General features: G+C 41.0%; 1 protein-coding gene across 3 annotated transcripts; it reads left to right on the top strand.

Moving 5' to 3' along the window:
* The first annotated feature begins 26,596 nt into the window (after nt 1-26,596).
* Nucleotides 26,597-57,605, top strand: MOCS1 (molybdenum cofactor synthesis 1). Of its 3 annotated transcripts, none has more exons than XM_051613202.1 (11): nt 26,597-26,768; nt 34,491-34,623; nt 35,271-35,438; nt 40,256-40,420; nt 45,060-45,121; nt 46,405-46,516; nt 46,835-46,947; nt 47,612-47,722; nt 48,526-48,646; nt 50,046-50,093; nt 54,276-57,605. In XM_051613202.1, exons 1-11 carry the CDS (start codon nt 26,625-26,627, stop codon nt 55,139-55,141), a joined length of 2,043 nt encoding a protein of 680 aa, XP_051469162.1. In that variant the 5' UTR covers nt 26,597-26,624; the 3' UTR covers nt 55,142-57,605. The 3 variants fall into 3 exon arrangements, with proteins under 3 accessions (XP_051469162.1, XP_051469164.1, XP_051469163.1); XM_051613204.1 differs by having other exon boundaries at nt 50,046-50,108; nt 54,276-54,375; XM_051613203.1 differs by lacking the exon at nt 50,046-50,093.
* Nucleotides 57,606-60,948: the final 3,343 nt, after the last annotated feature.

Genomic DNA, 60,948 nt, shown 5'->3' on the forward strand with positions numbered 1-60,948 from the left:
AATCAAGCTTGTTTCCTCCCTTTTTGTACATTTGGACACATTCATAAATGTTTATTTTAGGGAGGGAATGGTAATGAATTTCAGTCACTTCTAAACTGTGGGATTCAATAACTAGCACAAGCTAGATCCTGGTCACACAGAGCATTAAGCAGCACAAGTTTAACAGCACAGTGTTAAAAATGAGTCATTTAATTAACAAAGGCAGGGAGCTATTAGCATAGTACAGAATAAATAGTACCCAGCTAAAAATATTTTCTCTGCTTCATGCTCTCAATTTATTTTTTACTTTAAATTATATGGATTAAGGACTCCAGGCTGATTTTTCATCATACAGTACCAGCCTGAATATTGCGGTGACAGGTAACAACATAAGTTAAAAATACAACTAGTGACTCTACACATACACATTTAGAGTTGTGTTAGGTGAGAGTCTGCTTTGGCAGGGGAATATTAAGTTAGCTGATGGTAACTCCTAGAATACTCAAAAGTGCAATATATTCTCTGTGGTGTATCTTTTTAAGGGCCTTACATAAAGCTTTAAGTTTGGAATATATCAGATACCCCATTTCTGACCATCAAAGCTGAGTGTTTTCCTTCTAATTATTAACTTAGATTGCACTTAGATATTTGAACTAGTGTACTTTGCCTTGCACTTCTGGTTTTCTGTTTAAATCTTGCTTATTCCCATCCCATTCCATCTTGCCAGCTAGTAATTTCTTGTGTCATTCTTTTATTAAACAAAAAAGCCTGGCTACTAGCAAGCTTTACCTCTCCTGCATTTGCATTTGGTTTCTGCTGTGTCGTTTGCTGATAGTCTCATTACTGACAACAGCTCATAGAACAACATTTTCTTTTAAATGTCAGCAGATTCTGTGTACTGCCTTCTTGATGGCCCATGTTCCCATTATGAAAAAAACAGGACCATGACCGAGGTGCTTGGTCTCATGATTCTCCTTCCCCTCCACCACCCCCTCCTGGATTTAGAGCGACATTCCTCTGCCCTCCATTCAGCCTCAGTTCTCCACTCTAAAATAGAGATAATAATTTTGATCCGCCGGAGAGGAAGGTTAAAACAGCATATAGAGTGTTTTAGTCAGATGACAGGAGTTATCAAAGTGCTACATATGGAACAGAAAAATACAAATCACAACAATACAAAGACAACCATAACAGAAATTCCTGGACTCAAATAATGAAGTGCTGCAATACAAACATGGAAGATGCAGTATAGGAAAACTTGTAAACTTCCTGATGTTGTATAAAGCTGAAGTCACAATGACCTTTTTTAAAAAGTAAAATGCCATCAGTGGATGACTTATAATAGGAACACGAACTGCCTCTGATAAGCTTGTTAGTGACTCCTATGTACCCACAGGAGAACTACAGCAAAAGAGAATGTGATTAGAGGCAGCTGCCAAAACTGGAGGGTAGATGGAAACAAACCTTCAGAGTTACATGGGAAAGGAGGTGAAATGAAATTATTTAGCCCATCTGAGATAATATAATGGTATATGCATTTGCCACACTTATAAATAAAACATTAACTTATGGCACTTTCAGGGTGTATAAATCCCAGGGAATTTAACATAGCATGATGCACATGTGGGGGCAGAAGGGAAGGTCATATACAAATATGAGATGCTGGAAATGGCTTGCACATAGTCCATAGAAGAGGGAGGAATGAAGGAAAAAAAAAAAAAAAGGAAAAAAAAAAAAGCATCCAAAGCCTGACTGTTGTTTTTCTCTTTAAAACAAAACTCTGATCAGGATTTGGGCACAGGATATATGTTAAACTTCTAGCAGAGTCATTCAAATGATAGGAGAAAAAGTTGTCACTTCATTTATTACTATCTTTGAAAGGTTTATGTATCTCTTAATTGTTATCACCATCTCACTCCATTGGTACTTGATGTTTTAATTTCCAGCTGAAGCAAACCTTTCTGATAAACAGGATAAACAATTCAAATACTGTGAAGTGCCTGCTGAAAACATTAGGGCTTTAAAAAGCAGGTTTTCTTTCTTTAACTCCTGGTGTTTTGAAAGGAAGGAGAAACTCAATAGTGTATGTTCCAAATGGAGTGGGGGAGTATGTGATGAATGAACAGAACACTAACACAATACAGAAGTATCCTGTGGAGTGTCTTTGATGTAAATATGACCGCAAATTGCTTTATGATTTTAAATTGGGTAGAAAGATGGAGAAATTGAAAGTCAGGCAAACAAGGAAATTAGGATTTTATTTTTTTTCAGCTGATAAGATGGAAAGATACAGACAGGTTTTCAGGTCTCACACAACAGTGGAGAAAAGTCTTGCACTGAGGTAGCAGAGAGAAAGTTGAAATAAAGATTTTCTGACTGCATTTACAAAATGTGTGCATAAAACTCCCTGAAGGTTCTGCACAGTTCATTGGCAACCCAACATTCTAGTAGGAGGGAAAAAGCAAAAGATTAATTCAAGAGAAATAACTTCATAGCCTCTCAAAAGGTGTGCCAGAATGGCACAAGAACATTAGTTAGTGCTTCAGAAAGATTTTAGAGGAGGCTGAAAAACTGTCTGTCCAACTTAAAGTTAATACTTTTTATTAATCTTACCATACGAGTAACTTTTAGTTTTTCCTGTATCTGTCTCTTCAGGGTATTTTTTGTTTGTTATTGTGTTTTTGCACACCCTCCTTCAAGCAGGAACCACCTTTTTCTGAGTTTTGTTGGTCTTCTGAAGGACTATTGACACACAATTTTTCATCTGTCTAGCTGCTTAGCAGTCATTCTGTGAAGTCTTTCAATTACTCCATTATTGCTGACTTCAAATATTTGTCCTTGTAAGCACAGAAGGACATAGACAGGACATGACATCATGTGCACCTGATTGATCTGCTTGTTTTTACTGCATTCCTGCAGCCTAGAAGTAAAATCTGGGAGGTTTTGCCTTCAGTTTACCTTTTTATAACAGTTTTGGTCATCTTGACAGCTACCTCTGTGTTTCAGCAGATAAGACATGATACAAAACTCTTGAGTGGATTACCCTTATGCTACATAGTGTGCAGCACTCTCAAATGGTGAATGGAGAAAGGCAAGATAGATCTGTCATGCCTTGAAGCTCTTGTGCTGGGTAAAACAAGACTCTGGCATTCAGTTATATGGCCAACTCTTCTTTAAGGGATCTACTTTCCAATTACTGTTTGGATTATTATCTATAGCAACAGCATGTCCCATGTTAGGTATTCACACATTAGCTCTGAAAGTGCCCTGATATTTATGGATATCCCAACCATTTGCACTGCAGCAGGGAAATGGGTGTTGTTTACTCTTTATGCTGAAATGGCTCATGCATTTGGCCAGGTCCACTAAAAATGAGTTAAAATTAATCTAATATCATAGCAAGAGCAATAAGGAAGTTAATTAACAGGGCACATTGCCAGCAGACTTCCCTGATTTTTTTATTATTTTTTTTAAAGAAAAGAAAAGAACATAATAACCATACTAGTCTTTGGTTTCAAGCACCTTAAACTGACTTACTCTTATGAACAGCTGTACATGTACGTATAATTAACTCTTTCAAACAAACAGCTGGCTGTACCATGATAGTGTAAAAACAGTTCTGCTGAAAAGGAGAGCATCATTCTCTGATGAAAAACTGGCTACATAGTGGCTCCAAGAAGGGCTGAATACATGCTCTGTTTAACACTATTTCAACCTGCTACATCAAAGATTGATGCTTCCATAAGTGGGCCAAGCAGGACACTAGCACACCACTGGAGCATGCGCTCTGGCGGTGGTTGAAACAATCCTTGCATAGCTACAACAGAAGAGAGGCAAGGCAGCCTGTCACAGACCACAAATGTGTACTCCATCTTACTGTGACGTGTTAAGGGCTGCATCCTCAAGCTTGTATGCACATCTCTAAAGGCTGAGTAAAAAGTACTGGATTTGGCCTCCACTGAGTAACGCATGAAGGTAGATGATTGCCACACATTCACTTGCAAGTGTGAGTATCAGAAGCACTAATGGAAACCTTCTTCATTGCTATCACTAGCCTGTCTGCCTCAGGTTCACTGTGATAATAACAATAAAGGAGTTTCTAGTAGCATTACTAATTCCTTTCCATTCAGAGAGTTTCGACTGGTAAAGGCATAAAAATAAACAAGAAACAAAACAGATAAGCAGAAGGTAAATTTTCCATACAATTCCTCTGTACATTTATCCACTGCAAATGTCACTGTAAGGAAGAACTATGTAATCAAAGCACAAATAAGTAAAGAGCACAGAATAAATACAACAGTCCTCTTACTGCAAGATATGCAACTTATATTTATGGAGGTATAGAGTGTACTGAAAAATAAGGAACAAATCACCCACAGTAAGACAAATTGTTTTACTTCTGATTATATGATTCCACAAAGAGACAGTAACTCAAGAAGAGGGAGAGAGGAAGGGAGAAGTGGAAGAAAGAGGAAGAAAGAACAGTTCTCCATCACAATAGGAGAATTAAATGCATAAGCTAGTGGAAAGGCACTCTAGATCAATTCAGTTGTAAGACACTTATAATGCAGAGGGAAGTGCCAGATATTAATCTACTCAGTGATTTCAAGGTTAGAGACTAAGGATCCTTCTTGTGGCCCAGAACAGAAACTTAAGTTTTAAGTAGCACTTGAAGACAGGTGGTCTCAGTAGCTCATTGAACTTTTTGGCATCTAAATTTCAGATAGGTCTCAATTCAGCCTGATTCCCATTCCTAGTCTGTCAATGCATGACTTCACCATGGATCGTGATCACTCTTCTGGTTCCTTGACTCTCTCCTGGCTGGCTCACCAATTATGTCATGGTTCAGGCCCAACACAACAGGAACAGCCACATGGCCACTCACCCAACTCCCCCCGCCACACACACTGGGATAAGAAGGACAAAGCTCACGGGCCGACACAAAGGACAAGGAGGGTTCTTCACCGATTAAGGTCCCAGGCAAAAGAGATTCAACTTGGAGAAAAAATAATAATTTAATTTCACACTAATCAAACACACCCAGGACACAGAACACAAAGAGTAGTACTTGCATATGTTACCCCACCCCTCCCTTATTCTACAGGCCCAAATTACTTTGTTCCCAGTTTCTCTCCCTCCTTCCCCCCGGCGGCACAGGGGGACAGGGGAGGGGGTTTTAGAGTCAGTTCACAGCCTGGTAGGTCTTGCCGCTCCATCCTCCTCAGGAAGAAGGATTACTTACAGTCCTTCCCTGCTTCCCCACAGGGTCCCTCCCATGGGAGTCCTCCACGAACCTCTCCTTCATGAGTCCTTCCTATGAGGTCCAGAGCAAGCTGCTCCAGCCTGGGCTTCCCACAGAGTCACAGGCTGCTTTGGAAACTGCCAACTCCCCTGGCGCAGGGCTCTTCCAAAGCTGCGTAATCAGAATCCACTGGCAGCAAACCCTTTGGCCACAAAATCCACATCCACTGGCCAAGTTCACCCCTCCTGGCACTTTCAGGGAATGTTCCACTACGTCCCTCCACAAGTGCGGAGAGACAGCCTGCTATCTCACCATGGGTTGCAGGGAATCTTCTGCTAGGGCACTTTCTTCCCCTTTCTCCTCACCAACTACCAGCACCGCTCTTCCTCTCCAGTGCAGATCTTTGTGTTGTCTCTGTCCTGTGTGTGTTTGATTAGTGTGAAATTAAATTATTAATTTTTCCCCAGGTTGAGTCTGTTTTGCCCAGGACCTTAATCAGTGAAGAACCCTCCTTGTCCTTTGTCTCGACCCATGAGCCTTGTCCTCCTCATCCCAGAGTGTGTGTAGTGTGGGGTGGGGTTAGGAGAGCCACCACGTAGCTGTTCTTTTGTTGTCATGTTGAGCCCAAACCATGATAATCACACAAACTACAGTGAGCTCCAGAGCAACAGAGAAAATTATCCTTCTAGAAAGATGCATGTGCTATATGGAAAGATATTCAAGAAAACCACATTGCCTAGTTCAGCTCAGCTCTGCCTCCTAATAAATGTGTTGTTTCTCTTCAGACTTTGTCATTGGGTTCAAGCTGGTAAGACACGGAGTTCAAATGCTCTGTCAAATGCATTAATGTAGTGATGATGCATCTGTACTCAGTGTCATTTATACTGTGATACATAGTAATGTAAAAATTAGAAGATGACCTCAAAATCTAAATTGTTAGGAAGCAGAGAAAATATTCAACTAAAATAGTTCTGTGAACCTCAGGAGCAGTATGGAAGTACACCATCTGGAAAATAAACCTGATAAATATACTTAATTTGCTGTTTCCCCCAGCTACATAACATATCTGTGGCAGTTTGTGGTTTGTTTTTTTTTAAATACTTGCTGTTTTTCAGAACTTTAGAGGAGTCAGGGAAAAGTAACTGAAAGAACTGGATAACTATTAAAGGTAAAGAATAAAATCTGAATACAATATTCATCAGGACGGGATCACCAGAGCATGTGCACTTCCATGTGCACAACTAAAGACCTCAAGCATTAAAGCAAACTATCAGTGTCTGAAGCCTCTGCTAAGATTATTAGAGCTTAGAGAGAGTTTCAGTATCTATCAGGAAGCACACCTCTTCCTCCATCACTGAAATTCCTCATTACCACCTCAATTCTGCTGCTTCATGGAGGGGTCTTACTGTAACTTCTATTTGACTTGGGCAGTGCCATGGGACAGGAAATAATTCTGAAATGACTACTACTCCTGCAGTACCGCACACAGCAAAACAGACTCTCTGAAGCAGTTTGACTCCTAGATTACAACCTTCTTTTGTACAATACTTTATGCAGAAGTCCTCTTATAAAGCATTTCTAATTTGGTTGGGATTGCATGAGTCTATGGCACCATCTAGCTGTAAACACTTTTTTTTTTTATTACAAAAAAACCCCATAAATTCAGCTCTCAACTTTAATTCAGCTAACACAGAATTAAGAGGTGATCTAAGTATTTACTACAAAACTACTTATTGACTGATGTATGGCTTCCTACACCTGTTCCAAGTCATCTGCATGTGCTGACCTATTTTACTGACCTGTTGTAGGATGGTGCATTAGTGCTTAGTTATGTGAACTCATTTGGTGGAAAGACATCAGCTGTGTAGGGCTCACTTTTAAGTACAAGACTGTTTATCTGAGCTTATTTCTTCTCCTGCCAAATGGAAAATAGGATTAGGAATCCAAAACCAACCAAACAAAAAAGTATTTTACAATATGAATTACAACTGCACATTAAAAAAAAGTTAACAGGTAAGTGTACTGAACTGTGTTGTTTTGTGGAAACCAGAAGTTTTGGGTTCTTTGGATCAAATTTGGCAGTTTCAGCTTCCCAGAAAGGGGTAAAAAATACCAAGATTCCCAAATGGTCTCTTATTTTCTGCAGCTTCTCAAAAACATGACAAATATATTTAATTTAAAAACAAAAAACATCAGTATTTTTCAAGGTTAAATGAAAAAGTAAACCCAGACATTTAAGAGTCCTCTTAACATAAGGGTCAAAATAAACATTCTTATTCTATACAAAATGAAAGGTTGCTTATTTTCTTTAAATATTATTAATTTTATATATATTCATTTCTATGTTAAATCAATATGCCTTTTCTTTTCAGGGACATTTCTTGCATCAAGCAAAATCCAATACTTGATTATTATGCCAGTTCTACAGAGCAGGTTGTAGACACATCAAGATATAGTAATATCTTTACTGCTCTTGATGTGTTTCCCAGAAACCTCAGCATAAAAGAATAACTTGGCATTTACAAAATGGGTCTTTTATGAACTTGGTGGCCTTGGCTACACTAAAGTGAGAAAAGATGTTTGCGTTTTAATAGGAAGGTCTTCATGATTGGGTGGTCATTATAGTATTAATAGCTATTATATTTAGTGAAAGAACAGAAAGCTGATGCTTTTGTCAACGTTTATCTCAGATGGAGTTCAGAAAAAATGTCTTTGAGGAGGTTGCAGTACATCCTTTAGAGAAAAGAGAATAGTTGAGAGGTTTTCTTTTATTTAGAGATGATATTTTAGACAAGTCAGTTTCCCTGTCTCTTTGCAATGTGGATGCAAGATTCACTTATGCCATTACACAAGATTACTTGGAGAGACTTATAAACTCTACAGACTTTTCTTTATCATTATAAAAGGTCCTGCAGAAAAGTTATTAAGTTAAAAGTTAAAGCTTTAGCACAGTTGGACCTGTGCTTTCTCAGCATACAGCTAAACTCTCCATACATTTCCTCTGGCTGGTGCTTCACAAGATTTAGTTTGGAAGCTGAAGGAAGAAAAAGCAGGCAAAAGAAAGATCATAGTACCAGCACCTTAAATCTCATGTTTCAGGTGTCAAAGAGTGCTGCCACAGACAAGAGGAAAGATGCAGACTTTATCCCCAAGCAAATTTTCTATTAGCAATTAACCAGAGAGAAGACTTTTATCTGGCACACTGAAAGGCTGTTTTTTGCAGTATGGCAAAGTGAGCTGTTTGTGCCAGAGAGATAATGGTACTTTGCATTTCATTATTCCCTTCACTTGGAAACTGAAGTGCTGATTTCTGAGTGCCCTTAACTGTACTATACACAAAGGCTTTTTCAAAGCTTAGTGAAGATATTGCATCCTTCTCAAGTGCAAGATGGCACCTGACAGGGCTGGTTGCCCAAGCCCTGCTGCTGAAGTTTTCCTGAAATAGAGAGAAAACATTCAAATAAGTCAGAAATTCTTCCTGATCTTCAGGAAGGTTTTGGATGAATTTCAGGGGAAAGTCTTGGGACCAAATTCCATGTTCTTAATGGCTCACACTTCTAGACTAAATAAGTGAGATTAACTGCTAATAAGCAAAAAAGCTAAGGCAAAACCTTCATGATTATAGAGAAAAAGGAAATTATTCACTGGGTTGCTGCCTCAGTTTAGTGGTCAGGGTGAACCAAAAACCAGAGGAGAAAATTGCTGTTCATTTCTACCCCTCACCATCCCAAGGAAAGATAAAAGGGGAACAAGGTAGACAGACTTAAAGGTTTCACATTAAAACTTGAACACAGTTCAAGTTCAGCTTACCAGAACAGAGAAAGGGCAATAGAATACAGGATGAGGAAAAAATACATACAAGTATATACAAACTCGATCTGGATGATCACAGAGATAGGTGTCTGAGGGTCCCTTGTGGCAGGGCCAACTCAGGAGACGGGTCTACTGCTCTTCCCAGCACCTGATGGATTCAGATCCTGCAGAGCATGTGTTGAGTTCATGGAAAAGCAGGAACCTCTCTCCAAACCTCCACGTGCAGTGAAGCAGCAAAGAAGGGAGCAGGATTGGAGTGGACTTCTGTTACTCCTGGCTTTTATAGGCTATGGCAGGAAATGGGAGGGAATACTGACCCCTCTCTTTTCCACTCTTACTAGATCCCTCAAGGTCCTAAAGACCCTCTCTCTAGACCCTCACATCAGTACCATAAAATCAGCTTGGCCCACTGAAACCATAACAGTTGCTATTCATCATTCACAGCTTTTCTACCTTACTCTCCCCTTCCTGATACCTATCAAGGCATCTGCATATAGTGCTTTTACTGCCCTTACTCAGTACAACCGAGAATGGCAAGGACATTTAGAAAGCACCAGGGAATGTTCTTAACATTGCATTTATTCATGCTGAAGTGAGTCTTCTCGTTGTACCAGCAGGGTTAATTATGGACAACATGGCAAGTTGAATTACAGGACACGTCCTTGGAACTCGGGTTTTAAGGTAGCTCAATGGTAATTCTTACTTAAGTCTGAGTAAAATTTTGGATGCGTGAGCAAAGAAGTACAGCCAAGCAAAACTGAAAGGTCAAAGCATCTCAAGGAGAATTTAAAGACTTAAAAATTTAGTGAAGGTTCCTGGAAAGGTATTTAGGTGTTTCTGGCATTGAGACCTCCCTTTTTGCTTATACTCCTTCCTGTTATCCTGAATACACACCTCTGTTTCTTCTGTATGGCTGGCGGTTACTGCATGATTCTGATATGTTTTGTCATCTCACATCAGAGAAAAAGAATTCACAAAATAGTAATTTTACTTCCAGGGTCTGACTCCATGAGCCTAATCTAACAATGCTTATCTTTTCTCAAAGAAGAACTGGAGGACAGGGACATTCTATTACAGGTACACAGCTCACTTTCAAACCCATCCAGTGGACAGGCCTTAATATAATTCTACATAAAATAAAGCTTTGTTATGTGTGGTTTGTGCATTGGGCATCTGTTTAGGATTCAGGTGCCATTGCTTACTGAACATAATAATTAAAATCATTAAATTGTTCATTAAAGTGTTGTCACAGTTTTAGCCAATAACCATGTGACAGATGCTCTCATTTATCACCCCACTACTCTTCCAGGAGAAGACAAAAGGGCATATGTGAGAGAGACACTAAGGTTGGAAAAAAACCCGCTAGGACAGTTTAAAAAATAAAAATGAAAATAATAACAATGACAGTGACCCACCCGCTCCTCCCCTCAGGCCCAGCTGCGCCCCAGCGGGTGGGCTGCAGCCCCAGGCCGGAGCGCCCGGGGGGGACGGGCGGTCTCCGCTCGCTGTGCTTGGGGGCGAGTTTTATCCTGGCATTCTCAAAGCAGGATAAGCAGTGAACAGCAGTCATGTTCCTCTTCTGACAGAAGAGGATGACTTAGCTGTAAGACTGAAGAGGGTTTTTCTTTCACTCTGGCTCAAAAGCTAATTTCTCAGTGCAGTGCACGGCATCAAGACGGACTGATGGTGCTGCTCCACTCAGGAGTGTTCTGACTAGAGTGTGGCCAGGGAGGTGAGAAAGGTGGGCTCCTACCTCCTCGCTGAGAAGCAGCAATGTGCCTGAGCACCCTAAAAACTAGTACACTGTTGAGGAAAAGGTTAAGGGGAAACGTGTCATACCCCTCCCTCCTTTTCCTCATGACCTATGTTGTCAGAAAGAACTTGGCATTTCATTCCTTCCACACTACTTTACCAGCATTTCCATTTCAAACAAATAAATTAACAAAACCCCAACCAACACGTCCACAAGCACAAAACCCACAAAAAGAGGGTTAAGAGCCCAGATGTTCTCTTAATTTTGAACCCTGGTTAGAGGTATGCACTGTCCAGAAAGTCAGTTAAACTCGCCATGGAAAAGAGTAGCAACAGTACTTAAATATTACTTTGTTCTAGATGTTTCTTGATCCAGTGAGTAGGATATTTTAATTTATTTTTTTTCCCTGCAAGTAACTAAAAAAAAATAAGGATTCCTGCTGTTTAGATTTGGTTACAGTATGGCACAGGTTATTACAAAAGAATCCAACAACTGCATATGCTTATCATTAACGGATTAATATATAAAATCAAAGTACTTATTTAGTTTAATAGGATAAACTTTGAGAGATAAAAGAAATATGCTACAGCAGAAGCATATAAAATACTACCAAAGGTACAGAATTTCTTCTTATTCTAAAAAAGGAGGAAGGGATTTACCTGGGGAATTAAGATAACTATTATCTCCCTTTTGTACCTACTCCTGCATCACCTCACATGACACAATAGCTTCTGAGTTTGGCTAGCCCTTATCCAGACCACAATTGTATCTGGGCTAATAAATCCTACCTGCTATGTACATCCCCATCCAGGGGAAAACAGCTGTAAGGATGAGCTTCACAGATAAGAAGCACTCATAAGTGATTTGATGCTTTGGAGATCCAAAACTGGAAGTAGAAAACTCATTGGAAAACATCAGCGTGTGTCAGAGAGAGCTTGCAGTGTTTACAAAAATCAATGGAGAAATGCTGCTTATTTGTAGAAATTAATAAATTTAAGAAATGGCATTGCTATGTATTGAGATGGTATGGACTAGAGAGAACTGATAAATGAGCAAGCAGTAAATAATATCTTGGTTTCTGCTCTACACACATTCTTATTTAAAGTGCAGTAAGGGCAAGACTATTGCTATGACTGAGTGCATAGATACGAAAAGTACACAGTCAGCAGGGAAAGTACTGATCCAAGCCTGGTGGCAAGGTTCTTTAAAAAGCTATCCCTACTAGTCTTAAATAGTTCCATGAGATTTGAGGATAGGCTATTATATTTTCTATTTAACAAAGAAGTAGCAGTGTGATTCAGACAGCATCCGGTCTGTTATTTTGACTTCAGCTGATTAAGCACTGTCTAAAAATGACAAAGAAATTTCTGCTCAAAGAGAAGGCCTAGAAAGAGATGGCTGGTGAGGCTCTTCAGGATCTGTCAAATATCTTTGGACTCGTCAAATATTTTCACTAATTATGTTAACTCAGAAATCTGGTACTCTGATGAAATTTGTTGTATACAATTTGCAGCCACTAGCAAATCAGGGGAAGTATTGACAGGAAAAAACAGATTACCATGGGCCCCTGACTAACGGAAATGAGATTAAATTAAAGAACACAAAACAGAAGGTCATGCGTCTGCATCATACTTTATCTCTTTTTCCTCAGTCATGAAATGACAGAAGATCCTATGTTTATGAGTCATAGGTTGTCTGTTACCACCAACATTATATAGTCTTCAGAAAAACCCAAACCATGTGGGGATAATATTAGGAAAGTGATTTCCAGAAGCCCATGTACTGAGTAAGAATTAATTTTAATAGAAAAGGCAGAGTTTGGACTTAAGCTGCTGAAAGAATATATCTTAGAATGTATGTCTAGCCAATCAGCCAGGTGAAGATTCTTCCTTCTTAATCCTGTAAAGGTGCAAGGAGAATGTTGAGTCACATAGGAATATTATCAAGATATGTGCCATGTCTGATGGCACTGGGAGTTTATAGCACTGTTCTGTAGCTGAGGGCCTCCAGGAATGACTTTGCCAAAAAGTAGCAACACTTATCAGCACCTAAAGAATAGTGAGAACAGATCTGATTGCACAAGAGCAGAATTAATTACAGCAGAACAAGTGCAGAGAAAGGCTTTCCGTTTCCCTGCTCATGCTAACAGCACATCTAATAACAGACATATAAGAGGTGTGCTGCTTCCCTCCTCCATGGCAGAGGGGTTGGAACTAGATGATCTTTAAGGTCCCTTCCAACCAAATCATTTGATGATTCATCTGCTCTAAGAAGGGGTACACAAGAATCAAAAGCCAGGAAAAGAGGCATAGAAGACAGAGATCAACTTGTGCATAAACTACTGACAAATTTTTTTTAGGTCAAAACTTAGAAGAAGGTTTATAGTCATAGGATTTCCTTGGCTATAAACTGGCTTCTCAGCAACAGTAAAGGAGCAAGTTTGTGACATGGCCATCTGCAACAGCAATAGAATCATATCAATGATCTTCCAATTTCCTTCCTGTCCTACTAAATTTCTTAGTGAAAATTTCCAGCCAGCTTTCCCCCTTCTCTCTTCGCTTTTTTCCCTCTGACAAGTACCTCTGTGATTGCTGGAGGTCATGGCAATCTGAAAAGGAGAAAAAGAGGTGCTAGCAGGCAGTGAAACACAATTATAAAACTCCAATGATCACAGTAAGTTGGAGTCACTTGGAAAGATAAGCAAAGAGAGTCTGAAATACTGGTGGCTTTTGTTTTGGTCTTACCTCTGTTGCAAATACATACTCCAGCCTAAGGATCTGCAGACTGATGTGCTATGGCAGGTCTAGACTACAAGGTGTTTTTCCTAACATAGGAAAGGAGCGGTTCAGTCCCTACCCTGGACTCAAGCACATTTAGCTGTTGGAGCAGTGAGACATTGAGATACACCTTGGCTCTGTGACAGCACTGTGACAGTTTCTCTTCAACGTTACCTCTCCATCATCTGTAGAAGTTAAATGAATTAAACACTGGCACAGTTAACAAGTGGGAAGACAGTGCAGCTGCACTTTAAGCTAGAGGCTGGAGGTTCCCATCTACCAGACTATAACAATGAGAGAGGGCAGAAGCAAGCACAGGAAGTAAAATCAAACAAATCAAACAAATATTCCTATTTCACATCTCTAATGAGGACTATTTAGTGTATCTTGTCACTCCTTCCAAAACTCTGTCAGCAGCATGTAACAAGCACAGTGCAAAGAGTCCTGGACTGGCAGTGAAGTAGTAGTTCCAGAAGCAGAACAGTTTTATCAGTGTTCTGCTGCATGCACACAAATTATCTTTGTTAGGGTGCAGCTGCTGTGGCACTATGTTTGCATTTCCCTTTATCTGAGCTGGTTCCTCTCCAGATCCAGGCACTGTACTACGGGACTGAACCTGCTCCATTAACTTCAGCATAGCAAGGTCCTGGCCCTAATGTGTTGTGCAGTACAGATAGTGTGTCCAGCTTGAAAAGAGTAGAATTACCCCTTGGAAACCTTGCTGACAGCACAAGCTTCTTTTTAAGCAAGTAATCCTTCTTAAAATGTGTAATCTGAAAAAGGAGTCTCTTCAGACTGCTAAGAAATAAGGCATGGAGTTGCTTTTACATTTTTCCCAAAGCCACCTCCTGTTCAAAATTCAGTATTTGGAGAAGGAATATGTAGGTTTCCTATTTTCCATAACTTTGCCAAAGATGAAGAAAAATTATATACTGAAGCTCATATAAGTGAGTGAAGATAAAATAAATTCCCGACAGTGGACATCTGAAATTACACAGCAGTCATTTCATCCATCTCGCTCTGCCTTGGGACTGATGGCTTTTCCTTCACTCATTCCCTGCCTGTTTTAAATACTCTCACTGTTTTTCATGGATCCTATGTTGCACTATAGATACAGCAGCAGTTATGTGGAGAAAATCTCCTGTGAAAGTACACTGGAAGTTTAATGGAACAATTATACAATTACAATTATAAATATATATTTTATATATGTATATTTTTTTATATATAAATAATTATACAATTAACTGAAAAGGTGCAAAATCATCCTAGAAGCTTAAGGTCACACAGGTTTTAAGAGTGTTTGGCTCCAGGCTTCTTGATTGTAGGTATCATTTTCAGCTGTATCTGAAATTTAAGGTAATACTAAAATCAGGTATCTCAATCCCACTTCTATGTCCTTGTTTCATCCTTCTTTTTCTCTACATTTGCTGCCAATCTGTGTTTAACCACAAGCAAAAAGTAAAAGCAAAAAGTAAAAGGCATTTTGCAGGCTAAGATGTAAAGACTTTTCAGCAGAGCCCATTCAGGCCAGAATCAAATCAGCATGTTTCACTTTTGTGTTTTATTTTAGAATTAATTTTCTTTACACCCACAGCATTTGAAGTTGGAATAACTGGGTCTGGAAACCAGATTTCCAAGGCTGGGATCCTAATGAGTACATCACTATCCTCGAGGAAACATAAGGCCAATAGACTGTCCTACATATCTTTTCCCCATGAAATTAATAACCCGTTCTCATTTCCTCAGAACAGAGTACTTCAGTGGCGCAGTGGTTAGCCAGGCACAAGGTCTGAGCACTTACCATTGCAGTGCATTAAAAACTTTAGAAGAGCATCTGCTACAGAAAATAAAGATTATCTCCTCTCAAATGTAGCGGGCATAGTTGTCACAACCTTCAAAACCACTGGCTTGATGGCTTCTCTGAGGTTAGATGGAGTGCAGACAGCTGCCTCTCAAGGGCCTGATTTTCTCTTGCTTTGTAGGCTATTTCAAATATTCAATGTTAAGGTGAGTGACAGAAACCAGGAGAGCAGGATTCTCTTCTCCTCTAAAGGCATCTCAGGCCCACTTTTCCGCTACCTAAGTGACTAAACAATTCACAACAAAGTAATTATCCGCTATCCAAAAACCCAAAGAAAATTTTTCCAAGGCATTGTCACATTTTCACCTTTTTTGGAATCACAGCTTAGAAATTTACAATATGGAAAACATGAAGAAGAGGAAATGAGACAACAGAGTGAATCTTCAAACAGCTCCTTTCTGTCTTTCTTTTACTAAACAATAGCCAAAGATGTGAAAGACAGAAATATTCTGTGAGATTGGGTTTGCTTAACCACAGTTTTTTATTGTGATTCGCAAGAACTCAACATAACTGTGGTGCCCAGGGGATCTGAAACGACAGAATAACTAAATATGGAACTTAAAAGAATCTGAAAAAATATAGTCTTTGACATAAACATCAAGAAAACAAAAATGCCAGCAACCCACAAAGATGCCCAGTTGTTTTTATAATTTTGTTTTATTTTGTTTTGTTCCATTTTTGGCCTTGTAACTCATTTGATAAAGCTCTTTGGACACAGATTAACTTTCTCAGAAAGCTGTTTATTACTGTTTCACTTACCTTGAGGGGATGCTTAACAGACTAGAATTCAGCTTCACGATAAAATAAATGTTAATAATATTTCATAAGATTATATGTCAAGCTTTTTCACTGAATTAATTGTTGTTCCAAATACAGGGACTAACTTCAAGAGAGCAAAACAGCACCTGTATCAGCAAAGAGGAGTTTTTTGTTTTTTGTTGTTTGTTTGTGTTTTTTTCGTAATGCATTCCAAAGTCTAACACAATTTTCTTGGAGCAGAGGGAGCATAACTCCTTCTCTTAGAGAAGATGAAGACAAAGAATTGGATCTGCATACTGAGGAAAAAGGGAGATCATTGACTTTTTGTCCAAACCAGATGAATTCTCATCCCACTGACCCAGTTCCTCAAGCCTGAGGTGTTAATGGTGCATAACATCACACATCACCAATACATATGCCATTGTTCCATAAAATAAAGCACTAATAACTTTGCACTGAAAAACTGCAACCTTAATAAAACACTTTTCACTTCTTATAGTGTATAGATCTAACTTACAATAAAAAGAAGTGTACTTGTTACTTCTCCAGCTATGGTATTTAAATCAGAGAGCCTTTGCTTTACCTGACAATTGGCTTCCATTTATTTATTTGTCCTCCCAGCTCATCTCTGTCCTGTACTATTTCGTTGTACTAAAATGTCTGTTTCTACACATGAATTCCCTTTCCTTTCACGTCAGTTTCTTTCAGAACTGTAATTTGGACCTGGGGCTCTCTTCTGTGTATTTACTCAGTGCTTCACACAGCAAAGCGCTGATCTCATCTGGGCCCTCTGTAAACTTTAACTGTTGCCTGCAGGATGCAGAGTTTAGAAAGAAATCTAGCTTTAGACCATACCAACAATACCCTTAGAGAAGTGCTTAATAGTCTGCAAAGTGATCACTGTTAGCCAAGCTATTAGCACTTACATGGACAAGCATAAGGATTTGAATGATACCTCTGTGGCCATGGCAGCTACACTCCATCTCCCATGTCTCTGTACTCAGAGAGACAGTTCTTGTGAGAGTGAGAGGCATTTCCATATTATAAAGGCTCAATTTTTAACACTTGCCATTAAGCGTGCAAGGAAAACTGAGGCAGAAATCCACATTTGGCTTTGTATCCCACTAATCACAAGGCTGGTCCTCTGTTGTCACTGCCCTGATAGGATGGGTCTGTTCTCTTGCAGTCTGAACAGCTGCAGAGGGCAAACAATCCCATTCCTGCCTTCCTCCAACCTGCGTGGTTCCTGTCACTCTCATTCGGTGGGGAAGGTGCAGGCTGGGCAGCAATACATGCAGAGCTTTTCAGAGACAGACCTTTTGTGACTCACTGGGGCCAAAAGCTTGCAATTTTTCCCGTGAAACTCTATATGTCCTGATATTTGTCTAGTTCAACATTCCTTTCAACAACTAAAACTGTTAACAGGAAGAAGAGAGGAACAGCATCCCACCTGAGTCGTGAGAACAACAGCATTTTCACTGGTGAGGAATATTTTCCAGCTTAAACTAATACCTGTTTTAGAAAAGTATTCTGTCCAAGCACTGACAAGGAAAGCAGTAGACATAGTAGGGAATTGATCAATGCCTGTCTTGAAAGAGGTTGTGAAAGATCGTTCCTCCGGGCCATGCTGATAGAAGCTGAGAAATTAATATTCCAGAGAAATCTCTCAATTGCCCCAAATAAGAGACAGTTCTGCAGAAATTTACCCTTACTGGCAAAGGCATCCTCAGAAACACAGAGCACAATAAGAAACAGTTAATACAGCCAAGTTCTGTTATTATTGTACAGTGGTATAAGCTAAAGCAATGCACTAATCTCAGTGAAGTTATTCTAGTCAACTTCAGTGTTAAAGCAAAAGTAGAATATGACTCCTCAAGTGCTAGCCTTGTCCTGGATCAGAGCTCAAGCCCTGAAGGCATGGGGCACCTTTACCCAGATACAGCAAAGCTCTGAAGTGTGTATGCTAGCCTTTAATTCCTTGCAGGCAAGCCCTTGCTGAGTATGGACAGAGCACTTTCTACTGGAGCATGAGTGATGTTTGCTCCGGCATGACCAAGCCCTTCAGCTCATAGCAGCACAGATTGTGAAAAGCCTGTGATTCAGCAAGCAGTCCCTGCCTCCCCAAGCTGCCAAACCCTGATGATCAGTAGCTACCACACAGCACGCTTGTCCTGCAGCTGAGACATAACTGAGATATAGATCTGCTTTTTTAAAAGCATGAATTCATCCTCAATCTACTCAATGAGCACCTTGGGGTAGATTTTAGTGAAATAAAGATCAGACATCAGCTATTTCTCCAGACATTTAAAAACAGTAGATAAATATTTGTTATATGTACCTTCATTTCAGGTTAGAGGTTCTCCCTGAACTACTGTAAATTGACAGAGCTTCCTTGACTTCCCTTGGCTTTCTCCAAAATGAATGATCTGGGTACCCTCTTTAATGAGAGAGCATTTATCTTTCCTGATACAGTTCTTTCTACCCAATCATTTTAGCAGTTTCCACATAGGAAGAAAATATTTGGAGGACTGTTTTTAGAAAAGTGGGGCTTACAGAGGTCAATTCTGCTGTTCAGACAACCACAAAGAATTAGTGTGCCAGAGGCAGAGAAGCAGGAAAGCTATCTGGACATCAACCACTGCTTTGAGTGCTATGCAATCCTGCTACATTGGTATAAATGCAAAAGATTACCTCGCTTTATTCTCTGGGTTATTTGAAGAGCTGAGAAACAGCTTGGGGGATCCCCACTACAGAAGAAAATAGGCAAAACTGCTTTGAACTAAACAGTTGTTCCTCCTTTCTACAAAAGCAATAATCACATTGTTGGAAACATCCTTGTCTCCTATTGCAACAAAGGAAGTTGAGACAAGCTTACTTGTGCCAAGATTTAAGGCATCAACTCTCATACGCTTTGTTTTTCCTGATACACTTGCTCCTGGCTGCAGTTTCAGAAGCTTGTAAGAGCTCACTTTTCCGGATAACTCCAACAGTAAATCACTACACAAGTGGTTCTCAGAACTAGCTAACATGGAGACAAACTCACCCAGGCACAATGTTGTTGTATAATCACTGTAAACAGGCTTATGCTTGTGAGTTTATACATTATGCATCCACCCAGCTAGATTCTTCTCAAAGTCAGACCTTGCAGCTTAGTGACCTGAAGACTGTTCTGGTTTTTGTTTTTTTTCAGCATACCTCAGAATGTACTGTCCCTTTGAGAAGTGTTATAGTGAAATTGGAATTGAGAGTGATTAGCTAATTTAGAATTGGCTTTGGATGCACAGATATTGTCTGTTTCCTAAAGAGTTCTTCACTCCTAATCAGAGAGTTGTTTCTGTTGGAAAAGACCCTGAAGAACACTGAGTCCAACAGTAAGCCTAGCATGGCCAAGTCCACCATTCCTTGGGGATTAATTCCACTACAGACATCTGATTTTAGGGGAGCAAAAGTTTTCCAAGGGGGTTTCTTTCAGAGCTACGGGGTGCCTTCTATATGGAAAAGAGGTACTAGAAGCAAAAGTCTGGCAAATTTTGCTCGATACCCTTTACCACTAGGAAGGAAAGGGTTGGTGTTTTTTACTGCAGCTCTTTCCTTGTGAAATCAGGGGGCAATATTTATTGATTTTAGCTTGCATAGAAGGAGGTGAAACCGCAGACCTTTGATTCTCACAGGTTTTAATGCCAGAATGGACCCTAACAGTTGGTTTGTGTGACTTTGTGTGTCCCTGACCCAACAGGGTTTGAGCTTCTGCTCCCATGTTAGACAAGATCAGAATCAGAGTAAACTATGTCATGCTGTGATCTGATTTTCTTTTCAAAGGCTTCCTTCAGGCTTCAGAAGAAGCCTTTTTCCGTTGTCGTTTCACTTATCCTAAGAGTGTGCTGGTGTGTGTTCCCTGGTTGAGGTCTGCTCAGGTAGAACCTTTTCTCAGCTACAAATAGCTGCAGTTGTTACATGTACCTATGCCTCCCTTAAGATGCATTGGTACATCTGCTATCCAAAAAAATAAGGAGAACAGAGCCCAGGCTTTAATGTTAGCTGGGAATCAGAGAGTAGGACCTCTTCCCTGGAGGAAGCCTGGAGCAGACACTGCTCTGATGCAACTGTAATGTCCACAGTAGTGTAGGCTGCACAGAGCCTCCCTGTTTCATGCCTGTTCCTTAGCCAAGCACAGCACAGCCCTGATCCCTTCTGGTTGGCTAAAGCACAGAGGAGGGGACAATGCTACCTCTCTTTCTGGTCACTACAGAAGGGAAGCAGTTAATCTTTAAACAAGGGTAGGAAAAGCAATCTTGGAGTATTTGGAAGTGGGGGTCCCAGGTAGTCTCACAAAACAGGGATTTTAAAGGCAATACAGGAGGGCAGGATGAGGACAAATACATTGAGAGGAAACACTTGAACAGAACAGCAAGAAATGGGAGCTGTGAGGCCACGGGATAGTTACCAAGGGATGTGATGGAGGCTGTTACATAGGGCATTTGAAAACGCAGGCTAGACAGAGTGCTATTGAGTGTACTCCAAGGAATCATCCTTTCTCTGCAGGGAGCCTGACTCTCACCTGGTTAATGGCCTGATTTTCTAAATGTATCCTGTACCTATTTCTAACACTGACTTCAGCAAGACCCCTGGGCATCACATTCTTCAAGAAAATAACAGATTGTTGATCATCATTGACCTCATTCCCATTTCTGTGGCCATGAAAGCCGTGTTAGATTTTTGCAGTCATGTAACATACAGGAGATTCAGGACTTTTCCTGGCTGCAGTAGACTGTGCCACTCTCTTTGAAAGGCTGGAGCCCCACTGCCTTTTGCTTATGTCTGAGGCAAAACAAAGTGCACCAGCAGAAACACCTGCTGCCATCTGCCTTGTTCATACGGTATTTGAGCCACCATCTGCAGCTGCCTGGGGTTAGTAGAGTCACCATGAGCAGAAGATGTGGGCACGTTGCAGAGCCAAGCAGCTCCATGGGGTGGAGAGCAGTGGGGCTACTTGAGTTCTGCAAGATTTGCTCTGCCTCTTCTGGGCAGGGAGATGGCATATGCTGCAGGTCTTGTGATGCCAGTTTTTCTTCCGCATCTTCATTAGCTAGCTTTAAATCTTAGAAAAGTTTTAATATTGAAGACTTGAAAAATTAAGATTTTAGGATCCTTCTAAATAGAAGAAAAAAATCTGGAGTAATTGTATTATTGCATTGCTTATAGGTATTTTTTTTCATTGTTTTAGATCCATTGTAGAGCCTATTAATAAATTAAGTTGCTAGCACTCAAAAAATTAACTAGTTTTTTCTGTATCTTATTGTTAAGGTACCTTCTTCCTTTATGATCCTAGTACCCTGTTTTGCTACCCCAATATTTTAATACTTATATAATCTAATTTATGCCTTCTTAGTCTAATATTTAAAATCTTCTTAATATTTACAATAAATCTTGTTTGTGCTTTCACATCTCATCTTCTATCTTGCCCTGTTCAGGATAGCTGTTTAACCGAATTTATTGCTGTTCCAAATACAAGGACTAACTTCAAGAGAGCAAGACAGCATCTGCATCAGAAAATGGGGGGGGGGGGGGGGGGGGGGTGTGTGTTTGGTGTATTTTTTGTTTTGTTTTAGTAATGTAGGCCAGAGTTCAATACATTTCTCTTGGAGCAGGGAAGGCATAATCCCATCTCTTAGAGCAGTTGAAGACAAAGAACTGGATCTGTGCTTTGAGGAAAAAGGGAGATCATTATTTGTTTGTCCAAAGTACAGATGAATTCTCATCCCCCTGATCCAGTGCCTTTAGCCTGGAGTGTTGGTGGTGCATAACATCACACACCACCACTACAGTTACCTTTGCTCCATAAAGTTAAGCAGTATTTCTTTAACACAAAAAAGAGTTCCTCACGACAGAAGAGAGGAGGGCATCAGGAGTCCAGGTCATCTGCAGAAAAGGAAAATGATGTTTTCTAACACAGGTACCTCCTTTTACCACATCCCTGAATTCAGTCATTTATTAAAAAATGTAGGTATGCTAACCGATGAAGCCCAAACCTACAACTGGAGCTGCCTCGGGCATAATAAGCTTGCAGAGAGTTAAGCTGAGACAGTGTATGACTTCACCTAAACTTTCCTTTGGTCATGTCCATGTCAACTTTATTAGACAAGGTTGTTCTGTGTCACTGTAATAATTTGTTTCATAATTTTCAGGAATTAATGTTATAAGCACCCAGTTAAACTAGCAAAGTTGTTGTGGACAGCCCATAAACAACTTATTTACCAGGAACGTTGCATTAACAGTGGGATTGCACAATCCTATTCAAGAAAAACAAAAGCACAGCAACTGTCCTGCACAGAACTTCCAGAAAAAAAAAAAAAAAAAAAGGAGAGAGAGAAAAAAAAAACCACCAACAAAAAAACAGGAGGGCACAAAGTGCTACTGTTCCTCAACTATGTAATGTTGAAGGCATGATGATAATGTTTCATTTACAGGAAGGAAGTCAAGAGAGAATTATGGAATTGTCAGAGTTGGAAGGGACCTCTAGAGAACATCTAGTCCAACTGCCCCACTAAAGCAGGATTGCCCAGAGCACATCACTCAGGACTGCATCCAGGCAGGTCTTGAATCTCTCCAGAGAAGGAGACTCCACACAACCTCCCTGGGCAGCCTATTCCATTGCTCTGTCTCCCTCACCATAAAGAGGTTTTTCCTCATATTTAAGTGGAACTTCCTGTGTTCCAGCTTGTGCCCATTGCCCCTTGTCCTGTCACAGGGAACTACAGAAGGACCTGGCTCCATCCTTCTCGCACCCACCCTTCAGATGCTTAAAGGAATTAATAAGGTCTCCCCGCGGCCTTCTGTTCTCTAGGCTAAAGAGTCCCAGCTCTCTCAGCTTTTCCTCATAACGGAGATGCTCCAATCCCCCAGTCACCTTTGTTGCCCTCTGATGGACTCTCTCTAGTAGTTCCCTGTCTCTCTTGAACTGGGGAGCCCAGAACTGGACACAGTATCCCAGATATAGCCTCACCAGGGCAAAGTAAAGGGGGAGAATAACCTCTTTGAACGTACTGGACACACACTTCCTTATGCATCCTAGGATTCCATTGGCCTTCTTGGTGGCAAGAATGATATAGTCATACATAAATTATAACGTCAAGCTCACAGTAAAACTCCTTTTCCTTCCTTCCTCCCTCCGTTCTTTTCCTCCTTCCTTTTTCCCCCCTCTTATATCAATCTCTGGTTTTTACCCATTACATAATTCTGTTTCTGTGGCATGGGCATGCAAAAGTATGAAAATACATATGTAGTCTTTGCTTTAACATGTAGCATCAGCTGGCATCCTTGGTAATCTACAGCCCGTTACTCTGTATACCACTCAAACACAGCATCAAAGAAAATACAGAAAAATAAGAGGATAATAAGATTAGGTAGGAGAGGATTTCTCTAGCACACAGACAGTACAGAAGAGAAGACAAGATTGATGCTTATTTTCTAGTCAGCCTGACTGTTTTCATAGCAATGATTTTCAGATCAATTTGATTACAATGGCTGGTCATGTTCCAATTTCTTCCACATCAGTGAGAGACTGTTGGGTTTGTGGCAGCTTTGACATGAGTGCTTACCAAACCCTTTAACTCTGTGTGCTTTGTGGCATACGCTTTTCTAATTCAACAGAAGTAGGACACCTTAGAGAACTCTGGATGTACTTTTGTGCCAGCTAGCAGGAAGAAACACCAGGAAGGCTCTCACACCTCTTCCTAATGAGGAAAGCAAACTATAACGCAAACCTCGGCTGCATCATCAATTCCCTGGGATTTCTCAAATGTAGATAACTATGCAGTTGTGTGCTTTGAACTGAAGAATACTCTGATGCCACAAACAGCTCTAGGATGTCCAAAGCAAATCACTTTTATCTCACACATGCTCTGAGGTTTACCAATAAATCTCTCTCCTCATTGTAGTTCCTCTAAAAGAGAGCCTATGGTGCTTCCTGCTAAAAAATAGCAGGGCACGGCACAGGAAGGCTGCAAGGTCAGCCCAGTGCTATATTGAAGATGGCTTCCAGCATTGGATCTCAGGACAGGCACCATTCTCTAGAAAGAAAATGGAGATAAAACCTATGGGTCACAATTAAACAAATACAGATTTAGTGAAACAGCAAAAATAAGATAAATACAAATATCAAGTACACAATCTATATTTGGCACTCCCATCAAACAGGAAAGCAGTGCTTAGGAGCATGATTTTGACAGCCCTAAAAATAACAATCCTTGAAAAGAGAAAAAAGAGAAACAAAAAAGTAGAAGCAGGCTTCCCCCCTTTGTATTGAGCCTCGTGTTTATAGTATGGGATACACCTGCTGGCCAGTTTGAGCTCTGGCATTTGCCCCTCCTACCTTAAGCCCCCAGCCGATTTACAAGTGCTCACAGCTTGTGTGCCACAGCTGGCCTATGGTCCTATCCTAGCCAAACCAGGACACTACTTCTGAGAGTAAGAGGTTGCCTCTGGAGCTTTGAAAGCTGTTTTTTCTCTCGTTTCATGACATGTGCCTATGTCTGTCCAGTCTGACAAAACTGGAAAAATACTCAGCTTCAAGTATGTAAAGGCATCTCATCTCTTACCTTTCCTGATATGCTCAGCTGTGCCATATTCAATCAGATCACAGATGTAAGTCAGTATTAACATAGCCTTTAACTATAATATATATATAAATATAATATATAAATATATATATAATATATATAACTGCAGAACCACAAAATGAGACACTTCACTATAGGCAAGAATATTTAACAAAGAAGGATAGCAGTCTTGCAGATATTTCTGTCTCTTTCTGAGGTTGTAACAAATTTTGATCACTGTTCACTTTATATCTAATTATCTTTCTTAGCAATGGAAAGATTCACTTAATTGAACGATTACTCCCTTTCAGAGGAAGCTAATCTGCTTTTTGTACTTCAGCCTTCATTATCACTTGCTGTTCCATTAACTTCAGGAGTGCTTTAATTACAATTATTCCAGTTCTACAGAGAGAATTGGTGCTTAATAAAGCTACTCTAAGTGTAAACATCAAGCTTGCTTCTGCATCCTTTGAAAACTGTAATTAAAAACAGTATCTTGCCTTGTTTTCTTCTCCATTGTTTTGATCTGTATGTGTATTACCTTGACATCATATTGATGAGAATGGCTTCAGAATAGCTATTTTGGCTGCATCACAGGTGATTCAAGTTTGTACTGCTTTCCAAATGGCTTCAGCTTTGAGAAAAAAGAAAAAAAAAAGAAAAAAAAAAAAAAAGGGTGAGGGAGAAGAAAAAAGGGAGAAAAAAATCTCAACAACAATGTTGTATTCCCTTTTCTGTTGGTTTCTATCCAGCCTCAAGGCGGAATGAAGTCTAAAGTCTAAATGCTTAAGACTGAACTGGACTTAAGAAAGTGTTTTGCAATAGAACAAAGATTTAAGTATAACCTGACTAAACATCTGAATCTGCACCAGGACATGTAACCTTGTCTTGAAATAGTGGCTGACACAAGCAACTGTAAGGCCCAGTACTGCACAGGTCAAACACTAAGCCCACGCAGCAGATTGTTAAAAGTTTTTTCAATCATTAGGAGCAAATAGAAATATCTCTGACAAGGCGATTTGGTAACAGAAAACAAAATTATTAAACCGGCAAGAGTTATCATGTAGAAGTGTGTGAGTTTTACTTCTAACAGCTACAGCAACACAACAGCTGCACCGTTCTAAGATTAAGAGCAAGAAAAGTAATTCAGGGAAACGTGTCTTTTGGAAGAGTAGCTGACAAGATCCAGGGAAGACCATCTCAGGAAATTTTGGGCACCCAAGCCCTCCTTTCATGTTGTGGAGCAGGTTCAGCTCCGCAATGGGCGACCACGCCCTGCAGACCCATTGCCCAGAGGGGGCCACTGGACTCTTTTCACTGTGAGGCCACTGTGCCCATATTCTACAGATTTTAGTTGAGGCTTGGGCAGCGCTGAGGTTGAAGTTGTAATTTCCATCAGAAACGCTGCCCAGCTGAGGACAGCCGTGCCTCCTGGTCTCTGCCTGTCCCTGCCGGCACGCACACCCCACGGGCAAGCCCTTCATGTCCCACCAGGGCACCAAGCAGGCAGGGCAGGCCTGCTGGCCTGGGGCTCTGCCTATTAAAGGGCCCAGGCGAGGGCGTGGGAAGCCGGACAACAAAGGCTGCCAGGGCAGGTTTTGCCCTTGCTGCTGTGGGACGCGGGGCGCGGAGGAGCTCCCTGGGCCCCCGCCCCAGCCAGGCGCGTCGGCGGCCGCCTCCCCCGCCCTGCTCCCGCCCGCCGCGCCTGAGGGCTGCGGACTACAGCTCCCGGCGTGCAGCGCGGCGCCCGGCAGCGCTGATTGGCTGTTGCCCACCGCCCCGCGCGCCGCCCTCCCTCGCCCGGCGGTGCGAGGCTGGCGGCAGCGCCGGGTCCCCCCACATGGCGGCGGCGGCGGCGGCGGCGGCCTGGGGGCAGCGGGGCCGCTCCGCGCTCCTCCCGCGGCTCCGGCGGGCGCTGCGGGCGGCTCCGGGCCGCGCCTGCAGCTCCGGGGCCACCGTCAGGGCTCCCTCTGCCGCGGCTCAGGTGAGGCGGCGGGGGGGGGGTGTCCAACGGGGGAGGGCTGTCAGGCGAGGCCGGTTCCCGGGGAGGGTTTGGGGCTGAAGGTGGTCGCGGGGTTCGGCGGCCGGGAGCAGGGGGGTGCCGCTGCTGGGGGCTGGGGGGTTGTGACGGGGAGGGTGGCTGGAGGGTCCTGATCGGGGTTTAGAGCTCTGGGCCGGGGCCTTGCAGTTACAAACAAGACGGGGTGTTTTGTGGAGGGGTGCTCGAGGGGTGCTTGAACCTCGCAGGCTTGCCGGGTGGGGCTCCTGGGGGAGCTGGTGTTTTTGGGGTGCCCTGGATAGCCGTCTGCAGGTACGGGCGCTGCAGGGAGAGCCTGCCGGGGCAGGTGGGACCCCAGCTCCCCCGCTTCCTTTCTAGTAGAAAGACTTAATTTTCAGTCTGTCCTAGGCTGGGACAGTAATTTGTGCAGTCAGACTTCATGGTACAAGTCTGTGGGGTAAGGCGGGGTAAAACGTAACTGTGTGTCTTCCTTCTGTTGCAATGCCGCCCTTAGTTTCAGAGTAAGTAGGACGTTTATTCGCTTGGACTTGAACCAGTTCTGTGTGCCTTCGCAGTCAAGGAAGAGGTGACACCACTATGTTTGATCTGTCTAGGTCAAAATGGGCAGCTTTCGGTGGCTGAGCTCCGAGAGGTCACGTGAGCTTTGCAGTGAGGCTGTTTGTTCTGTGTCTGTCTTGGAGTCAACGCAGGTGTTGTCCAGATCTGGTTCCTCCGAGTTTAACTTTCTTCCCCCCCAGATGCTTTTGGTCTCTTGGTGTCCAAATACAGGAACATAGCTGCACAGAAAGGCACAGGTTCTGTAAATGTCTAGCAGAAATAGGGCACACACAGAGGAATCCCAGCTGGGACATGGTTTATTGATTTACTTGCAATTGCATGGCTGGCTCTAGCAAGCAAAAAATAAGCTAAAGCCATGAGTGACAGTTTTTGCGTCACCAGAACTGATTGCATTCACTACCACTTATTTACAGAAAGTCAAATAGATTTGTGTGTTGCTTTATGGAATGCTTACTTGGCTCAGGAATCTAGAAAGGTTATTGAGTTTCTTTTGGTTTGTTTTTTAAGGCCATGAACTTTTTTACAAATTCTGGTCAGAATTACTTTTAACTGCTTTCAACCACTTTCTATACATTGAGTAGCTTGAACATAACTTCAGGACTACTTTTGAAAGACCTACTACCTTAAAGAATGAAGCTACACTGACTGGAAGAATGGGATGGGTGATTTGTGTGTATGGCATGCTAACTGTGACAGGTGTGCTGGGGCACTGGCTGATATCCTGAAGGGCCTGGGAAGCCAGCTAATGCAAAAGCAAAGAGGGTGAAAACTTAGCAGCTACGCAGTGATAATATATTTATTGCTTCTGTCTGTTCTTGGTCTCTCGTGGGATTCATCTGTAGAGAGGAGTAATTAGCATTATAGACATAGGGGACTGACATGTGTTTTTGGATAAAAGGATGTTCAAACATTCAAAAATATTGAATACTGTTTTCTGGGTTGGATCTGAAAATATTCATGGATTGTGTTTAGTTTAATGAGATTTCAGTTGGGTGGGAGTGTGCAAAGGGAAGATAGACTCTGTGTTTCATCCCCTTTAGAAGTACTCCTTTCAGTCATGGAGGGAAGAACTCTTAACACAAGAGCTTTAGGGGACAACTAAAAAGCTGTGTCCAAGGCCATCAATTGTAGGTCTTCAGGACAGGTAACAACAGCAGGGTCAGTACAGCTGCTGTATTGGTATTGTGTGGTGAATTTACATTCAACTTACAGCCTTTTTAGCCTATTCCTACATGCTGGGTTTTGAGACATGCTGCTTTTTGAGACAGCGGGTCAATGTCTGCGTGCATGTTATCCATTCTGCATCTGGCATTTGATATCTGTGATAACACTTCATATGATACTTGGTAAGTGACTCTCTGGTGCAGAAACAGTAGTTTTTATTCATGGTTTAAATATCCATTAAGTCCTTCTAATGTTTTCTGTATGAAATAGAAGATAAAAGAGGTGAAGGGATAGCTAATCTGACTGGGCAAGTCTGAGGCTGTGAAAACTTAGGTTTGAAAGTGAAATCATATATATCTGGGAATTTAATAGTCAGTTGTTTACAAATAAAACCCAAAACTTAATCAGATTATCAGACTGATTAGTCCACATGTTTAAGCATGTTTATATCTTAAATACTAAGATACAATTGTAAGTCTTGGAAATATGACTGTCATGTTGCACAGGATAGAGTCCCTTTTTCTAAGACTAGATTAGGTCAGGTAGCAACAGACGCTCTGAAAGCAGCATTTTCATGCTTGATTGGTTGTGTACAAGTATTTATTGACTGATTCACAGTTAACAAAGGAAAGCCTGATGCCATCCTGCCATCTTGTATACATGGTGATACATGTTCAAATTATATTCCTGAATAAAACAAAAATACTCATATAGGATGATATATTTCTACTACAAAGTTGTGTATTTTCCAGTTCAGTAGAAAAAGTAATTTGTACTTTTTAAAAAATGTAAGAATAAAGTTTTTGTGCAAAATCCCCCGGCTTTTTGAAACAAAGGAGGAAGATGAGAGGACTCTCAAGATAGTGAGGCTTGAGAGCAATAGCAGGAAATTAGCAATTTTTTTTTACATGTACTGCTCTGGAGTATCCCTTCCAGTAAAGGGCTTTGGTGTCCTGATACAAAGTTTCATTTCAGGTTCCTCCCATCTGTTAATGTAACCAGCTGAAATATTCTGTGGCCTCAATGAAGTCTTCACCACTGGGATAAAGGGCAGAGTCCAGCTTGTCTAGAATGACCTCATATGGCCCTTGTTCTTGGCCAGTCATGTTAGAAACCCTGTGTCCTGGAGCTCCATTTTGTGGGTAGCTGGTCAGAGTCCCTGAGCAGCACTCTCTGTTCCAAAAGCTGGAACTGTACCATGCTGTTTGGGGTCAACTGTTGGGCAGCAGCTGCTGAGGCCTCAGAAAAACATTTGTCTGACTTCTCAGCTCAGACCTCATTCTGGCACTTGGCCTACTTAGACCCATTTCAGCCTCTGTGGTTGCCCAATTTCCAGGTTGAACAAGGACATTTTGTCACCACGTCTCTGCAGACTAAGATATTACAGGTGAGGCATGAAGCAGAAGAGCTTTTGCTGAGTTGTGTCCGTGATGCTCGCACAGCAGCACTCATGCATAAACCCAACAGAACTGAAGGAGGCAGCAGGTGCTGGAGCAGTTCCAGTGGTGTCATAAGCCCACATGTTGTGGTGGCCCCCAAGGCCTGTCCAGAAGTGTTTAAAGAATTACTTTTTCACAGTGCAGAAATATCACTGAGCATAAGGTGAAGGTGGAGCAGGTATAGTACTTGATTTCCAGCTTGATAAATAGATGAAAGCTCCTTTCTCTTCCTCCTTATGTTTAACTGGGTCTTTCCAGCATCTGCCGGTTTGTGGCATTCCTGGTGGTTATTAATACCTCTGGTAACAGCTTCCAATTTTTCTACTTTGTTAGAAGAGTCCTTCTAGAAATCATAGGCCAATTGGCAGGTCTGAAGGTTTGACAGCTTGTCAAAATACAGCTGCTAGTTGCAGTCATCTAAGCTCTTATTATTTCAGTACTAGTATAAAACATAGGATTGACAGCCTGGAGAATGAAACTTTTTTTTCCACAGATCACATAAAGCATGCTGTGTGACAGGGCATACTCCTCTGATGTGCAGAAGTGTCTTCTGTCAGCTATGAAGATAAGGGAGTGGGAGCTTGGGGATTTTAACTATCCCTTTGAGTGAAAAATTTGTGGTTGGGAATGGATATGTTAAAATACCAACAGCCACCCATCTTTTTCAACTGCAGGGAACTGAATAACCCTTCTGCAGTAGCCTGGGAACTGAAGCATGCAGCCTTTGCTTTTTGCCTGCTCCAGTAGCCCTCACAGAGGCTGCAAATGACTAGGTCCAGCCTTGCCCTGTTCTTCCCTTTTGGAAAAATCCTACTTACACGACTACCTGAGAGAGTGCCCTGAGTTACCAGGAAGGCTTTTGAGTTTCCATGTCTGATATTTGGCCTCCTCTGCGAAACTGATAAAAATATCAGTCAGTAGTGGGTACAGTGGCAGTTCTGGTAATGCAGGGTCTGCTTCCAGTGGAGCTCAAGCTAATGCCACTGAACTCCTCATGGGTGTCTCCTAGTTCCTCCTAGCTGACATCAAACTGGACAGAAACTGAACTAACAGCTTAAAAATTCCATCTCCAGTCACTCTTTCCTTCTAGACAAACCCACCTCTGTACACAGCTTGATGGAAAGAAGCTCTAGTAGCTCAGAAAAACTTTTTTTCCTTTCCCTATTCCAACATACACTATTTTGCAGCAAGAGAACAGAAGTTATTTATTTCCAACTGGACACCAGCTGCCTGCTAAGTGCCTGTTCTTTAAATGCTGCTTCTTGACAGTTCACTTTAGAGTAATTAATGAAGGGCAGTATTATTCCCTCACTAAGTCCTTTTACTTTAATTTCCTTGTCTGTAATGGCCACACAGGTGGATGGCAGACTCCTGCATCCCAGTCCAGTGGTGTCCTTGAAAGGAAAGTATACAGTTTTGGCTTCTATTAGAAACAAGCATTAAAGTCTTCCTCTCTTCCATCAGGGAGGACAACTTTTCACTTGTTTTCCTTCCTGTATTGAGTGCTTTAAAATGGGGAGGCAGGAGATTTGTACTGTTCCATCTTCAAGTGGAGTGGATAATGGAGCCTGGTCCTCAAAATGGTGCAAAAATGAGTTACTGAGAAAGAAACAGGAGAGGAGAACTCCTACAAGAAGGGTTGAAATTATTTTAATGAGCTTGGGAGTGCTGTCCCTCTCAAATGTCAACGCCTTTCTGAAATAATAGGAAGGACAACATCAGAAATCCAATCTGACCAGAAAGCAGTGCAGTGTTCAAGAAAACAAAAATATTAGAAAATGGGGTGTTTTTTAAGTTTATAGTATTTAAAATACTTTGAATTAGTCTGTTCAGGGGTGAGCTTTCTAGCTGGGGAAGAAGTAGAAGTCTGAATATTTAATTGAGCTCTTTGACTTAACCCTGAAACAACCTGTGAGTGCCCAGACTGGAGTGTTTCACTGGGGGGAATTAAACACCAGATTACTTGTTCTGCCTGTGAACATTGGAGAACAGGGAGACATCTGAATGTGTGTAAGCATGAGTAGTGCCTGTGGCTGCAGAGGGTTTGGTTTTACAGCCCTTGTCACCAACACCTTTGGTGCCACAGGGAGCGACGGTCAGGCCTGGGGAGGGCTGGCCGTGTTCCCCTCAGCTGTTGTGTCTGTTTCAAAACAGAAACCGAAAGAGATTTTCCTCTGGCAAAAAAGCAATTATGTGGAAAGTAGCACTGCTGTTTTATCAGGGGTAAACAGACACTTTCTGTGCTTTGAAATTGGCTACTTCATGTCTCCTTTATCTTCTCTAACCCGTGCCACTGCCAGGGATGTTCTTGGAGATTTTCTTATCTAACCACAAAGCTGTTTGGATCAAGAAGTATAGTGGATTGTTTGAAGCTTGGTGGAAAGATTGTGCAGCCAAGAGAGACTACTCCTGTTTTGAAGTTTAGCAGCAGCAATGGTGGCAGTGCAACTGAAATCAAAATTGGTGCAGCTGCTGATGGCTGAAGTAGGGCCTCTCCCCAGATAACCTTTGCTTCCTGGCGGATCTGATCACTCAGGGTGTCCTCTCCACCCATCCCCAAATTTTAAAAAAGCTTTCTGAATAAGGTATACCTGGGTTGCTCAACATTTTAGCTGACCATTTTCAGACTTTTTGCTAGGACTGTTTGGAAATACTGTGCAGGATTAACTCTTATGATTACTAATAGTGATGACCAGAGCCAGATGGTCATGGCTCTGTGTGCTTCTGCCCGGTCTCTTGGCATCATCCCATTAATACTAATTTTAGTATGTCTGAATATTTAACTGATCTGTTTTTTGCTAGATGGAAATAATGACTTTTGCTCAGTTAAGTGTTTTGAAAACTAGCTAATGTGCACTTTTTTTCCCTGTTCCTCTTTTTACATCTTAAATTTATGTCAAAACTTTATTTAATCCTTTGCCTGCTGCATCCTGTCAAGACTAGCCAGCATGATTTTGACTTGAGGCACAATTCTGCAGTCTGATTATTTCTCCTGACACTTTTTAAACTTTGTGAACACCATGTATCTAGAAATGGTTTTGTTTGTGCCCTTTCACTGGAGATGAATTTCACTAAGTCCAGGAGTCTCTTAGCTTTCTTTCAGTGTTCTTAGCAAGCACACAGTGAAGTAGCTCCTTTAAGAATTTTGATCCTGTTTTCTTTGTTTCATTTTATGATACTATGCAGCTGGCATCTGTCAGAGTTATTAAATTGGCCTCAAATCAGATGTTAATTTAACTGTGATATAGTAGATGGAAAGACATCAGAGTCAGTAGGGTTTGGATGTTGTTGTTTGTAAATGTTTCTATGTAGTACCCATGCCAAGTATCCACCAGCTGATTAGAGTCTGTTGGTAAACTTTTGCCTTTCTGCAGTACTCTGATAAGAGTTGGTTCAGTTACTGTGTGTTTCACTTAAGGTATTGAAATGTTTTTCAGAAGTAGCAGAGTTGTTTCAGCTGTGCTTTACAGGTGTAAAAAGGTAGAGATAAAATATGGTAATTTGAAAGTAATGAGTTTTTAAAGGCAATGAAACTCTCGGGATTTAGACCTAGGTATAACCAGCAGTGCTCTGGGGTTGATGGTAGTCATGTTTTAAAGATGCTTGATATAAACCTGAACTGCATTCGTTTGCAATAGTAGCTACTATTTTGGAGTATTTCATTTGATACCTGAAGTGATCAGCCCTCATTCTCGAGGGGAAATAGTAATTTCTCAAAACTGTGTTGGTCTAGTATATGTTACAATGTGCTCTAAAAACCCAACAATTGTAAATAGAAATAACTTTTAATATTAACTTCATGACAATTAATAAAAACATTATTAAAATTCTGAATCTTCTTATGCAGGCTTGCACAGGTGGAGTGTTCAGGATAATATATTTCTCTAATAGTCCCACTCTGCTCTTTATTATTTGTCATCTTTTCACTCAGACAAGGTTTTTGGTAGTATTCTGTTGGATGAATTTTGGCAAGAAGATCTTGTTGGGAGTATTCTTGAAATGGCCATCATGAAACATAATTGTACACAGCAATATTTTAGTTTTGCTATTAACAAGGTGTTATGTCTTGCACATGAATGTTGGTAGGGATGCACACAGAGAAGCAATGTTTCATCAACTTTTAGTTCTTTTGCACTGAAATGTGAGGAGGGACCCTTCTTTATGATTTAATTTATCTGTAGTGAGATTGGGTGGTCCTGGGTTATTGGCTCGAGAAAGTGAAGAGACGTGGAAATGAGAAGAGCTGTGTTCTGCACAAAAAGCCTGAAGCACCTGTGGCAAAGAGGCTGTGTCTTAAAATGCACAGAGAGCATTGTAATACAGCTCCATGGAATTAAGTAGGGTGTGAAACTATCAGTAAATTGCCAGTTTTGACCATAAAGACAAGTAACGAGCCTTTTCTTGTGCACCTGTCCCTGTGAAGAAAAAATGGAATAATAATTATTAGAGTCCAGAGTTAGTATTTATACAGCAAGTTGATAGGATAACTATTCAAATATTGAGTACTTGCTTGTTATCGTTACAGGAACTGCAAAGCTCAGGAAGAGGGCGTTTTCTACTGGAACATGCTGCTCCCTTCTCTGCTTTTTTGACAGACAGCTTCGGGCGCCAACACAACTACTTGCGAATTTCTTTGACTGAGAAGTGCAACCTCAGGTGTAAGTGTCTGCTTGCTTTCTTGCATGAAGCTCTTATGCACCATATTGTGCAAAGACCAAGAACTGAGTTAAGGTACTTAGTGCTGTGTTGGCCCTGTTCTGTTTCTTGTCTTCACAAAGTAATGATAAAGGGTAGATAGAGACTGATTTGAGGCTGAGCTGCTGGTGGTATGGGAAAGCGGGAGCAAGCTTAGGGAGGGATCTGCTAGAGACAGGTGGGAGTGACAGGTCTTTCATCAGACTTGGTGTACTCTGGATGATGGTGCTTGTGGATGTTTGCATGCCATACCCAAACTGATAAGCACAAGAGCTTGTACTTACACATTCTCACTATTTTATCTGCAAAGTTTGTGGCAGTGTCCTAGTGCTTGCCAGTTCAGTCTGATATCTCTGAATGCAGGTTAGATAGAAATAAGATCAGCTTTTCCTTCATTGCAATAAATAATTAAATCCATTGCCATTTTGAGACCCATCAAATGAATCTTGAGTTTCCTTCTGAAGGAAAACAGGAAATTTTTAGGAGATTGCTTGTAAGATTTTGTGTATGATCTCATCTATATTTCAGAAAAGCAGTCGTTTGACATTCATTAAATATAGTTATACTTGATGCATTTTGTGCATCAATATTTCTGTGTTATTTGTTTCAGGTCAGTATTGTATGCCAGAGGAAGGTGTTCAGCTGACCCCTAAGTCAGAACTACTTACTACTCAGGAGATAATCACCCTAGCCAGACTGTTTGTGAAAGAAGGTGTAGAGAAGATCCGACTGACGGGAGGAGAACCACTTATCCGTCCCGATGTGGTTGACATTGTGGGTGAGTTCCCAGTAAATACAATGTGTTTCAGACTGACTTGCTTTATATGGATCCAATAACTACACTTAAAACTGTCTACAAATACAGTCCAGAAACCTGAATAATAACAATACATTAAATTATGGTACTTTTTCCAAAAATTGTGAAATGCATGATAGTTTCTTTCAGAAAACTTCCAGTCCTGCTCTCCTATATGAATGGGACTTTCTTCTCTTCATGTTATAACAGCTGAATGTAGCATTGTTTTCATATTCAACATGTGCTACCATAGCTTGCAATAATGCTGCCTTGGGATGGAAAATCAATAATTTAGGTGACCAGGTCCTCACTTGGGAGAAACAGTAGATAGGTGCTTACAAACAAAACAGGTTTTCTTTTGGATTTTTTTGGGGGTGGTGTTCTTGTGGTTTTATTCTATGCCCATAATAACAGGTATGTCCATTGCTTGTCTGTTTTGAATAAGGAATGGTGCAAATGCCTATGTTTTTATAGTTATTTATGAAGACTATTACTTCAATGCAAGATAAATTATCACCTCATTTTTAGAAGCCTGTTTCCTTTCATTTGTATTGTTGACTGACTGTGCCTGGTTTTCTTCTTGAGCCAGGTGCTTTTTTCCATGTGCAAAATCTTGTATGTTATGGACATTACAATAGCTTTGTGTGGTTGCAATGTATTAGGCTATGTAAGGTGGGTGCACTTTGGTGTATTGTAGGCAACTGAACTTGTCTGTTTCTGCAGGTATGGTCTTAGTAAGTACTGAAGAAAGGGTTAATATGGAAGATGAAGGTCTTGAAAGTAGAGTAGCTGCCTACTGATGCACTGAGGTTTGGTGCAGAAAGCAGTTTGTCTCTGTTCCTGCTCTGTTTTGTTTTTTTTTTCATGCTTTGAAAGACTTTTATAGTCTCTTCCAAAGAAATCAGCAGAGCAGTGTAGAACTGACCTGTTTATAGCTGGAAAGGAATGGCTGCACTTAGCTGGCTTGGGTCTCCCTGAACCTTGACTTTGAGGAGTCTTGAAACTGCACTAATCTCACCTTTTTGGAACTCTGGAATACCATTATCTAGGGCATTTTGCCCATGCATGAGAGGTTATTTTTTATTTAGGATTGAGAGAGCTATGTGCCTGCCAAGAAACCTGTTTTGTTCGAGAAGTCATTCTAGTAATAATAGGTATAATTATTTTTAGCTGTTTTTTGCCAGCCAAAAGGGTGGCAGATTTCTTTAAAAAGTTGTATTTTAAAATACAATAAAGCTTTATAGTTCGCCATATACTGTTGGCATGAAAATGAGTTGATGAGAACAATGTCATCAGATCAGTGCAGAACTTTCTTTAGTAGTGTGTGCACCTTTTCGATATATCAGCTGTAGCTGATGGCTTTCTATACACAACACAGCTACTCTGATGTTGAGGGTGTAAGTTAAGTAGACAGGTCAATGCAAAATTATGATTGTATTGCTACACTTAAGTCTTGATATTGGAAGAACAGAAATCCTTTTTGTTTGTTTGTTTAATTACTGTGATAGAGTTCTTAAAAGTTTATTTCTGTGGTTGAATGAGGGAGACGAATCTTTTTCAACCACTGGGCTTTCATGACTCTGCCTGTGTTTGTGTTCATAGATGAACTTGGATAGTCATAGTCATAATTTTAATGGATGACACAAGATTAGTTACCTTAGGGCAAAGGTAATAGATGTTAAGATAATCGCCTTGTTGCATTGGTTCATTCTGTCATGAATTTGTATTAGCCTGGCTGGCTTTTTCTAAGGCATATTGAACGTTGGCAAACTAAGTCTGTCAACTCTTTTTGTCTTCTCAGACTTTGGTGTTGCTCCATGGTGCAGAAGTTTGGGATTAAGATAAGTCTCAAAAGTAAAGAGATCACATATAACAACTGTGGAAACTCATTGAAGGGACAATAAGCCCAAAAATGCCTTCTGCAGAGTTTGAGTTAGGCACCTTTATCAAAGCCATCTTACCACAATGTACTGGTTTGGGCTGGAATAGAGTTAATCTGGATTTCTAGATGGTTTACAGAAGCTGGCTACAAAATTTCAGGTGCTGACTAGGGTTGAGATTTAAGTTAAGTTTGCTTTCAGCAAACCTTTCTCTTAACCACAAATGGTCCGTGAAATACCAATAAAGCTCAAAAATATTAAAGCAGGATTACTATTACTGTATTTTTCTAAAACGCGAGTTCAAAGTTTGTTTTTTTTGTTGGTTCAGTGTTCAAATATGATTTGAAGCTACTGTAGGAGACTGTGTTATTCAGACACCTGCTACAGTTCTTTAGGTTATTTCAAATCTTCTAACGTATGCACATACATAAACTATGACTCAGCACTGGCACTTGCTGAAAGCTAAATCATGTCCTGGAGACTGCTGGAAACATATGTTTGAGACTTCTCTGAAGCAGCTGATAGTGAAATACAGAATACATCTCCTCTGGGATACTCGAAGTTTAAATTAGCACTGGATAGAAACTATGTGATTGCTCTTTTTATTAATAGTCTGCACAGTACACATCTGCACTGACAAAATAATTTTCCATAGAGTGGGTGACTGATGGTTGGATGACTCTTTATAGCAACATACCCATTTCAGGAGTGAAGTGGTGCAAGGTAGGGTTGTTAATTCATGGATTAGGCAATATATATCCCCTTTCTGGACTCAATCAGAAGGGCAGTTGAGGAAAGGATTTGTGGAGAATATATAAGAAACTTGAGTATTTAAGAAGCTGCTCCTGATCCTAAAGGAGAAATTAAATGTAAAAGTGTTAACTGATGGTTTAAGCCTGGCATATAAACTCTTAGCTTCATCCTATTGATTTACTGTCTCTTTGTTTCCTTTTCTACTTGATGATTTTATTGGTTTCCTTTGCTTGTTGTGATAATTGTTGCTAAAGCAGTGACCAAAGGTCAGCAAACAGACTTAACACAGGTACAAGGTGAGTTACAAAGTCACGAATTCTCTTTAATCCCTTTTAAATTTAGAGGTCAACAAGCCAAGAAACCATGCAACTCTGCATGTAACAATTCTTAGCTTGCACTGATAAGGTAAAATGTACTAACTGGTGCTTTTTAACTTGTCTGTGTTAGTGTTAAGGCTCCATCTCTAATTTCTCACAGTTGGCTTCTGTCCAATTTGTTATTACAGGTAGTTCCATATATTAGTGTGTTTCCAGCATCTCATCCTGTATCTCATTGAGTCTGATGAGGAAGAAAATGCACTGATAATAGCTGCTGCCTGACCTAATCAGCTGGTGCTACTTTTAATAATTTTTCCATTTTAGGCTGCAGCATGGCTTTGGTTTTATTCAGTGCCTTTATGCATTTTACGTTTCTAGCAATGAAGTCTGTATGGCAGGTAGCATTTTTTTTCTCTGTTGTTAGGACCCTGATAATTTTGTGCTTCCTGACGTTGTAAATAATAGTGGTGTTCCTATGCTATCCTGTGACTGCAGTGTGTATCCTATGCTCTTAAAAGGCTAGACTGCTGGTGGTAGCTGGTGCTAAGCAATCTGTGGCAAACTTGGCTCAATAGCACTCATGCTCTAGAAGGAGGTTATTTCTGGTCAGTGGGAAGGATTTTGAGGAGTGAATGCCAGAAGAATGTAGTTCTTATTAAAGATTACTCTTTTGTTACAACCTCAGGTTCCAAATATCTTTACAGGGCTTTTAATCATGTTGCAAAATGCTGCTGCTGTGAACTTCAGCATCTTTGGTGTGACCTGACTTGTCCCATTGCAGAGTTTTGGGCCTAGTTTAGGGTGCATATTTTGAGAATAGCTGGGAAATGAGATAAAACAGATGTAAAGCCTTATTGACATGAACAAACAGAGGAAGAAGTGACTATGACATATTTGTGCTGTCATTAAAGCTGCTTCAAGAGTACATGTTCTTCAAATATTTCTCAACTAGTTAGGTGGAGGCTATGGGAGAAGGGAGGAAGGAAAATAAAAAAAAGAAAATTATTTTGCTGTGGTTCTGCTTCTGCAAGTGGTTTATGAGGGATTTTTTCCTATTTATTATTGTAATGATAACTGGAGGCTTGAAAGCCTGCCCTCTGGAGATCTGGTATGCAGACAATTTCTGCATTTGGCTTATGACGAGGCAGCTATTTTCTAAAACCTAATTTCAGGATATTAACTGTTTCTTATGTGGTTTTCTTCTGTTAGCCATTTTTTAGTGTCTTGCATAAGCCCTCTTCAAATGGCTGGGCTACCACTGTGGGTAATGGAAATATTTCAGTTGTCAAGTGCAAGTGTTTTGTCCCTTGGATTCTCTATAATGGTCTGTTGACACTTTTTTTTTCTGTTTAGTTAGGAGTATATGTGGTATTTCTTTCAGCAGTTTAAAGTTACTACTGCTGGCAGCTACCTCTGGGTTAAACTTAGTTAACTTTTGTTAAAGCATAGTAGGATAAATGTTGCTAGATAAATGCAGCTAGTTCAGGTGTTAGGTGTGAAAGGGATGGCTTGCTCCTTACTATTATTGCAGAACACAGAATTCAGTTTGCAAAGCTAGACTGAGGAAAAGAAAGTAAACAAAGTCAGAGGCCTTCTTCCAACAATAAAGTTGCTATTTACTGTAAGAGATGGAGAACTACTGTCTTTCATACCTTTTGAAAGGGATTTGTGCTAAAATGGGTCTTTTAAACCAATACAGCCAGAAAAAGGCTGAATCATTGAACTGTCCATGTTTTCCTCACACCCTCAGTGATACTTGTTTGTTTCACAAATCTTTTGGATTTTCTGTGTAGCTTACAGTTGAATTACTTCTTGCAAAAATGTTATTTTTATTGTTTTATTTTCCTAGGTCAACTGTACAAGCTAGAAGGGCTGAAAACCATTGCTGTCACAACCAACGGGATCAACCTAACCAGACTGCTGCCCCGACTGAAAGAGGCAGGACTAAACGCCATTAACATTAGCCTGGATACTTTGGTCCCAGCTAAATTTGAGTTCATTGTCCGGAGGAAAGGTACATGCTGGTCTTCTAAGGCAACTGTGTGAATACTTGCAGTAATGTTGTGAGTTGTTTGGTATGTCTTTCCCACTCAGTTGCTGTGCGAGGGGAGTGAATTGTCATTATTCTGAGGCTAGGAGAAGTAGTCTGTACTAGCTAGTTTGACAGTGACTCTTTTTGCTTCTTTCTACAACCCTAAGGCAGGTAGAGCCCCTTTAGTTGTGTGTGATGGGGTAGAAGATGCTCGGCTCACCACAGTCTGTGGGACTGTGACTACAGCTGCCAGTAACTGGCTGATTACTGGTTAGTCATGGATATCAAGAGGATCTCAAAATTTTGTGTTTGTCTGGTGTGTGCTGCTTTTCTTTAATACTGTTCAAAAAAAGCCCGGATGTTCCTGCTATAGCAGCCAGGGATTAAGGTGCCACAAGAATGGAACTTCTTGTAATGAATAGTGGCAGTTTCTGGAGGCATGCTAGCAGTGGTCTCACTTGTGACTGGCTGTGTTCCCTAACTCCACTCTGAGGTCTTTTGAGGATGGATGCTAGCTTTGTAACTTTTCTCTGGTCGACCTAGTAATTCCAAACAAAGTTTCAAAAATGCTTCGATATGCCCAGTGTTATAGATTCTTGTTGAAATGAATCCTAAAGCTCACCATGAAGTTCAGCTTTGTGGTTGGGCTTCCTTCCAACCTAAAAGTGATTCGATCTTTTGCCATTCTCTTTCTGTCCAGTAATGTAACTTGGCAGTCTGTGAAATTATAATTTAGTCAAAACCTTCAAGTGGCCACGAGATGGTGCAACAACGTAAGGTAAACGTAGGTCAAGGGATGTAGAAATCTGGGATGCTATGAGAAAGCATTTCAATGTCTGAATCACTCTGCTATCAAATCGAAGTTATGCTGGCAGTTGCAGAAAGGTGTCCTTGTCTACAGTCTCTCTGGGAGCCCTTCTTCAGATTTCTACATCATGTTGCAGGAATCTGCTCCTGTCATAAATCTGACTGGAGCATTATCCTTTCAGCTCAGGCTGTTGCATTAATCTGGTTGTGTCGTGGCATAGTTGGTGCCCAGAGAAGTATCTGGAGTATGTAATCACAAGCAGGTGTTGACTCTGCTCTCTTCTTTTGCTCTTTGCATTTGAATGTTACCTAGTTTGTGACATTCACTGGAAATAAGGCTTTCTTTTGCTACCAAAGGGACAAATTCAATCCTCCAGCTTCCTGAATTATATGGCCAGAGCTCTTTATATCTAATTGAAAGCTGTTAGGAATGTGCTGCTTATAAAGTAAATTCAAAGTTACTGGGGGATAAGGGTAACTTTTATTTATATAATGTTTCTTCCCCATTTAAAGAAAAAAAAGGTCTTTAACTACAAAGAGAGAAGTTGCTCAGTTGAATAGCATACAGAATGAAAGGGAAAGTTTCTATGACCCAGTATTTTTGAGGAGGAGAATAAAGTCTCCAAATCATGGGTAATTTTTTTTTAAGTGGAGATCAGGTAAAAATAGTAACACTGAGTTGGGTTTTTTCCTTTTGTTAAGAGATGAAATTATGTAAAAATACTTTTTTTGTTGTTGTTTTTGAGGTTTTTTTATTTAATAGGAAATTTCCAAGTATGGAATGAGCAGAGAATAAAGTGCCTGCCCTACTGTGCTACCTTATCCTGTGGCAGTTCCAGAGGTGACAAGATATAGCTCTGTTAAGGTGAGAGGGATTCCTAGTCTTAGACTCCTACAGGCTGGTATCTTCTGTGGAGAGTAAAAGTGGTATCTGGTTATGGAGCTAACCAGGAACTGAAGAAACTTGGAATAAATTTTTCTGCTTCTCTGGGAACTCATTCTAGGGTTTTAAGAAAAGGCTTGAATTTTGTATCTTTGCTGCAAGTGACTTGTGTTACACCTGCTTTTAGTCCCAAATGAAATAGATGGAGGGAATGACTGAGGGATGACCAGAGACTTCACTGATGCATGAAAGTACTTTGGAGGACCAGAATATTTCTGCTTCTCCCCCTCTACCACATTCTAAAGGTGGCCAGTCTGTTTCTTAGCATGTCCCCTTTCTTGTTCAGTACAAGGAAATTAAGATAATATTGTACTGTAATTGAATTATTAAATATTGTTTGGAAGCATTTCTTCTTGTAAGATTAAGTGTTGGAAGGTGTTAATCCCACATAGGGTAGTTCTGTGTCTAAAGTTTAAAGTCATCTAAAGAAATCTGAAATGATGAAAATATTGAAATTTTTCATCGAGTGGAAGAGGAGAAGAGTTGTCATCTTGAAGTATCAAATAAAAACTTAGAAAACTTCTGAGCCTTGAAAATATTTCTGGACACAAGGACATCTAGTATTCGTTTCTGCTCTGTTGTTTTGAAATGTTTTGGTTTTACTCTTTTTGTTGTTACCACACGAGGACTTAGATCTAGAAGGGATATTTCAATACATACGACAATACAAATGAACTCCTAGCAGTTTTCCATAAAGAAAAACCAGAAAACAGTTAACATCAAAATATGAAATGCAGTTACAGATATTTATCTTTTTACTGTAACATATTTTTATTTTAAATAATCACCATGTCCCCAAAGTTTTTGATCTGCTGCTTGCTAGTGGTTGCTTCCTGGTCATTTTAGTTAAGTTCAGTTTCACCTTTTTGCAATCCTGAAGTTGCACATAAGGTTTTCTGAGCTGTTGCAGAGTTTTTTGATCCCATTCCTGTCTCTGGGATGTGCTTACAGCAGTGTATCATTATCTCTGTTGCTACATTCAGACTGCACACTTGTTTAATTTGAATGAAAGCTACCACTGGTGCTGTGAACTTCCTGGGCGTGTGCAAAACAAGTAGGTGATGAAGGAGAAGGGTGACAAGTCATAACTTCAAACAGTTGCCTGCAGGACTTATTTCACTGTCTTCTTGCTTTCCACCTCTTTTTTTGCAGCCAGGACTAGAATTAGGACCAGCTTATAAGACGGTTAACATTTGCTCCTCTCCTGTGTCCATGCTTTATAATGATTTTAGCAGCCAGAAGGAAGTTAAGTGGAAGTTTCATGTCTTGTCCTTTTTTTCTGATCTTGAACACATTCAATATTAAGTATACATATATAGAATATTATTTAAGTGTTGCTTATTTCTCATAAAGCACCGACAGATTACTGAAGGTATGATCTCTTCACTAGAGAATCTGAGTTCTAGTAGCTAAGAGATAGGGAAAAGAAGGCGATGGACTTACACAGAAAAATATATTGCTGGGAACAGCACAGAGATTTTCAGCACAAACTTCTGGAAGATACTGCCCTTTTGCTAGCACATGTAAAGTATTTGCTATTGAAGACTACAGCTTTGGAAGAAGGAACTTGGTGTTTCATATCTGAGTTTAGTTTGCAGAACAGGAAGGGAACTTAGTCTAGTACCTGACAGGGTAGGACAGACATTCGCAAATACGGTGCGAGCAGCTGAGCACACACCAGAAATGTGTACACCAGATCTTTCTGGCTTGCTGTCTCATTCTTGCTACTATCACCTTGTTTCTCTGCCAGCTGGTGAGTGTGGCAGGGAAGGAATAATACGTCAAATCTTAAATTGACTTCTTGATGAAATGTCTTAGCTCTGTTTAAAGTTGACAGAAGGTGTGGCTTGAATGATACAATTCAGAGGCTTTCCTAAAGGCCTTCAGAATTCCAAAATTGCACTGTTGTTTTAGTTTTCTTCCAGATTTAAGAGGTGCATATGGGGACAAAGATACTTGCCGCAAATTAACTATATCTCTGTGTCTGGGAGCAGCTGACAAGTGTAGGCCAAGCTAAATGATGGGGTGGGGTTCGGACTTTTTCCTTGAAGTCACTACAGGTTTTGACGTCTTTAATTTATTTTCAAGGGTTAAAGGCCAACTGAATTGTTTTCCTCAATGCTCTACAACCAACTCCCCCCCCCCCATTCCATTGTGCTCACCAGTTTCACATGATAATCATAAAAATGATGATCCTGTAAAATCCTGCCTGTGATCTTCAAACTAATGTATAGTCAGTAGATTTGGGAAGCCAATTACATCTGTATCCAGGGAGGAATAGGGGATCAAGGGGCTCTTGTTTGTCTTAACCTCACTCCCCTCCACACACACTTTAGAAAGATCCTTTTAAAATTCACTTAACAATATTGCTATCTGACTCAGAACAGGGAGATTCTGCCATTTTAGCAAAGATATGTGCTGTTATTATCAAATAAATATTAATTTATTATTCTTTTTTCATTGCATCTGGAGGCAGTTCACAAATAATTTCCTCTCCCTTTATGAAGAATGTAACACAGGGAAAAGCTGACATATGAGGAAGTGGGGAATCATATCTTAATGCTACATGGATGTCCAGAGAGGCAGAAAAGCATGCCAGTATTTTTTTACTAGCCAAATACCAGTTTAAAAAAAAAAAAAACCAAACAAGTATCTTAGAGACTTGACTACAGCAAAATTGGCAGCCTTTTGGGGGTGTAGGTGTGTGTGTAGAATTGAAGTCTCTTTACTTGCAGTTCTTTGTATTTACAGCCCTGTCTACTGAATCAGATCAGGTTTTATTTGTCATCTTTTTATCTCGTACTTAAAAACTTCCTTTTGCATTACACTTTGAAAAAAGAAACGCTTGTTTTTATTCTTTTTGTATCTTAGGCTTTCACAAGGTAATGGAAGGAATTCACAAAGCCACTGAACTTGGCTACCGTCCTGTTAAGGTAAGGGCAATGTTTACTTACTCTGAAACTGTTGTGTTCTACCACAAATGGTGATAAAAGATGCAGCTCACGTGATGAAGAATTTATTATCCCCCTTGCTGCCAGTGAATAATTTTTTGTAAAACTGAAGAAAAATGTTAGTAGCCTGAAGACCATCTCAAGAGGGAACAGAGGAAATTAATATAATCCCTTTGCACAGCTGAAGGGTACAGATACATACAGCCACATACCCCGTCACTTGCCTAGCTGCAGGCTACAGTGTGGTTCTGCTCTGCACTTGCCTCTTCCTACCTACCCTATTGATTTGGCACTGACCCTGCTGTGTGAACATGGCCAAAGGAGTTAACAGGCAGAAAACTACCCTGCAGAAATACATTAATTTTCTCCTGGTTTATCTCCTTCAGCTGCTTACAGCAGACCCTGATAAGTGCCAGTGTGACAGAGGGAAAGGGAGCTGTCCTTTGGGGGTGAAGGTAGACCAACATAGCTATAACATGACCCTGCACCCTAACTCAGCAGTTTGCATTTTTGCAGCTATGGTTCCCACTAGTGTTTTGGAAGACCTATTATGTGTTAAGTGGTTTAGGCTATAGAGCTATGAAAAACACTTCAAATTAAACTTGTTTTTTAGGCTTTCCTGAAAGAATTGTGATAATGATTTTCAGATTTACAAGTCTTCCTTGCTAACAGGGAGTGTTTTAGCAACTGCCCAGCTATCAGTTGTTCTTCAGATAAAGCACAGAGGACCTGAGGCTCCAGTGTAAATATTGCTTATGAGTAACATGCAGAAAACCATTTCAACCTTTTTTTGAAGGAAAGCGGAGCTAGTTATCCTGCAACCTATGGTTATGGAGTGAGCTGTGAACACTTCCTGGTCTGGGGAATTTGCCTGTAATTTGCCATAAAGAGTGCTATAGAAGGTACCCTGCCAGGACTTTTACAGAGGCCGTACAATGTAGGACTGAAGCGTGGAGTTGTCATTTTAGACAGTAAAATCTGCCATACGTTCGATGGGTAAGACTGTGCCTTGATTATGTAGTATCGTTAGTTTTCCATTTAGTAAGGTAACATTAACAACTTTAGTTAGATTGGAAGCAAAAACTTACAATTTTGGCAGAGATTATCATCTAGACCATAACAGTTCTGCCAACTTCTCTCATCTTTTCATTAAAAAAAGAGTTTGTTCTCTCTACCTTGCCTTCTGCAAGGACTATGAAACCTTGTTGAAGAGGGAAGAAAGTCATACTTGGCTCACTAATTTCAGGTGTCTGCTTTTCCTCAAGGTAAACTGTGTGGTGATGCGAGGCTTCAATGAGGATGAACTCCTGAGCTTTGTGGATTTAACAAAGGATCTGCCTCTTGATGTGCGGTTCATAGAATACATGCCATTTGATGGTAAGAAGTCCTCCTTGGAGATTCTTCATGGTATGGAGTGTACTTTGGACATAAAAAAATCTGGTGGTTATTCAATGCTTGAGCTTGTCTGCAGAAGTTGTGGTGAGCTCTTTTTGCAATTTAGAAATTGCCTTAAGTTTTATGTTGCATCTTTCACATTTTGTCTGCCTTTTGGATAAGCTGGAGAAGGATTAGTAGCAGGATTAGTTGGGGCTGGATCACTTTTGGGAAAAATGAGATTTGTGGAGAATGTAATGGTGGCTCTTCCCTAACTGAAAAAAATGCCACAGTCTAGTTAGCTGATTTTGTTAATTCCAGGCAATAAATGGAACTTCAAGAAGATGGTGAGCTACAAAGAAATGCTTGATACAATTAAACAGCAATGGCCTGAATTGGAGAAATTGCCCTGTGAAACTTCCAGCACAGCCAAGGTAGGGTTAGACAACATATAGTATGTGCCCTCACTCTTTCTTTGCCCTAAATCTCCAAATTCTTCCAAGTTCAGTATTTACAATTCACAAACCAAGTGAAAAATACTGATTCTAGTAACTCTAGGATTGTGGTCAAGCTGCCTGCATGTGGTTTGACTCTGGTCATAGTCTTTACCTTTACAAATACAGTGTGTTTACTAGATGCCTTGTTCAGATCTAAAAAATGGCAGGCTTGTATCCTATATTTATGGCTTTTTAAACTTTTATCAGTATGTCTATGACTGCACATTAACAAGCTTGAGGAAACAGTTGTTCAGTGAAATAACTATATTGATTTAGAGCGTGCAGTGTCACACAGGGGATTTCTGGTCTACATGAATTTATGGCTCATGGCTGCCCAAACCAGAAAATGCCTACTGGCATCACCTGTCAGTTGATAACTACAAGAGCAAACATTTTACAAGTTTGTGAATTCCCAGGCATAGAGTAGAATAGACTGAAACCCCTGACAAAGGTGATGTTTGAGGTTATTTTTTTCCTCTCGTGTGACCTTAGAACTGAGGAAATTTTGTTATAATGTATTCTGGTTTGTGGTGAAATGCAGCCTTAAAAATAAGGAGTGTATAGTTGACTCTTTTGTTTTTTCTCTTCTGAATTTCTTCAGAGTTATAAGGTGCCACATTTCCAGGGACAAGTCAGTTTTATCACCTCCATGTCAGAGCATTTCTGCGGATCCTGCAATCGGCTGAGGATAACAGCAGATGGGAACTTAAAGGTTGGTAATGAAACACAACTCTTCACTTTCATTGCGGTGAAAGTAGTGGTGAAATTCTTCCCTTAAAAGTAGCTGGGATGTAAAGTAGGACAGTAAGGAACATAATTATTACCAGCTAACTCATGTTTATCTATCCTGGATGCATTCTTCAAGCTGTTTGGCCTGTTAGGGAGATGTTACATCACTTTTCTTGCTTTCTCTGTTTTGCTAACATAGTGAGCTTCAGTTGTACAACATGGTTGCAAGGCTATAAATATAAACATTTATTCTAATCTTAGATTGAAAATCATCTTAAACATGTGACAAGCAGATGATTTCCCATTAAAAAAAGGATCCAAGCAGCTGTGAGGGCTTAGCTTTTGTGTTCCGCAAGCATCCTGGCTTGTTTCACCAAACATCTTCTTGCAACTTTTCTCCTTCAAGAGCAGCCTGTACATTTGCTGAACGGCTGTAGACAGGGAAGGGATAACCACTTCCTGCCACATTGAAGCTGGCAGTTTCTGGGGGAAAAATTAAAGTTTTCAATTAAAAATTGGCACTTGCACGTTGTCACCTGATATTGACAACAGCTGTGCTGCTAATGGCAGATGACCTAGGCAGCCTGAAGGCCCAATGAGCTGAAGTTGCAGAAACATCTCAGGCTGTCTGTTTGTGTACATGAAGAGAGATAAATAAAATAATCTCCATAAAGGGTCTCTTTCTTCAGTAGGGTAGGCCTTTCAAAACTCTACTTTGAGGTTTGTACAAAATACTTGTAAAAGCTGTATATAGTATTATTTCTGATTTTTCCTCTTTTGCTGCAGGTGTGCCTTTTTGGGAATTCAGAAGTGTCCTTGAGAGATCACCTGCGGTCAGGTGCCTCAGAGGAAGAGTTGGTTCAAGTCATCGGAGCAGCAGTGGGCAGAAAAAAGAAACAGCATGCTGGTATGTTTGTTGTACCTGAGAATTAACAGCAGTGATTAGGGAAGACAGTGTCCTGGTACTGCTGTGGGATGCATTGACTTGCCAGGAGAAAGAAAGAAGGAAGAGCTTCTGGAATGAAGCTGCATTAAATAAGAAACAAATTTTCCTATCTGGTAAGAGTATATTCTGGTAGAAAGCTGGTAACATACCAGTCCTGCTGTCCTCTAACTTTCCACATGAGCTAGAATCCAGACCATCTAAATGTCCCAGACTGACTTTTGTCTTCAAAGAGATGCATATACCACTGCTCACAATAACAACAAAGCAAAAATTGATAAGTTTTACTGGATCCCTTTTGTCTTAAAATTCATTTGCTGTAAAATAGGAACTAAAGTTAAACTGAGCTGTTAGTCCAACTGCTGTATTAACACTTTTGTAAAAGTGACAGATCTCATTTTAAGTATCCAAGAATTTGTAGCTACTCACCTAAGGTTCTGTGTAAGGTCATGAAGATGCAGTCACATCCTTAGGCTGTATAAACTATATTTCAGTCACATGTGAATCTAACCATATGTTTGTATCTGGCTACAGCTGGGAATTGTGAGCTAGCTTTAAGATCATGGAATAGTCCCCTTTACACTAAAAATACACTTCAGTCTTTTTGGTCTCTTGCAGATTCTGCCAGATAACTAGCAGTTGGTTCTGCCTTTTTTTCATGCTGTATGAAACAAATTTAAAGGAATCTTAAAATCTGAATATGGACTAACTTGCAAAGTACATTGGTCTGACCCAGTTAAATAGTGCCTTGTAAACAGAAGGGATGGGGTGGAGAAACTGGTTCCTTTTCTTTTAGACCATTCATTTCTGAGTTTCTGATTTGGGCAAGTAGAGGTGAAAGCACTCATCTCCCCCTCCCCCCGCCTCCAAAGGTATTTTGTCGTCAGCAGCATTTACCTGGCATTGTCTTCTTCCACTTTGTGTTAATCCCAGTGTTGTCCTGGGAGCTTTCTGTGATTGGGCTTCTTTGAACTAGACCAATATTAACAGTTTATCCATAGAACTAGAACAGTTAAATGCTGTTAAGAAACAACGTAGTCCCAAGTTGATTACATTTTATAGTAGGTAGACTGTGATTCAGATTATGGAAAGCTTTCTGGGAAAAGGTTCTACAGTGTGATAGACCCATAGCAGCTGGATGCTTTGAGACTGTGTGTCATGGGAACTGACACTGTGGCAGCTATGGTTTTAAATAATACCATACCAGATTCCCCTTCCTCCTGCTGTTTTGTCTTCATCGAGCTTTGGTTTTCCTAGCATGCAGGTTGCACTGTCAAGAGCAGAAAACTAGGTATATAAACTAGATGCATGACTTAAAACATAAAAAACTAGGATTTTTATATGTTCCTTATTTTATTTCTAGGCATGTTTAACATTTCCCAGATGAAAAACCGGCCAATGATCCTGATTGGTGGGTGACAAATCAGTACGTAATAAATATCCAATGATTTTGTTTGGTTTTGTCTTTGGGGGAGCAGAGTGGATTGGGCTTTTAAGTCTAACATGTATTTCATTCTACCTTAGGAAAAGAAATGGGTTTCTTAAAAGGCAATGGTGGACCTGTGCTAGGTGGTCCTGCTCTGGCAGGGAGGTTGGACTTGATCTATGGAGGTCCCTTCCAACCCCTAACATTCTGAGAGTCTATGATAACAGGCTGAAGTGGAATAGGGTGGAAGCTTTAAATGTCCCTACCAAGCTTTATCCAGACTTCTGATGGTTAGCACTGGTTTTGTTTTCTCTAATTTTGAAAGTTCATTACATTTTTTCAAAGGCTTCACTACCTTTCCTGTCATGTTTCCTATCTACTTCCTTTTTACTTAACAAGAAGAGTATGATAATTTGTAAGGCAGTTTGGAGTGAGTTTTGTGAAATTGACTGGCTTGCCTTATAAACATAAAGGATGCAGGATAGACTTCTTTCCTGGATTAAGAAATTCAACTTTGCTTATAATGTATCAAGCCATTAACCTGCACAAGTTTCCACCTCAGTATGTCTGTATTTCAGAATCTGAAACTTAGGGCTTCAATCTTTTGAAATGTTCTCTTATTGCTGCAAAGTCTCAGAAGATACCAAATACTATCGTTTTCAGGGTTATCTCACCAGCCCTATGGATCAAGGAGTCTTTATTCTCCTTGCTATGTCTGTTAATGTTTGCTAACTCACCCTTCTTCTTGAAGCTCTATTCATGAAAAACATAGCGCTGCTAGGGTTCTTTCATTGACTTTTCACATCTCTTTCGGTGGAGTCTTACCTCCTCCATGCTCAGGTTTCCCTGTTTTATAAGATACCTGTAGTCCCAAACCCCTTTTTTCTTCCTCAGATTTAAGAAATGCTTGAGAGAGTTTGCACTGTGAGATTAATTGGAAGTTCTTCTGTTGTTTCTTACTGACAAGGGAGAAGGGGAACACATCAGGGGTGGAAGAGATGGATATTGTTTCAAACCCAAACTCTAATTCTCCCATTGGAGCAGGGTAGCTGCAGTGCAGTTTAAAAAACAGCTTTTACAACAGGTACCTGTGAGATGGGAAGGGTAATGTGAATTGAATTGCAGGACTTTGCTATGCATGATATAAAATTTTATTTTTATTTTAAAAGCAGTACTCTAGTGTGTGTACTTCTGTTGCCTTTATTAGGAAATAGGACCTCCAGAGATCTTGTAACATAGGTTTTCACTCAGAATATTTTTTTTATTTGATGCCCCACTGTAAAGGACCATAATTTTTCCATTTTGAGTTTTGAAGTGAACAGGTTTAGTGGCTCAAGATTGTCTCTCCGTTTGCTTTTTCTCTTTTGTTTTTGGCCACTGCTGCATGGTGTTCCAGGAAAAGGGGAAAGAAGACTTTGTTCAAAGTGTGTATTGACTTGCTGCATGAGGAAAAAAATAGTATTTTTTTTTTTAAGATGAAAAATACTATATTAAACTTGCCAGCTCCTTGGGACCTACGTAAGTTTTCAAGATGCTTTTGCAAGAATCCTCACACTCCAGTGTTAGCATTCATAGCAATGTTTGGATGTCTACAGATCAGATCCATCCAATTTCCTTTTGAAAAGTGCTTTAACATTGTCTGACATACAGTAAAAGAGGCAGCCTGTCCAGGTCCTCCTCCAGCTGTTCCACGTCCCTTTGAGACTAACTGCTGGCAGTCACTGCATCAATGGAGAGGCTAGAGATGAGTTGCAAATATCCCACTGTGACACATGGAGAACCATTGGGAGATTTACTAATTGTGTTTGGAATTACTTACAAACTTCAAATAATACTGGCATGCAAGCAGTTGGTGGGTGTGGGTGTGTATATATTTGGAATTAATGAATCTTAATGAATGCTGTTGAAATCACTAATTGGTTTTGATAGTCCTGGTAAGCCAAACCTGGCTTCTTCCCTGCATTGTTTTCTTCTGATCCTTTGCTGTATTATTTGTATCCTATTTCCCTTAATCAAAATATTCCTTTTGGCAGGTTGTTCGCCTCATGGGTTCACTTCAGTTACAGGAATTTCCTCCTTAATTTAAGTATCCCCATCTTCTTTCCTCCCCCCTGAGATTGTGCTAGTTGGAAGCTAAAACAGTTAAACTTAAGGTGCAGTAATAAGAGTATAAGGAGATGCAGTTTGTCAGATGGTTTCAGTTGTATTATATATAGTGCTGTAGAAAACCATTATCTTTTTTTTAAGTATATGAGCAATTTGGATGAGGGCAGAGATGGCTAGGTACAACTTGAAGAAAATGTAGGTTGTTATGAAAAGCAAAGAGATTTGTTGCTGTCTTTTTACTTACCACTCTACTTGAGCAAACAGTGCTTCTCTTTGCTTCTCCCACCTCTGTGTGTTTACCCTATCAAATTAAGCACTTGTCTGCCCTTGCAGTCCAGCTTCTCCTGAAGACAAGACTCCTTGCCAGGAGTTTATTTTCAGCTTTAAAGCTAAACAAGGAATCCAGAAGAACAGAGTACACTGAGTTCCTGGATTTTAAAAAGGAGTATTCAGGTTAGGCCCCACTGGATAAAGAGAGAGGGGAAAAGAAAGGAGAAATAAGCACAATTTTTTGTGCCCTTCCAAAGCAAAACAGTGTTTCACTCCAAACATTTCTATCCAGTTAATTCCATCTCTCTGAAGGTAAACACATTACCACCAAACTTGAAGGAATCTTAATTTTAGTGGATTTGCCATCAGCTATAGATCAAAAAGGGCCTTTGCCTGAATTAAATTATTCCAGTGATTTCTTAACCACAGATTTCATGATTTTTGATTTAAGCTTCAGTAACTTGTATTTTCAGATCAACATTTGGAGGCTACTCTGGGTGAAAAAGGCTCTAAGTGCATTGGTCTTGTTACAGCAGAGGCTGGGACTAACAAGGAAGAGATTGGCTGTTGCTTTTTTTAAAAAAAAGGTGGGGGTGCACAACCAATGAGTTGTGCACACCATGTCTGTTATTGCCACGTGGACAGTCCAAGGTGCAACCTGTAGGTCAGGGTAGCAGAAGTAGCTCAGCAAGGTGTAGAGGGGCCAGGAAGCTGCTTTGATTCACCTGTGGGTAGAATGAAACCCATAAGTAGGGGAGTCCCTGAATACCAGAGCTACCAGAGGAGTTTATTGAGCAAAACCTCATTCCAGGTTTCTCAGAGCAAAGAAAGGAGGAGCTCCACAAAAACAGAAACATGCTTATCAATAAGACTGTTAAACTACGGTTTAGCCACTTACCTCTATACTGCTTTCTGTTTACTTACAAATCACTTCTTTTATGTGAAAAGACTCCTTCTGACTTGACACTTGGCATTTAGCCCTGTGCAAATGCCAAAACCAAGGGATTAAATGCTGAAAAGGGGCAGGAGGGCTTACTACCTTTCTGCCAGCTGGGAGCTCTGCCAGCTGAACTTGGAACATACTTCTGAGTAGATTTTAAATCTGTCAATGAGAGGAGCGTGGTTTTTCCAGTGCTTAAGCTTCAGCTGTCATTAATGTGGTAAGAGCTGGCAAAAATGAGAGGTTCCCATCACAGACCCACCCACCCTCTGAGCTTGCAGACAGTGCAGTGGCAGATGCAGTGCTTCTGGTCCCTGCTGTCCTCAAGTGCTGGCATGACCCTTCCAAGCAGAAGGAGATGAAAGCAGGAAGTGCAGTTGGCTGTGCCGGGAGGAAGGTGTTTGGAAAGGCAGAGTTGAGAATCTGAGTGCAAGAATTTACTATTGACCTTGCCAGGCTTTCAAAGTAAGACTGGTGCTGGGACAATCTCAAATGGATGCTGAGATGCCATGACTTGCTTTTCTTCAAAACTGATGTTTCTATAAGCTCTCTTGGCTGCTGTTTCTCAATGAATGTTGATACTTTTTTAAAGCAAGTTGTTTCTTGTCAGGGACCTTGGAATAAGTGATACATGTCACTTGAGTTGTGGAGTTTGTAATAAACCAACAAATTAAGAGAACTGAGGAAAGAGAAGGACGTTGAGAAAAGTGGATGTTTGCAGGCTTATTGAGGTTTTTGAAATACAGAAAGACCCAAGCAATGCTCTGACAGGGTTCTCGGTTGCTACAGACTTAGCTTTCCAGTTAGTAAGATGTGATCTCATGTTACTTTTTTTTTTTTTTCCCCCTCAGAGCCTGTACTGATGTCATTCCCACTATACCAAGATGCCCTACAAAATCTCCCAAATTCAAAACAGCGGGGCCACACATTTAGCCATTGGCTGACTCTGAGAGCAAGTTTCCCCAAACAAATGGGAGGAGCATTAATGAAAAATAAGCTTACAGGACAACTGACAGGATCTCACAGAGAGCAACAGTGCCACACGACAACAGGAATTCTACAAACCCAGCTCAGAGGCTGCTGTGTCTTCCGTAAGGACCCAAGCTCCACATTCATCACTAAGTGCCTTGAGGCTTCTCCTGTTGGCCAGGTTTCTGTGGACTGTCATTCCAAAGAGGCAAGCCCAGGATCTGAATTCTGTACCAGGGATTTGGGATCTTGCACCAGAGTACCTCCTGCCTCTGACAACTTGACTCACACTGATGAGGAAGGACGGGCCACAATGGTTGATGTTGGAGGGAAGCCAGATTCAAGAAGAAGGGCTGTTGCTGGTGCTGTGGTCCGCCTGGGTGCAAAGGCATTCGGAATGGTGAGGAAGAACCAGATGAAGAAAGGGGATGTGCTAGCAGTAGCTCAGATTGCAGGAATTCAGGGAGCCAAGCTGACCAGCCAGTTGATCCCGTTGTGTCACAACATCCCCCTCAATCATGTTGAGGTGTCTCTGAGCCTGGATGAGGCCAGATATGCAGTGGTAATTCACAGCTCCTGTCAGACCTGGGGGAGGACAGGTGTGGAGATGGAAGCTCTAACAGCTGCCAGCCTGGCTGCCCTGACTGTGTATGACATGTGCAAAGCAGTTACCCATGACATTGTGATTGAAGAAGTGAAGTTGCTTAGTAAAACAGGTGGGCAAAGGGGAGACTTCTCAAGGGTCTAGATCACATCCAGGCGCATCCAGCCCTCCAAGTAACCACTGCTTATGTTCAGCCTCTTCAGAACTGTTTTTGCTCAGCTGGTAGCCTTGGAGACCTCAGCAGGTGTTGCCACACAACAACCCCACAACTCCAGTTTTGCCTTACCCTGTCAGCTTACTGCTAGTGAACAGTGAAGCCCACTTTCCCTATTGATAACCATGTGTGGTTTTTTTAGGAGACAGACTTTTCCACTCTGCCAGTACCTTGACTTCAGTGTCCTGACCATGAGCGTGAGCAAAGATTCCTAGTAATACCAGAGATGTTTTGTTTTTTTTCTTATTGCTGTGCAATAGTCATGGCTGCTGTCATAACACCATGCAACTGTGAGCTCTGGAAATGAAGCAAGTGCTGTTATTTGGCAACTATTTTTAAGTCAAGGATTACAATTTCAGAAATGTGCCTGTTCATCTGTCTCCCTGACCACCTTAGTTGAATTTAGAAGGTGACAGTGAGAAGAAGCTGGGAAACTTTACCATACAGCAGAAATTATAACTGTGGCAGAGCCAGGGTCAGGGGAGCTGCTTCCATCCCTTTGCATTGCTACTGCTTCCCTTGCCTGCAAGTGGGAAATATCCACATATCATTTTCAAAAGTAACATAAAAAAAAAATATGGCAGCTTCCCAGCTTTCTGCCTTCAGTGCTCTGTGAAATGTGATGTAGAAACAGAGTATTTCTGGGTTTAGAATAATTATTTTAGTGATGTGAAAAATACCTTTTACAATGGTAGAAGCATGTTCCAATATTTTGACCTTAGTGCTCAAATACATTGAGGCCCTGTGTCTGCATGCTTAAGGGCTTAATTCTGCTATGCATGGAAGTAGGTGTCTGCTCTCCCTGCCTTCAGAAATAGTTGTCACACCAAGCTCCAGAAGACTATTTTTTAATCCTACTGTGCAACTCCTAGTAACCAGCAGCCTGCATAATCCTGACAGATAAACTTTAAGACTAGTAGCCACTTGGAAGGGTAAAGTAGTTACTGTTGCTTTAGACAGAATGTTCTCCTGTGTGTTTCTCTTAATTTGCTTTCATGAAGTGTTCTGGCCTCAGAGCACTTAAGTCTCCTCATAAATGTACCAGTGGCCACTGTCATGTAGCATTAAATAGCTTTGATAATTGACTATCCTATGTAAGAAATTACTCAACGTTGTTTTGTTAATACTGATGGATCCTTCTACAAATTTAAAGGCTCTCAAAAGGGTATTTTCAACTTGGGTTTACTTGTTTCTAGTGCTTATGGCTAATGTGAAGTCACATGATTCAGGGTGCTCCCTCTCCATACGCACAAAGCTGAAGACAGCTCTGATACTCTCAGAGACTAATGAAAAAAAGCATCTAAACCTTTGCAAGTAGCTACTTCTCATGAAATAAGATTAAATTACTGTGAGCATCAGCAAAGCACACACCACAGGCACGCACATCCTGCTCACGCAAAGTAAGCACAGGTCTACTGTGAGGAGGCAATAGGTTTTTACTACAGTTTTGTTTATTATTTACAAATTTTGTATGCTAGTTACCACATAGATTTTTTTCCATTGAAGGTGCATTCATTTGTTTCTGTATTCATTGTCATTGTGAGGTAAGCAACATACAATGACCTTTCAGCTACAGCTGAAAGGGGAAGGAGTTGGGAAAGCTTAGTGCCAAAATGCCATAAACATTTGTATTCCTACACCCAGTGTTATAGTATTGATTCCCTTGGTAGCACTGATATGTCTATAAATGACTAGTAGGGGACTCCTCCTTCCCAGAACTGTACTTGGCACCAATCCCAGTTGATCCTGCAAATATGAGAGACCTTTTTCATCTGAAGAGCTGCTGAGCCAGTATCACAAACATGTCCCTAGCTCAGCGTGGCAACAAATGGCCAGGAAAAGTAAGCACATGTGGATGCTGCTAAGTTACTTGATTTACACAAGCACTTAACTCCCCATCACCACCCACAACACAGCCTGACCTCCCTGCCTTCACCCTGTCTCTAGATATTTGAAAACTAAAAATAAACTAGACATACTAAGTAGTAATAAAATTATGCTTTGGGGCATATGATTCTTTGGCTTCTGAGAAGTTTGCTGTCAATGCTGTGAAGCTCACCCAAAGGATTCAAGGCCACACCAGGGACTATAGAGCACATGCACGACTGCCACGCACATACGCACATTTCACAACTTCCTTGAGTTTTAAGTGGCTGAAAGCTTTGGACAAACAGACTTTGGTTCCATTCTATGCTCATGTTATGTTATCAAGTCTTGAAACTATGCACATTTATAGATAATGCACCAAGCATGAGTCAACATTTTGCCATAGAGATGAGCTGATAGCATTGTATATTTCAGTGGTGCTGGGTGGGCAATGATGTAATAATATATGTTGATTAACTGACTACTTTTTGGACGCTTGCTTTTTTAATAAATACTAGTTGCAATGGAGTATGTTTCATGCTACTTTGAATACCCTTGTACTCATTCAAATGAACACTTATGTTTTAATCCATGAGCTTCTATGAGTTGTTAACCTGGGACAAGGAACAAGACAGACTTTGTAAGTTGCAGTGATTAGTCAGCAGTTAGCAAGGGATCAGTCACAATAACTTACTACTATCATGAATCTATTCATTTTTGTTGTTGAATGAAACTCTATCTGGCTGTTCTTAGACAGAGTAATCCTGTATGTTTAGCATCATAATTTATCATTTTCTCCCAGCTTGCCCCACATCCCTCTTCCAAGTCTGTGGATGGATTTAACGGCACTGCTTTGTGTTGCAGAGTAACATAAAGAACTGGTGCCTCCAGAGCTCATTCTCCCTCTTAGTCTGAGTAACTGTGCACTGAAACAGGTCTGGGAAAGCAGCTGTATGTGCATCCCTCCTGAATCATGAATAAACCTAAGGAGCATTCTCCTGATCCATCTGGCCTTCTAGGAAAGCTCTCACCTCTGCTGCTATTGAGAAGGCCTGTTCCTACCTGAGGAAGTCCAGTTGGGTTGAGCTGTTTGCTATAATGAAACATACACTGTAGCCCCACAGGAAGCCAAGGGTCACAGCACAGGGGTGGAGCAGCAGGTGCTCTGCAAGAGTGTAGGGACAGCAGCTGTACTGCCAGAGAGTCTCAGTTTCCTACAGGTACTGCCCCCGCAGTGCTGCTGGTCCTGGGACAAAGCACAAGCTACATCCTTTTTTTAGGAGCTGCGTCCTAATTTGGAAACAGGTTTTTGAAGATTTAACCAAAAGAAACAGTGTAAAGCACTGAGTCCACCACCTCCTTCTGCTGAAGGGTGCCATAAGAGCACAAGTCACACCCTTAACAGTGTGCATGCCCAACATAACGTGGATGCAAATACTGCGGATCATGGCAGCCCTCACAATGCATGTGCAGCACAGCTTTTGCCTGCTGTAAACTCTCACTTGTCCTAGCTCACGTCCCATTCCTGTGTTACTGTCTGCTCACTGATAAAGCAGCCTGCATCTTTTGTGGCAGCTTGGCCTGTGTTCATGGCCACATCCTGAGGCTAGTTATCCCACCCTCAGACTGCCCTGGAAAAAAAAATGGATGCAGCATATAAAGGAGAAGCCAGCAGAAGGTAGTCAGTACATGTTCTTAAAGAGACTATGTCAAAGAGAGTTTTTCTGAAACTGCTAGGGAAGGAAAGTGGGAAATAAAGGGAAGATGTGGCTTGAAATACTTTAGGAAGGGACCTCTTCTTCCAAATGGAAACTACTCAAAATTATACTCCAAAAGCAGCAACAGTTGAGCACTGAAAAGGGAAATGAATTTTTTAGCTATTCTAAGCCACTGGTGGCCGGCAGTAATTCTCCTTAAGTCACTGATGTTACACAGCTTTACATGGAATTTAATTGAACAGAATCTAGCCCTTCATCCCATTCCTTCCTTGGCCCTTCACTAGTTTGCAGTTCCTTCTGGCTTGCTCAGCAGCACTTATGCAGGCATGTAATAACTTTAAAATGGCTGTAACATCATGTGTGCTTTGGCCAGGGCACGTGACTGCTAATTAGTTAAATGGAAACACAGTTCACTAACCTTTACGTACTAGAGCCTTGCTCCAAGAGAAGCTTAGCATTTCAGGGAACCTAAAAACAATTGGAGGAGTTGCTGGTTGCAGTGGGCTGACTAGACTTTTTAAAGAATTCAGGTTAAAGCCTCAATTTAAGTCTCAAAAGCCAGTGGATTGAGGGAGCACTGCAGCAAGTCCAGCACATGCAGCAAGTCTGTGTCAATGGCAGGCAAACCCCTAACATGTCTCCACACTCCCTCGAAAAGCACAGGGTGGAGTGGCTGAATCTTTTTTCATAGGCTGGGCCTGAAGGGCTTTGGGTGAGCTCAGTGCACCCTGTTGTAAAAGCAGATTCTCGTTTTGGTCACAAGCAGCTTACACAGCAGTAGCCGAGACACAAATCCAGCTCTCTCCACTTTTCCCTGCCCCTCCCTGCTGCCAGTGCCACGTTTAGAAAGCTTTCAGTTTAGCATCTCTATTTTTGTGAAGTCAGCTGAGTGCAAGTTTACTCAAAGAGCCAAAAGTCTTGAGACACTGCTGGGCCTTGCTCTGAGCAGAGCCATGTGACAAGCTGGGTGTAGCTCAGCTTCACATTCACAGTCCACCTGCATCAGCATGGCCGTGGCCACCAGGAAAGCTGCCCAGTGCCCATGGCTCTCCAACGTGCCATCCACACAGCACTTACTCCATGGAGCAAAGCTTCATACGCCATTACTGTTCAAGGGTTGCTTCCAAGAGTGCCAAGCTAGCAACAATATTACAGAGGTGATTGCTTCATCAACAGCTCCATCAACAGAGAGGGCATAGAGATTATCCTCAAATTCCAGAGAACCTGCTCAAAACTAGAAACTCTTAAGTACTACTAAGCTTTTCCTGCATGGATTTAGTCTTAAAATAAATGCAACAGAAGCACTTCTATATCCATGATTCTTCCAGGGAGCACAGCTGAAAGGACACAAGGCCAGCAAAAGCAAGGTTTCTAGTTGCAATGTCAAGGACAGCTTGGCTGCTGTGTGACAGGAGTGTCAGGAGGCAGGGGAGGAAGAGGAGACAGGAGGAGGGTCAGGCAACTGTAAAGTTGTGTTAATATTATGCTTGGAAAGTAAGCACATGCCATCAGAGATAGAGCCACTCCGTTAGTAGTGCCCTAAGCCAGTGACTGGCTGGTGCAGCTGTGGCAAAGCTCCACCAACGTCAGCAGAGCTGTGCAGTGTCACACCGGGCAGAGAACTGACAGGCAGCATCTGTTTCTGCAGGCCTGGGAGAGGGGGTTCAGATGCACAGTTCTGACCTGTCATGACTGCTACTTTCCAAGGCCTTAACAAACTCATGTTTCGTTAATGGGGTCATTTTGGCACCCATGCCTCCCCATGTGCAGAGTTCCAGCAAGGCTGGGTTTGCTGATGTCTCAAGGCAGTGTGTGGAGCTGCATCCTCCCTCCTGTCCCATCCCCTCCTCTCCCACCACCTCCCTAGCTGCCACCCACAGTCTCCACATTTCAGAGAGCTGTGCTTCCCCACCCTGGGCTTGACACTGAATGGAAATGTTTTAGCTCTGTGTGGCTCATTTGGCTTCTGCACATCAACTCCTGAGGCCATCCTCAGCCCAGATCCAAGAAATGAGCAGAGCTGAGGGAAGGGAATAATTTCTGCTGCCCCTGAAGCCTCATCTCTTCTATTGCAGCTGGCAGCTTGAAAGGCTCCATCCCGCCAAGACTGAATCTTAATTGGGATCAGTGGAAAAGTCAAGCTGCTGCCAGGG

The sequence above is a fragment of the Apus apus genome, chromosome 3 (genome assembly GCF_020740795.1).
Source record: "Apus apus isolate bApuApu2 chromosome 3, bApuApu2.pri.cur, whole genome shotgun sequence".
In the NCBI taxonomy this organism is placed as follows: Eukaryota; Metazoa; Chordata; class Aves; order Apodiformes; family Apodidae; genus Apus; species Apus apus.

Bases quoted from the DNA above. Each gene is read 5' to 3' on its own strand.
- MOCS1 (XM_051613202.1), top strand. From the start codon at position 26,625: ATGGCGGCGGCGGCGGCGGCGGCGGCCTGGGGGCAGCGGGGCCGCTCC. The intron at 26,769-34,490 runs GTGAGGCGGCGG...TTATCGTTACAG, and splicing joins CTCCCTCTGCCGCGGCTCAG to GAACTGCAAAGCTCAGGAAG. The intron at 34,624-35,270 runs GTAAGTGTCTGC...TATTTGTTTCAG, and splicing joins TGAGAAGTGCAACCTCAGGT to GTCAGTATTGTATGCCAGAG.